Source organism: Hemiscyllium ocellatum (assembly GCF_020745735.1).
Source record: "Hemiscyllium ocellatum isolate sHemOce1 chromosome 27 unlocalized genomic scaffold, sHemOce1.pat.X.cur. SUPER_27_unloc_5, whole genome shotgun sequence".
Classification (NCBI taxonomy): domain Eukaryota; kingdom Metazoa; phylum Chordata; class Chondrichthyes; order Orectolobiformes; family Hemiscylliidae; genus Hemiscyllium; species Hemiscyllium ocellatum.
Window position 1 is genome coordinate 1,615,332 of NW_026867514.1, and position 51,241 is coordinate 1,666,572.

General features: G+C 49.9%; 11 non-coding genes across 11 annotated transcripts; all 11 read left to right on the forward strand.

Moving 5' to 3' along the window:
- The first annotated feature begins 18,077 nt into the window (after positions 1-18,077).
- On the forward strand, positions 18,078-18,149 carry trnam-cau (transfer RNA methionine (anticodon CAU)). The gene has a single exon. It is a non-coding gene; the product is annotated as a tRNA-Met (tRNA).
- A 3,208-nt stretch (positions 18,150-21,357) lies between these two features.
- Positions 21,358-21,429, forward strand: trnam-cau (transfer RNA methionine (anticodon CAU)). The gene has a single exon. It is a non-coding gene; the product is annotated as a tRNA-Met (tRNA).
- Positions 21,430-24,643: 3,214 nt separating this feature from the next.
- Positions 24,644-24,715, forward strand: trnam-cau (transfer RNA methionine (anticodon CAU)). Its single transcript has one exon. It is a non-coding gene; the product is annotated as a tRNA-Met (tRNA).
- A 3,200-nt stretch (positions 24,716-27,915) lies between these two features.
- On the forward strand, positions 27,916-27,987 carry trnam-cau (transfer RNA methionine (anticodon CAU)). The gene has a single exon. It is a non-coding gene; the product is annotated as a tRNA-Met (tRNA).
- A 3,202-nt stretch (positions 27,988-31,189) lies between these two features.
- On the forward strand, positions 31,190-31,261 carry trnam-cau (transfer RNA methionine (anticodon CAU)). Its single transcript has one exon. It is a non-coding gene; the product is annotated as a tRNA-Met (tRNA).
- Positions 31,262-34,469: 3,208 nt separating this feature from the next.
- Positions 34,470-34,541, forward strand: trnam-cau (transfer RNA methionine (anticodon CAU)). Its single transcript has one exon. It is a non-coding gene; the product is annotated as a tRNA-Met (tRNA).
- Positions 34,542-37,733: 3,192 nt separating this feature from the next.
- Positions 37,734-37,805, forward strand: trnam-cau (transfer RNA methionine (anticodon CAU)). The gene has a single exon. It is a non-coding gene; the product is annotated as a tRNA-Met (tRNA).
- Positions 37,806-41,008: 3,203 nt separating this feature from the next.
- Positions 41,009-41,080, forward strand: trnam-cau (transfer RNA methionine (anticodon CAU)). The gene has a single exon. It is a non-coding gene; the product is annotated as a tRNA-Met (tRNA).
- A 3,180-nt stretch (positions 41,081-44,260) lies between these two features.
- On the forward strand, positions 44,261-44,332 carry trnam-cau (transfer RNA methionine (anticodon CAU)). The gene has a single exon. It is a non-coding gene; the product is annotated as a tRNA-Met (tRNA).
- Positions 44,333-47,512: 3,180 nt separating this feature from the next.
- Positions 47,513-47,584, forward strand: trnam-cau (transfer RNA methionine (anticodon CAU)). Its single transcript has one exon. It is a non-coding gene; the product is annotated as a tRNA-Met (tRNA).
- Positions 47,585-50,767: 3,183 nt separating this feature from the next.
- trnam-cau (transfer RNA methionine (anticodon CAU)) lies at positions 50,768-50,839 on the forward strand. The gene has a single exon. It is a non-coding gene; the product is annotated as a tRNA-Met (tRNA).
- The last annotated feature ends 402 nt before the right edge of the window (positions 50,840-51,241 follow it).

The following is a 51,241-nucleotide window of genomic DNA, read 5'->3' on the forward strand; positions in this document are numbered from 1 at the left end:
GTGTGGTAGGGGTCAAGGACATGGGGGAGTTCAGGCCCTAAAGTTATGGAACTCGATATTGAAGACCGGAGGGCTGTAACGTCTCCAAGTGGAAAATGAGTTGTTGTTCTTTCATCTGGAGCTAGAACACTGCTGCAAGCCTGAGACAGAGATGTTGGTCAGGGAACAGGGTGATGTGTTAAAGTGGCAGACAACCGCCAGGTCAGGGCCTTTTTCCTGCGGGCAGAACCGGGATGTTCTGCGAAGCAGTCACCCAGTTTATGCTTCATGCTACATTGGGGAAACGACACTGTGAGCAGCGAATGCAGTGGACTAGGTTGTGGCAAAAGTGCTGCTTTACCTGGCAGGTATGTTTGAGCCCTTGGATATTCAGGAGGGAGCCGGTAAATGGGCAGGTGTTGCACATTCGGCAGTTTCAGGCGAAAGCGACTTGGCACTATGGGAGGTGGGTGTGGGGTGTTGCGAGTGAAGGAAGAGTGGACCCGAAGTGTAACCCCTGGCACAACGGGTGCGTGTTGGGACCATAACCCACTCTCTCCTATTCACTCAATGTCGTCTTTAGCAGCTTTCCCTCATAACTGCGCTCTGTTCTGCACCTCGCCTTCTCATCTGCTTCCGAAAAAAGGCTTGGACATAAATATTTCACAGTGATATACTGGCCCAATGTGCACAGTCGAGTTGATACACTCGTGGAGATCTGCGTGGTCTTCTCCTGTTCTCTGTATCCCATGGTGAGGAGGGTAATGCTTGTCACTGGCCGCTCGGGTGTCATAGAAAAATTTCAAAACAAAATGTTTGAATTGTCTGCCAGTGGAGAGAGCCCGGTTCCTGGGGACGTGACAAACAGCAGCAGGGAGACTGAATGAGAAGCAGCTGTTCGAGAAACTCTTTGCCGCTAGCAATTCTTAGAGCAATCTCAAATGTATTTCATAGTGAGCACGTCTCAGGTCACTCAAGCGGTGTGGGGCATCGGTCGCGGGCCGGCTCTCTGGCTCGTTGGTCTAGGCGTATGATTCTCGCTTTGGGTGCCTTACTGTGATGAGTTGCGAGAGGTCCCGGGTTCAAATCCCGGACGAGCCCGAGGTTTTTCTAAAACTTGACTTGTGCAAAACTGCCTGATTAATTTTCTCAAAAAGCACCTTGGTGAAACGAGGTTGGGCTGTCTGGAGTACGGACAAGGCAGAAAACAGGGAAGTGAAATGGTTGGATGTCGTGTCGAACAGGTTGACGTGAGCTGTGCGGTGTTTGGGGAATGTCAGCAATGAAGGTAGATTGGAAAATTGGGACAGCTCTCCTCGGAGAACCGAAGTTTTCCAAGTCATGAGGGACCTAGAAACAGGAAATAATGTTGTGAAAATGTTCCCACACCTGAAAGGTCCACAACGATTCGGCAGAATTTTAAGGTCACCAGGAAAACAAGTAAAAATGACAGGAGGAAGAACGTTTTCGTACAGGGAGTGGTTAGTGTCAGTAAGTCCCTGTCGGACATTGACAAAGAGAAAGATTCAATGAACACAAAAGGGAATTCGGTGGTCACGTTCAGATGTGCAGATTTACGCTGAGAATGCGAGAGAATGAAACGAATAGACACACGTTGACTGAAGTATAGAACCAGCAGAGCGAAGGTGGGCCGCATGGCCTCCGTCTGCGCTGCGACACATGTTTTGATTCAGTGTGAAATCACAGTTCGACCAACAGAATGTGGGAATTTAGGAAAAACGTTTCTATTTACACAGCCTCCGTACGTCTGCGAAACAGCATATCACACGACAGCAGCGGAGGTCTTTGACATCAGTCTCGAACGTGCGAGCCGCGTGCCAGATGAAAAGCTGAATCGCTCTGTGGACAGGGCCCAGAGCGTGGCAGCAGAGTGGCGCAGCGGGAGCGTGCTGGGCCCATAACCCAGAGGTCGATGCATCGAAACCATCCTCTGCTATTATTCAATGTCACCTCGAGCTGATTTCCTTTGGATCGGTGCTCTCTTCTGCCAGCTGCATACCCGAATGGCAAATCCACTCCATGCAAGGTGCGTGGTTTTAGAGGTCTCAGTGGCATTCTGTTGTTCGGCGGTTTTTATTCTGAACTGGATCGCAAAACCAGTTCTCTGCGATGCCAATCAGTTAGTCAAGTTGAAACAAATGTCTTGCGGTTTCGTCCATTCCCTGCAGTAATTCGCTACCCTGGTTCAGACGTGAATGACAAGCATGTCAAAAACCTCATCACGACTCAGACACAGTTCCCCCACGATTAGGACGGATCCCACCGATTGTGAATAACCTCAGAGAGAGAGAGAGACAGGCAAACGGCGTGGATTCGATGGGTTGAACGGCTTGTGTCTACTCGAGAATGGTGCTACGTGTTTATGCCATCCCACTGCCTGTCTCTGGGACAGAGAGGCTGAGGGAGCAAAACTGGTTCATTTTTAACCGTCCCTTCCGTGTTGGACTGCCTGCAGTCCCTCAGCTCAGGGCCGTGGGGAGGACTCTCAGTGAGTGAAGGTTTCACTCGGATTCTCTTCATCTGGGACACTTGGGGCTCAGATGTTAACTGCTGCGCGGTAGCAACAAAGAAAGCGATGCCCACTTTGCTATAGACTTTCCGTAAGATTGCTGCGTGAAGACGATTTCTGAACACCAAGAAGGCTGCACAACAATGTGAATTTACCTGGGCGAAGAGTCCTCGGTGTCCATTTCTTTCTGTCCTTCCAGCACAGCATCTTTCCATCTCTCAGATAACAGACCTTTGGAGAAAGTTCACAATCAAAGTTGTTCATGTTCCCCGCATTAATGCAACTGACACCTCTCACCCCAACGGTTTCAGAGAGTGAGAGAGAGACTCTACCCGCCCCCACCCTACACCACGCCCCACCCCACCCCAGAACAACGTGCAAGTAGAAATAAATTGGTTTAATTATCGAGCAGTGGAGATAGTCCAGTTCCTGGGGATGAGACAAACATCATCGCCCCGGGGACAGAATGACAAGCAGAAGTTCTGGAAACGCTTTGCTGCTTGCAATTCTTGGAGCAATGTGGAATGTACTTCACACTGAGCAACTTTCAGCTGGCTCAGAGTCTCCAATGTACATTGCTGTGTTTGCCGCCAGCTCAGAGAGAGAGAACAATAGGAAGGACGTAGGAGTGAATAACGATCCGCGTGAGAGGGCGAATAGCTGCTCATGGAGACTGTTAGTGGCTAACAATACGTAGTCTGTCATAGCCGACGAGGTGATAACAAGGAGTCGTTTGTGTGGTAGGGGTCAAGGACATGGGGGAGTTCAGGCCCTAAAGTTATGGAACTCGATATTGAAGACCGGAGGGCTGTAACGTCTCCAAGTGGAAAATGAGTTGTTGTTCTTTCATCTGGAGCTAGAACACTGCTGCAAGCCTGAGACAGAGATGTTGGTCAGGGAACAGGGTGATGTGTTAAAGTGGCAGACAACCGCCAGGTCAGGGCCTTTTTCCTGCGGGCAGAACCGGGATGTTCTGCGAAGCAGTCACCCAGTTTATGCTTCATGCTACATTGGGGAAACGACACTGTGAGCAGCGAATGCAGTGGACTAGGTTGTGGCAAAAGTGCTGCTTTACCTGGCAGGTATGTTTGAGCCCTTGGATATTCAGGAGGGAGCCGGTAAATGGGCAGGTGTTGCACATTCGGCAGTTTCAGGCGAAAGCGACTTGGCACTATGGGAGGTGGGTGTGGGGTGTTGCGAGTGAAGGAAGAGTGGACCCGAAGTGTAACCCCTGGCACAACGGGTGCGTGTTGGGACCATAACCCACTCTCTCCTATTCACTCAATGTCGTCTTTAGCAGCTTTCCCTCATAACTGCGCTCTGTTCTGCACCTCGCCTTCTCATCTGCTTCCGAAAAAAGGCTTGGACATAAATATTTCACAGTGATATACTGGCCCAATGTGCACAGTCGAGTTGATACACTCGTGGAGATCTGCGTGGTCTTCTCCTGTTCTCTGTATCCCATGGTGAGGAGGGTAATGCTTGTCACTGGCCGCTCGGGTGTCATAGAAAAATTTCAAAACAAAATGTTTGAATTGTCTGCCAGTGGAGAGAGCCCGGTTCCTGGGGACGTGACAAACAGCAGCAGGGAGACTGAATGAGAAGCAGCTGTTCGGGAAACTCTTTGCCGCTAGCAATTCTTAGAGCAATCTCAAATGTATTTCATAGTGAGCACGTCTCAGGTCACTCAAGCGGTGTGGGGCATCGGTCGCGGGCCGGCTCTCTGGCTCGTTGGTCTAGGCGTATGATTCTCGCTTTGGGTGCCTTACTGTGATGAGTTGCGAGAGGTCCCGGGTTCAAATCCCGGACGAGCCCGAGGTTTTTCTAAAACTTGACTTGTGCAAAACTGCCTGATTAATTTTCTCAAAAAGCACCTTGGTGAAACGAGGTTGGGCTGTCTGGAGTACGGACAAGGCAGAAAACAGGGAAGTGAAATGGTTGGATGTCGTGTCGAACAGGTTGACGTGAGCTGTGCGGTGTTTGGGGAATGTCAGCAATGAAGGTAGATTGGAAAATTGGGACAGCTCTCCTCGGAGAACCGAAGTTTTCCAAGTCATGAGGGACCTAGAAACAGGAAATAATGTTGTGAAAATGTTCCCACACCTGAAAGGTCCACAACGATTCGGCAGAATTTTAAGGTCACCAGGAAAACAAGTAAAAATGACAGGAGGAAGAACGTTTTCGTACAGGGAGTGGTTAGTGTCAGTAAGTCCCTGTCGGACATTGACAAAGAGGAAGATTCAATGAACACAAAAGGGAATTCGGTGGTCACGTTCAGATGTGCAGATTTACGCTGAGAATGCGAGAGAATGAAACGAATAGACACACGTTGACTGAAGTATAGAACCAGCAGAGCGAAGGTGGGCCGCATGGCCTCCGTCTGCGCTGCGACACATGTTTTGATTCAGTGTGAAATCACAGTTCGACCAACAGAATGTGGGAATTTAGGAAAAACGTTTCTATTTACACAGCCTCCGTACGTCTGCGAAACAGCATATCACACGACAGCAGCGGAGGTCTTTGACATCAGTCTCGAACGTGCGAGCCGCGTGCCAGATGAAAAGCTGAATCGCTCTGTGGACAGGACTCAGAGCGTGGCAGCAGAGTGGCGCAGCGGGAGCGTGCTGGGCCCATAACCCAGAGGTTGATGCATCGAAACCATCCTCTGCTATTATTCAATGTCACCTCGAGCTGATTTCCTTTGGATCGGTGCTCTCTTCTGCCAGCTGCATACCCGAATGGCAAATCCACTCCATGCAAGGTTCGTGGTTTTAGAGGTCTCAGTGGCATTCTGTTGTTCGGCGGTTTTTATTCTGAACTGGATCGCAAAACCAGTTCTCTGCGATGCCAATCAGTTAGTCAAGTTGAAACAAATGTCTTGCGGTTTCGTCCATTCCCTGCAGTAATTCGCTACCCTGGTTCAGACGTGAATGACAAGCATGTCAAAAACCTCATCACGACTCAGACACAGTTCCCCCACGATTAGGACGGATCCCACCGATTGTGAATAACCTCAGAGAGAGAGAGACAGGCAAACGGCGTGGATTCGATGGGTTGAACGGCTTGTGTCTACTCGAGAATGGTGCTACGTGTTTATGCCATCCCACTGCCTGTCTCTGGGACAGAGAGGCTGAGGGAGCAAAACTGGTTCATTTTTAACCGTCCCTTCCGTGTTGGACTGCCTGCAGTCCCTCAGCTCAGGGCCGTGGGGAGGACTCTCAGTGAGTGAAGGTTTCACTCGGATTCTCTTCATCTGGGACACTTGGGGCTCAGATGTTAACTGCTGCGCGGTAGCAACAAAGAAAGCGATGCCCACTTTGCTATAGACTTTCCGTAAGATTGCTGCGTGAAGACGATTTCTGAACACCAAGAAGGCTGCACAACAATGTGAATTTACCTGGGCGAAGAGTCCTCGGTGTCCATTTCTTTCTGTCCTTCCAGCACAGCATCTTTCCATCTCTCAGATAACAGACCTTTGGAGAAAGTTCACAATCAAAGTTGTTCATGTTCCCCGCATTAATGCAACTGACACCTCTCACCCCAACGGTTTCAGAGAGTGAGAGAGAGACTCTACCCGCCCCCACCCTACACCCCGCCCCACCCCACCCCAGAACAACGTGCAAGTAGAAATAAATTGGTTTAATTATCGAGCAGTGGAGATAGTCCAGTTCCTGGGGATGAGACAAACATCATCGCCCCGGGGACAGAATGACAAGCAGAAGTTCTGGAAACGCTTTGCTGCTTGCAATTCTTGGAGCAATGTGGAATGTACTTCACACTGAGCAACTTTCAGCTGGCTCAGAGTCTCCAATGTACATTGCTGTGTTTGCCGCCAGCTCAGAGAGAGAGAACAATAGGAAGGACGTAGGAGTGAATAACGATCCGCGTGAGAGGGCGAATAGCTGCTCATGGAGACTGTTAGTGGCTAACAATACGTAGTCTGTCATAGCCGACGAGGTGATAACAAGGAGTCGTTTGTGTGGTAGGGGTCAAGGACATGGGGGAGTTCAGGCCCTAAAGTTATGGAACTCGATATTGAAGACCGGAGGGCTGTAACGTCTCCAAGTGGAAAATGAGTTGTTGTTCTTTCATCTGGAGCTAGAACACTGCTGCAAGCCTGAGACAGAGATGTTGGTCAGGGAACAGGGTGATGTGTTAAAGTGGCAGACAACCGCCAGGTCAGGGCCTTTTTCCTGCGGGCAGAACCGGGATGTTCTGCGAAGCAGTCACCCAGTTTATGCTTCATGCTACATTGGGGAAACGACACTGTGAGCAGCGAATGCAGTGGACTAGGTTGTGGCAAAAGTGCTGCTTTACCTGGCAGGTATGTTTGAGCCCTTGGATATTCAGGAGGGAGCCGGTAAATGGGCAGGTGTTGCACATTCGGCAGTTTCAGGCGAAAGCGACTTGGCACTATTGGAGGTGGGTGTGGGGTGTTGCGAGTGAAGGAAGAGTGGACCCGAAGTGTAACCCCGGCACAACGGGTGCGTGTTGGGACCATAACCCACTCTCTCCTATTCACTCAATGTCGTCTTTAGCAGCTTTCCCTCATAACTGCGCTCTGTTCTGCACCTCGCCTTCTCATCTGCTTCCGAAAAAAGGCTTGGACATAAATATTTCACAGTGATATACTGGCCCAATGTGCACAGTCGAGTTGATACACTCGTGGAGATCTGCGTGGTCTTCTCCTGTTCTCTGTATCCCATGGTGAGGAGGGTAATGCTTGTCACTGGCCGCTCGGGTGTCATAGAAAAATTTCAAAACAAAATGTTTGAATTGTCTGCCAGTGGAGAGAGCCCGGTTCCTGGGGACGTGACAAACAGCAGCAGGGAGACTGAATGAGAAGCAGCTGTTCGAGAAACCTTTGCCGCTAGCAATTCTTAGAGCAATCTCAAATGTATTTCATAGTGAGCACGTCTCAGGTCACTCAAGCGGTGTGGGGCATCGGTCGCGGGCCGGCTCTCTGGCTCGTTGGTCTAGGCGTATGATTCTCGCTTTGGGTGCTTCACTGTGATGAGTTGCGAGAGGTCCCGGGTTCAAATCCCGGACGAGCCCGAGGTTTTTCTAAAACTTGACTTGTGCAAAACTGCCTGATTAATTTTCTCAAAAAGCACCTTGGTGAAACGAGGTTGGGCTGTCTGGAGTACGGACAAGGCAGAAAACAGGGAAGTGAAATGGTTGGATGTCGTGTCGAACAGGTTGACGTGAGCTGTGCGGTGTTTGGGGAATGTCAGCAATGAAGGTAGATTGGAAAATTGGGACAGCTCTCCTCGGAGAACCGAAGTTTTCCAAGTCATGAGGGACCTAGAAACAGGAAATAATGTTGTGAAAATGTTCCCACACCTGAAAGGTCCACAACGATTCGGCAGAATTTTAAGGTCACCAGGAAAACAAGTAAAAATGACAGGAGGAAGAACGTTTTCGTACAGGGAGTGGTTAGTGTCAGTAAGTCCCTGTCGGACATTGACAAAGAGGAAGATTCAATGAACACAAAAGGGAATTCGGTGGTCACGTTCAGATGTGCAGATTTACGCTGAGAATGCGAGAGAATGAAACGAATAGACACACGTTGACTGAAGTATAGAACCAGCAGAGCGAAGGTGGGCCGCATGGCCTCCGTCTGCGCTGCGACACATGTTTTGATTCAGTGTGAAATCACAGTTCGACCAACAGAATGTGGGAATTTAGGAAAAACGTTTCTATTTACACAGCCTCCGTACGTCTGCGAAACAGCATATCACACGACAGCAGCGGAGGTCTTTGACATCAGTCTCGAACGTGCGAGCCGCGTGCCAGATGAAAAGCTGAATCGCTCTGTGGACAGGACTGAGAGCGTGGCAGCAGAGTGGCGCAGCGGGAGCGTGCTGGGCCCATAACCCAGAGGTTGATGCATCGAAACCATCCTCTGCTATTATTCAATGTCACCTCGAGCTGATTTCCTTTGGATCGGTGCTCTCTTCTGCCAGCTGCATACCCGAATGGCAAATCCACTCCATGCAAGGTTCGTGGTTTTAGAGGTCTCAGTGGCATTCTGTTGTTCGGCGGTTTTTATTCTGAACTGGATCGCAAAACCAGTTCTCTGCGATGCCAATCAGTTAGTCAAGTTGAAACAAATGTCTTGCGGTTTCGTCCATTCCCTGCAGTAATTCGCTACCCTGGTTCAGACGTGAATGACAAGCATGTCAAAAACCTCATCACGACTCAGACACAGTTCCCCCACGATTAGGACGGATCCCACCGATTGTGAATAACCTCAGAGAGAGAGAGACAGGCAAACGGCGTGGATTCGATGGGTTGAACGGCTTGTGTCTACTCGAGAATGGTGCTACGTGTTTATGCCATCCCACTGCCTGTCTCTGGGACAGAGAGGCTGAGGGAGCAAAACTGGTTCATTTTTAACCGTCCCTTCCGTGTTGGACTGCCTGCAGTCCCTCAGCTCAGGGCCGTGGGGAGGACTCTCAGTGAGTGAAGGTTTCACTCGGATTCTCTTCATCTGGGACACTTGGGGCTCAGATGTTAACTGCTGCGCGGTAGCAACAAAGAAAGCGATGCCCACTTTGCTATAGACTTTCCGTAAGATTGCTGCGTGAAGACGATTTCTGAACACCAAGAAGGCTGCACAACAATGTGAATTTACCTGGGCGAAGAGTCCTCGGTGTCCATTTCTTTCTGTCCTTCCAGCACAGCATCTTTCCATCTCTCAGATAACAGACCTTTGGAGAAAGTTCACAATCAAAGTTGTTCATGTTCCCCGCATTAATGCAACTGACACCTCTCACCCCAACGGTTTCAGAGAGTGAGAGAGAGACTCTACCCGCCCCCACCCTACACCCCGCCCCACCCCACCCCAGAACAACGTGCAAGTAGAAATAAATTGGTTTAATTATCGAGCAGTGGAGATAGTCCAGTTCCTGGGGATGAGACAAACATCATCGCCCCGGGGACAGAATGACAAGCAGAAGTTCTGGAAACGCTTTGCTGCTTGCAATTCTTGGAGCAATGTGGAATGTACTTCACACTGAGCAACTTTCAGCTGGCTCAGAGTCTCCAATGTACATTGCTGTGTTTGCCGCCAGCTCAGAGAGAGAGAACAATAGGAAGGACGTAGGAGTGAATAACGATCCGCGTGAGAGGGCGAATAGCTGCTCATGGAGACTGTTAGTGGCTAACAATACGTAGTCTGTCATAGCCGACGAGGTGATAACAAGGAGTCGTTTGTGTGGTAGGGGTCAAGGACATGGGGGAGTTCAGGCCCTAAAGTTATGGAACTCGATATTGAAGACCGGAGGGCTGTAACGTCTCCAAGTGGAAAATGAGTTGTTGTTCTTTCATCTGGAGCTAGAACACTGCTGCAAGCCTGAGACAGAGATGTTGGTCAGGGAACAGGGTGATGTGTTAAAGTGGCAGACAACCGCCAGGTCAGGGCCTTTTTCCTGCGGGCAGAACCGGGATGTTCTGCGAAGCAGTCACCCAGTTTATGCTTCATGCTACATTGGGGAAACGACACTGTGAGCAGCGAATGCAGTGGACTAGGTTGTGGCAAAAGTGCTGCTTTACCTGGCAGGTATGTTTGAGCCCTTGGATATTCAGGAGGGAGCCGGTAAATGGGCAGGTGTTGCACATTCGGCAGTTTCAGGCGAAAGCGACTTGGCACTATGGGAGGTGGGTGTGGGGTGTTGCGAGTGAAGGAAGAGTGGACCCGAAGTGTAACCCCTGGCACAACGGGTGCGTGTTGGGACCATAACCCACTCTCTCCTATTCACTCAATGTCGTCTTTAGCAGCTTTCCCTCATAACTGCGCTCTGTTCTGCACCTCGCCTTCTCATCTGCTTCCGAAAAAAGGCTTGGACATAAATATTTCACAGTGATATACTGGCCCAATGTGCACAGTCGAGTTGATACACTCGTGGAGATCTGCGTGGTCTTCTCCTGTTCTCTGTATCCCATGGTGAGGAGGGTAATGCTTGTCACTGGCCGCTCGGGTGTCATAGAAAAATTTCAAAACAAAATGTTTGAATTGTCTGCCAGTGGAGAGAGCCCGGTTCCTGGGGACGTGACAAACAGCAGCAGGGAGACTGAATGAGAAGCAGCTGTTCGAGAAACTCTTTGCCGCTAGCAATTCTTAGAGCAATCTCAAATGTATTTCATAGTGAGCACGTCTCAGGTCACTCAAGCGGTGTGGGGTATCTATCGCGGGCCGGCTCTCTGGCTCGTTGGTCTAGGCGTATGATTCTCGCTTTGGGTGCCTTACTGTGATGAGTTGCGAGAGGTCCCGGGTTCAAATCCCGGACGAGCCCGAGGTTTTTCTAAAACTTGACTTGTGCAAAACTGCCTGATTAATTTTCTCAAAAAGCACCTTGGTGAAACGAGGTTGGGCTGTCTGGAGTACGGACAAGGCAGAAAACAGGGAAGTGAAATGGTTGGATGTCGTGTCGAACAGGTTGACGTGAGCTGTGCGGTGTTGGGGAATGTCAGCAATGAAGGTAGATTGGAAAATTGGGACAGCTCTCCTCGGAGAACCGAAGTTTTCCAAGTCATGAGGGACCTAGAAACAGGAAATAATGTTGTGAAAATGTTCCCACACCTGAAAGGTCCACAACGATTCGGCAGAATTTTAAGGTCACCAGGAAAACAAGTAAAAATGACAGGAGGAAGAACGTTTTCGTACAGGGAGTGGTTAGTGTCAGTAAGTCCCTGTCGGACATTGACAAAGAGGAAGATTCAATGAACACAAAAGGGAATTCGGTGGTCACGTTCAGATGTGCAGATTTACGCTGAGAATGCGAGAGAATGAAACGAATAGACACACGTTGACTGAAGTATAGAACCAGCAGAGCGAAGGTGGGCCGCATGGCCTCCGTCTGCGCTGCGACACATGTTTTGATTCAGTGTGAAATCACAGTTCGACCAACAGAATGTGGGAATTTAGGAAAAACGTTTCTATTTACACAGCCTCCGTACGTCTGCGAAACAGCATATCACACGACAGCAGCGGAGGTCTTTGACATCAGTCTCGAACGTGCGAGCCGCGTGCCAGATGAAAAGCTGAATCGCTCTGTGGACAGGACTCAGAGCGTGGCAGCAGAGTGGCGCAGCGGGAGCGTGCTGGGCCCATAACCCAGAGGTCGATGCATCGAAACCATCCTCTGCTATTATTCAATGTCACCTCGAGCTGATTTCCTTTGGATCGGTGCTCTCTTCTGCCAGCTGCATACCCGAATGGCAAATCCACTCCATGCAAGGTTCGTGGTTTTAGAGGTCTCAGTGGCATTCTGTTGTTCGGCGGTTTTTATTCTGAACTGGATCGCAAAACCAGTTCTCTGCGATGCCAATCAGTTAGTCAAGTTGAAACAAATGTCTTGCGGTTTCGTCCATTCCCTGCAGTAATTCGCTACCCTGGTTCAGACGTGAATGACAAGCATGTCAAAAACCTCATCACGACTCAGACACAGTTCCCCCACGATTAGGACGGATCCCACCGATTGTGAATAACCTCAGAGAGAGAGAGAGACAGGCAAACGGCGTGGATTCGATGGGTTGAACGGCTTGTGTCTACTCGAGAATGGTGCTACGTGTTTATGCCATCCCACTGCCTGTCTCTGGGACAGAGAGGCTGAGGGAGCAAAACTGGTTCATTTTTAACCGTCCCTTCCGTGTTGGACTGCCTGCAGTCCCTCAGCTCAGGGCCGTGGGGAGGACTCTCAGTGAGTGAAGGTTTCACTCGGATTCTCTTCATCTGGGACACTTGGGGCTCAGATGTTAACTGCTGCGCGGTAGCAACAAAGAAAGCGATGCCCACTTTGCTATAGACTTTCCGTAAGATTGCTGCGTGAAGACGATTTCTGAACACCAAGAAGGCTGCACAACAATGTGAATTTACCTGGGCGAAGAGTCCTCGGTGTCCATTTCTTTCTGTCCTTCCAGCACAGCATCTTTCCATCTCTCAGATAACAGACCTTTGGAGAAAGTTCACAATCAAAGTTGTTCATGTTCCCCGCATTAATGCAACTGACACCTCTCACCCCAACGGTTTCAGAGAGTGAGAGAGAGACTCTACCCGCCCCCACCCTACACCCCGCCCCACCCCACCCCAGAACAACGTGCAAGTAGAAATAAATTGGTTTAATTATCGAGCAGTGGAGATAGTCCAGTTCCTGGGGATGAGACAAACATCATCGCCCCGGGGACAGAATGACAAGCAGAAGTTCTGGAAACGCTTTGCTGCTTGCAATTCTTGGAGCAATGTGGAATGTACTTCACACTGAGCAACTTTCAGCTGGCTCAGAGTCTCCAATGTACATTGCTGTGTTTGCCGCCAGCTCAGAGAGAGAGAACAATAGGAAGGACGTAGGAGTGAATAACGATCCGCGTGAGAGGGCGAATAGCTGCTCATGGAGACTGTTAGTGGCTAACAATACGTAGTCTGTCATAGCCGACGAGGTGATAACAAGGAGTCGTTTGTGTGGTAGGGGTCAAGGACATGGGGGAGTTCAGGCCCTAAAGTTATGGAACTCGATATTGAAGACCGGAGGGCTGTAACGTCTCCAAGTGGAAAATGAGTTGTTGTTCTTTCATCTGGAGCTAGAACACTGCTGCAAGCCTGAGACAGAGATGTTGGTCAGGGAACAGGGTGATGTGTTAAAGTGGCAGACAACCGCCAGGTCAGGGCCTTTTTCCTGCGGGCAGAACCGGGATGTTCTGCGAAGCAGTCACCCAGTTTATGCTTCATGCTACATTGGGGAAACGACACTGTGAGCAGCGAATGCAGTGGACTAGGTTGTGGCAAAAGTGCTGCTTTACCTGGCAGGTATGTTTGAGCCCTTGGATATTCAGGAGGGAGCCGGTAAATGGGCAGGTGTTGCACATTCGGCAGTTTCAGGCGAAAGCGACTTGGCACTATTGGAGGTGGGTGTGGGGTGTTGCGAGTGAAGGAAGAGTGGACCCGAAGTGTAACCCCTGGCACAACGGGTGCGTGTTGGGACCATAACCCACTCTCTCCTATTCACTCAATGTCGTCTTTAGCAGCTTTCCCTCATAACTGCGCTCTGTTCTGCACCTCGCCTTCTCATCTGCTTCCGAAAAAAGGCTTGGACATAAATATTTCACAGTGATATACTGGCCCAATGTGCACAGTCGAGTTGATACACTCGTGGAGATCTGCGTGGTCTTCTCCTGTTCTCTGTATCCCATGGTGAGGAGGGTAATGCTTGTCACTGGCCGCTCGGGTGTCATAGAAAAATTTCAAAACAAAATGTTTGAATTGTCTGCCAGTGGAGAGAGCCCGGTTCCTGGGGACGTGACAAACAGCAGCAGGGAGACTGAATGAGAAGCAGCTGTTCGAGAAACTCTTTGCCGCTAGCAATTCTTAGAGCAATCTCAAATGTATTTCATAGTGAGCACGTCTCAGGTCACTCAAGCGGTGTGGGGTATCTATCGCGGGCCGGCTCTCTGGCTCGTTGGTCTAGGCGTATGATTCTCGCTTTGGGTGCCTTACTGTGATGAGTTGCGAGAGGTCCCGGGTTCAAATCCCGGACGAGCCCGAGGTTTTTCTAAAACTTGACTTGTGCAAAACTGCCTGATTAATTTTCTCAAAAAGCACCTTGGTGAAACGAGGTTGGGCTGTCTGGAGTACGGACAAGGCAGAAAACAGGGAAGTGAAATGGTTGGATGTCGTGTCGAACAGGTTGACGTGAGCTGTGCGGTGTTTGGGGAATGTCAGCAATGAAGGTAGATTGGAAAATTGGGACAGCTCTCCTCGGAGAACCGAAGTTTTCCAAGTCATGAGGGACCTAGAAACAGGAAATAATGTTGTGAAAATGTTCCCACACCTGAAAGGTCCACAACGATTCGGCAGAATTTTAAGGTCACCAGGAAAACAAGTAAAAATGACAGGAGGAAGAACGTTTTCGTACAGGGAGTGGTTAGTGTCAGTAAGTCCCTGTCGGACATTGACAAAGAGGAAGATTCAATGAACACAAAAGGGAATTCGGTGGTCACGTTCAGATGTGCAGATTTACGCTGAGAATGCGAGAGAATGAAACGAATAGACACACGTTGACTGAAGTATAGAACCAGCAGAGCGAAGGTGGGCCGCATGGCCTCCGTCTGCGCTGCGACACATGTTTTGATTCAGTGTGAAATCACAGTTCGACCAACAGAATGTGGGAATTTAGGAAAAACGTTTCTATTTACACAGCCTCCGTACGTCTGCGAAACAGCATATCACACGACAGCAGCGGAGGTCTTTGACATCAGTCTCGAACGTGCGAGCCGCGTGCCAGATGAAAAGCTGAATCGCTCTGTGGACAGGACTCAGAGCGTGGCAGCAGAGTGGCGCAGCGGGAGCGTGCTGGGCCCATAACCCAGAGGTTGATGCATCGAAACCATCCTCTGCTATTATTCAATGTCACCTCGAGCTGATTTCCTTTGGATCGGTGCTCTCTTCTGCCAGCTGCATACCCGAATGGCAAATCCACTCCATGCAAGGTTCGTGGTTTTAGAGGTCTCAGTGGCATTCTGTTGTTCGGCGGTTTTTATTCTGAACTGGATCGCAAAACCAGTTCTCTGCGATGCCAATCAGTTAGTCAAGTTGAAACAAATGTCTTGCGGTTTCGTCCATTCCCTGCAGTAATTCGCTACCCTGGTTCAGACGTGAATGACAAGCATGTCAAAAACCTCATCACGACTCAGACACAGTTCCCCCACGATTAGGACGGATCCCACCGATTGTGAATAACCTCAGAGAGAGAGAGAGACAGGCAAACGGCGTGGATTCGATGGGTTGAACGGCTTGTGTCTACTCGAGAATGGTGCTACGTGTTTATGCCATCCCACTGCCTGTCTCTGGGACAGAGAGGCTGAGGGAGCAAAACTGGTTCATTTTTAACCGTCCCTTCCGTGTTGGACTGCCTGCAGTCCCTCAGCTCAGGGCCGTGGGGAGGACTCTCAGTGAGTGAAGGTTTCACTCGGATTCTCTTCATCTGGGACACTTGGGGCTCAGATGTTAACTGCTGCGCGGTAGCAACAAAGAAAGCGATGCCCACTTTGCTATAGACTTTCCGTAAGATTGCTGCGTGAAGACGATTTCTGAACACCAAGAAGGCTGCACAACAATGTGAATTTACCTGGGCGAAGAGTCCTCGGTGTCCATTTCTTTCTGTCCTTCCAGCACAGCATCTTTCCATCTCTCAGATAACAGACCTTTGGAGAAAGTTCACAATCAAAGTTGTTCATGTTCCCCGCATTAATGCAACTGACATCTCTCACCCCAACGGTTTCAGAGAGTGAGAGAGAGACTCTACCCGCCCCCACCCTACACCACGCCCCACCCCACCCCAGAACAACGTGCAAGTAGAAATAAATTGGTTTAATTATCGAGCAGTGGAGATAGTCCAGTTCCTGGGGATGAGACAAACATCATCGCCCCGGGGACAGAATGACAAGCAGAAGTTCTGGAAACGCTTTGCTGCTTGCAATTCTTGGAGCAATGTGGAATGTACTTCACACTGAGCAACTTTCAGCTGGCTCAGAGTCTCCAATGTACATTGCTGTGTTTGCCGCCAGCTCAGAGAGAGAGAACAATAGGAAGGACGTAGGAGTGAATAACGATCCGCGTGAGAGGGCGAATAGCTGCTCATGGAGACTGTTAGTGGCTAACAATACGTAGTCTGTCATAGCCGACGAGGTGATAACAAGGAGTCGTTTGTGTGGTAGGGGTCAAGGACATGGGGGAGTTCAGGCCCTAAAGTTATGGAACTCGATATTGAAGACCGGAGGGCTGTAAGGTCTCCAAGTGGAAAATGAGTTGTTGTTCTTTCATCTGGAGCTAGAACACTGCTGCAAGCCTGAGACAGAGATGTTGGTCAGGGAACAGGGTGATGTGTTAAAGTGGCAGACAACCGCCAGGTCAGGGCCTTTTTCCTGCGGGCAGAACCGGGATGTTCTGCGAAGCAGTCACCCAGTTTATGCTTCATGCTACATTGGGGAAACGACACTGTGAGCAGCGAATGCAGTGGACTAGGTTGTGGCAAAAGTGCTGCTTTACCTGGCAGGTATGTTTGAGCCCTTGGATATTCAGGAGGGAGCCGGTAAATGGGCAGGTGTTGCACATTCGGCAGTTTCAGGCGAAAGCGACTTGGCACTATGGGAGGTGGGTGTGGGGTGTTGCGAGTGAAGGAAGAGTGGACCCGAAGTGTAACCCCTGGCACAACGGGTGCGTGTTGGGACCATAACCCACTCTCTCCTATTCACTCAATGTCGTCTTTAGCAGCTTTCCCTTATAACTGCGCTCTGTTCTGCACCTCGCCTTCTCATCTGCTTCCGAAAAAAGGCTTGGACATAAATATTTCACAGTGATATACTGGCCCAATGTGCACAGTCGAGTTGATACACTCGTGGAGATCTGCGTGGTCTTCTCCTGTTCTCTGTATCCCATGGTGAGGAGGGTAATGCTTGTCACTGGCCGCTCGGGTGTCATAGAAAAATTTCAAAACAAAATGTTTGAATTGTCTGCCAGTGGAGAGAGCCCGGTTCCTGGGGACGTGACAAACAGCAGCAGGGAGACTGAATGAGAAGCAGCTGTTCGAGAAACTCTTTGCCGCTAGCAATTCTTAGAGCAATCTCAAATGTATTTCATAGTGAGCACGTCTCAGGTCACTCAAGCGGTGTGGGGCATCTATCGCGGGCCGGCTCTCTGGCTCGTTGGTCTAGGCGTATGATTCTCGCTTTGGGTGCTGTACTGTGATGAGTTGCGAGAGGTCCCGGGTTCAAATCCCGGACGAGCCCGAGGTTTTTCTAAAACTTGACTTGTGCAAAACTGCCTGATTAATTTTCTCAAAAAGCACCTTGGTGAAACGAGGTTGGCCTGTCTGGAGTACGGACAAGGCAGAAAACAGGGAAGTGAAATGGTTGGATGTCGTGTCGAACAGGTTGACGTGAGCTGTGCGGTGTTTGGGGAATGTCAGCAATGAAGGTAGATTGGAAAATTGGGACAGCTCTCCTCGGAGAACCGAAGTTTTCCAAGTCATGAGGGACCTAGAAACAGGAAATAATGTTGTGAAAATGTTCCCACACCTGAAAGGTCCACAACGATTCGGCAGAATTTTAAGGTCACCAGGAAAACAAGTAAAAATGACAGGAGGAAGAACGTTTTCGTACAGGGAGTGGTTAGTGTCAGTAAGTCCCTGTCGGACATTGACAAAGAGGAAGATTCAATGAACACAAAAGGGAATTCGGTGGTCACGTTCAGATGTGCAGATTTACGCTGAGAATGCGAGAGAATGAAACGAATAGACACACGTTGACTGAAGTATAGAACCAGCAGAGCGAAGGTGGGCCGCATGGCCTCCGTCTGCGCTGCGACACATGTTTTGATTCAGTGTGAAATCACAGTTCGACCAACAGAATGTGGGAATTTAGTAAAAACGTTTCTATTTACACAGCCTCCGTACGTCTGCGAAACAGCATATCACACGACAGCAGCGGAGGTCTTTGACATCAGTCTCGAACGTGCGAGCCGCGTGCCAGATGAAAAGCTGAATCGCTCTGTGGACAGGGCTCAGAGCGTGGCAGCAGAGTGGCGCAGCGGGAGCGTGCTGGGCCCATAACCCAGAGGTCGATGGATCGAAACCATCCTCTGCTATTATTCAATGTCACCTCGAGCTGATTTCCTTTGGATCGGTGCTCTCTTCTGCCAGCTGCATACCCGAATGGCGTGAAGCATATCGATGCACTCGCCAAATCCACTCCATGCAAGGTGCGTGGTTTTAGAGGTCTCAGTGGCATTCTGTTGTTCGGCGGTTTTTATTCTGAACTGGATCGCAAAACCAGTTCTCTGCGATGCCAATCAGTTGGTCAAGTTGAAACAAATGTCTTGCGGTTTCGTCCATTCCCTGCAGTAATTCGCTACCCTGGTTCAGACGTGAATGACAAGCATGTCAAAAACCTCATCACGACTCAGACACAGTTCCCCACGATTAGGACGGATCCCACCGATTGTGAATAACCTCAGAGAGAGAGAGAGACAGGCAAACGGCGTGGATTCGATGGGTTGAACGGCTTGTGTCTACTCGAGAATGGTGCTACGTGTTTATGGCATCCCACTGCCTGTCTCTGGGACAGAGAGGCTGAGGGAGCAAAACTGGTTCATTTTTAACCGTCCCTTCCGTGTTGGACTGCCTGCAGTCCCTCAGCTCAGGGCCGTGGGGAGGACTCTCAGTGAGTGAAGGTTTCACTCGGATTCTCTTCATCTGGGACACTTGGGGCTCAGATGTTAACTGCTGCGCGGTAGCAACAAAGAAAGCGATGCCCACTTTGCTATAGACTTTCCGTAAGATTGCTGCGTGAAGACGATTTCTGAACACCAAGAAGGCTGCACAACAATGTGAATTTACCTGGGCGAAGAGTCCTCGGTGTCCATTTCTTTCTGTCCTTCCAGCACAGCATCTTTCCATCTCTCAGATAACAGACCTTTGGAGAAAGTTCACAATCAAAGTTGTTCATGTTCCCCGCATTAATGCAACTGACACCTCTCACCCCAACGGTTTCAGAGAGAGAGAGAGAGAGAGAGAGAGAGAGACTCTACCCGCCCCCACCCTACACCACGCCCCACCCCACCCCAGAACAACGTGCAAGTAGAAATAAATTGGTTTAATTATCGAGCAGTGGAGATAGTCCAGTTCCTGGGGATGAGACAAACATCATCGCCCCGGGGACAGAATGACAAGCAGAAGTTCTGGAAACGCTTTGCTGCTTGCAATTCTTGGAGCAATGTGGAATGTACTTCACACTGAGCAACTTTCAGCTGGCTCAGAGTCTCCAATGTACATTGCTGTGTTTGCCGCCAGCTCAGAGAGAGAGAACAATAGGAAGGACGTAGGAGTGAATAACGATCCGCGTGAGAGGGCGAATAGCTGCTCATGGAGACTGTTAGTGGCTAACAATACGTAGTCTGTCATAGCCGACGAGGTGATAACAAGGAGTCGTTTGTGTGGTAGGGGTCAAGGACATGGGGGAGTTCAGGCCCTAAAGTTATGGAACTCGATATTGAAGACCGGAGGGCTGTAAGGTCTCCAAGTGGAAAATGAGTTGTTGTTCTTTCATCTGGAGCTAGAACACTGCTGCAAGCCTGAGACAGAGATGTTGGTCAGGGAACAGGGTGATGTGTTAAAGTGGCAGACAACCGCCAGGTCAGGGCCTTTTTCCTGCGGGCAGAACCGGGATGTTCTGCGAAGCAGTCACCCAGTTTATGCTTCATGCTACATTGGGGAAACGACACTGTGAGCAGCGAATGCAGTGGACTAGGTTGTGGCAAAAGTGCTGCTTCACCTGGGAGGTATGTTTGAGCCCTTGGATATTCAGGAGGGAGCCGGTAAATGGGCAGGTGTTGCACATTCGGCAGTTTCAGGCGAAAGCGACTTGGCACTATGGGAGGTGGGTGTGGGGTGTTGCGAGTGAAGGAAGAGTGGACCCGAAGTGTAACCCCTGGCACAACGGGTGCGTGTTGGGACCATAACCCACTCTCTCCTATTCACTCAATGTCGTCTTTAGCAGCTTTCCCTTATAACTGCGCTCTGTTCTGCACCTCGCCTTCTCATCTGCTTCCGAAAAAAGGCTTGGACATAAATATTTCACAGTGATATACTGGCCCAATGTGCACAGTCGAGTTGATACACTCGTGGAGATCTGCGTGGTCTTCTCCTGTTCTCTGTATCCCATGGTGAGGAGGGTAATGCTTGTCACTGGCCGCTCGGGTGTCATAGAAAAATTTCAAAACAAAATGTTTGAATTGTCTGCCAGTGGAGAGAGCCCGGTTCCTGGGGACGTGACAAACAGCAGCAGGGAGACTGAATGAGAAGCAGCTGTTCGGGAAACTCTTTGCCGCTAGCAATTCTTAGAGCAATCTCAAATGTATTTCATAGTGAGCACGTCTCAGGTCACTCAAGCGGTGTGGGGCATCTATCGCGGGCCGGCTCTCTGGCTCGTTGGTCTAGGCGTATGATTCTCGCTTTGGGTGCCTTACTGTGATGAGTTGCGAGAGGTCCCGGGTTCAAATCCCGGACGAGCCCGAGGTTTTTCTAAAACTTGACTTGTGCAAAACTGCCTGATTAATTTTCTCAAAAAGCACCTTGGTGAAACGAGGTTGGCCTGTCTGGAGTACGGACAAGGCAGAAAACAGGGAAGTGAAATGGTTGGATGTCGTGTCGAACAGGTTGACGTGAGCTGTGCGGTGTTTGGGGAATGTCAGCAATGAAGGTAGATTGGAAAATTGGGACAGCTCTCCTCGGAGAACCGAAGTTTTCCAAGTCATGAGGGACCTAGAAACAGGAAATAATGTTGTGAAAATGTTCCCACACCTGAAAGGTCCACAACGATTCGGCAGAATTTTAAGGTCACCAGGAAAACAAGTAAAATGACAGGAGGAAGAACGTTTTCGTACAGGGAGTGGTTAGTGTCAGTAAGTCCCTGTCGGACATTGACAAAGAGGAAGATTCAATGAACACAAAAGGGAATTCGGTGGTCACGTTCAGATGTGCAGATTTACGCTGAGAATGCGAGAGAATGAAACGAATAGACACACGTTGACTGAAGTATAGAACCAGCAGAGCGAAGGTGGGCCGCATGGCCTCCGTCTGCGCTGCGACACATGTTTTGATTCAGTGTGAAATCACAGTTCGACCAACAGAATGTGGGAATTTAGTAAAAACGTTTCTATTTACACAGCCTCCGTACGTCTGCGAAACAGCATATCACACGACAGCAGCGGAGGTCTTTGACATCAGTCTCGAACGTGCGAGCCGCGTGCCAGATGAAAAGCTGAATCGCTCTGTGGACAGGGCTCAGAGCGTGGCAGCAGAGTGGCGCAGCGGGAGCGTGCTGGGCCCATAACCCAGAGGTCGATGGATCGAAACCATCCTCTGCTATTATTCAATGTCACCTCGAGCTGATTTCCTTTGGATCGGTGCTCTCTTCTGCCAGCTGCATACCCGAATGGCGTGAAGCATATCGATGCACTCGCCAAATCCACTCCATGCAAGGTGCGTGGTTTTAGAGGTCTCAGTGGCATTCTGTTGTTCGGCGGTTTTTATTCTGAACTGGATCGCAAAACCAGTTCTCTGCGATGCCAATCAGTTGGTCAAGTTGAAACAAATGTCTTGCGGTTTCGTCCATTCCCTGCAGTAATTCGCTACCCTGGTTCAGACGTGAATGACAAGCATGTCAAAAACCTCATCACGACTCAGACACAGTTCCCCCACGATTAGGACGGATCCCACCGATTGTGAATAACCTCAGAGAGAGAGAGAGACAGGCAATCGGCGTGGATTCGATGGGTTGAACGGCTTGTGTCTACTCGAGAATGGTGCTACGTGTTTATGGCATCCCACTGCCTGTCTCTGGGACAGAGAGGCTGAGGGAGCAAAACTGGTTCATTTTTAACCGTCCCTTCCGTGTTGGACTGCCTGCAGTCCCTCAGCTCAGGGCCGTGGGGAGGACTCTCAGTGAGTGAAGGTTTCACTCGGATTCTCTTCATCTGGGACACTTGGGGCTCAGATGTTAACTGCTGCGCGGTAGCAACAAAGAAAGCGATGCCCACTTTGCTATAGACTTTCCGTAAGATTGCTGCGTGAAGACGATTTCTGAACACCAAGAAGGCTGCACAACAATGTGAATTTACCTGGGCGAAGAGTCCTCGGTGTCCATTTCTTTCTGTCCTTCCAGCACAGCATCTTTCCATCTCTCAGATAACAGACCTTTGGAGAAAGTTCACAATCAAAGTTGTTCATGTTCCCCGCATTAATGCAACTGACACCTCTCACCCCAACGGTTTCAGAGAGTGAGAGAGAGAGAGAGAGAGAGAGACTCTACCCGCCCCCACCCTACACCCGCCCCACCCCACCCCAGAACAACGTGCAAGTAGAAATAAATTGGTTTAATTATCGAGCAGTGGAGATAGTCCAGTTCCTGGGGATGAGACAAACATCATCGCCCCGGGGACAGAATGACAAGCAGAAGTTCTGGAAACGCTTTGCTGCTTGCAATTCTTGGAGCAATGTGGAATGTACTTCACACTGAGCAACTTTCAGCTGGCTCAGAGTCTCCAATGTACATTGCTGTGTTTGCCGCCAGCTCAGAGAGAGAGAACAATAGGAAGGACGTAGGAGTGAATAACGATCCGCGTGAGAGGGCGAATAGCTGCTCATGGAGACTGTTAGTGGCTAACAATACGTAGTCTGTCATAGCCGACGAGGTGATAACAAGGAGTCGTTTGTGTGGTAGGGGTCAAGGACATGGGGGAGTTCAGGCCCTAAAGTTATGGAACTCGATATTGAAGACCGGAGGGCTGTAAGGTCTCCAAGTGGAAAATGAGTTGTTGTTCTTTCATCTGGAGCTAGAACACTGCTGCAAGCCTGAGACAGAGATGTTGGTCAGGGAACAGGGTGATGTGTTAAAGTGGCAGACAACCGCCAGGTCAGGGCCTTTTTCCTGCGGGCAGAACCGGGATGTTCTGCGAAGCAGTCACCCAGTTTATGCTTCATGCTACATTGGGGAAACGACACTGTGAGCAGCGAATGCAGTGGACTAGGTTGTGGCAAAAGTGCTGCTTTACCTGGCAGGTATGTTTGAGCCCTTGGATATTCAGGAGGGAGCCGGTAAATGGGCAGGTGTTGCACATTCGGCAGTTTCAGGCGAAAGCGACTTGGCACTATGGGAGGTGGGTGTGGGGTGTTGCGAGTGAAGGAAGAGTGGACCCGAAGTGTAACCCCTGGCACAACGGGTGCGTGTTGGGACCATAACCCACTCTCTCCTATTCACTCAATGTCGTCTTTAGCAGCTTTCCTTATAACTGCGCTCTGTTCTGCACCTCGCCTTCTCATCTGCTTCCGAAAAAAGGCTTGGACATAAATATTTCACAGTGATATACTGGCCCAATGTGCACAGTCGAGTTGATACACTCGTGGAGATCTGCGTGGTCTTCTCCTGTTCTCTGTATCCCATGGTGAGGAGGGTAATGCTTGTCACTGGCCGCTCGGGTGTCATAGAAAAATTTCAAAACAAAATGTTTGAATTGTCTGCCAGTGGAGAGAGCCCGGTTCCTGGGGACGTGACAAACAGCAGCAGGGAGACTGAATGAGAAGCAGCTGTTCGAGAAACTCTTTGCCGCTAGCAATTCTTAGAGCAATCTCAAATGTATTTCATAGTGAGCACGTCTCAGGTCACTCAAGCGGTGTGGGGCATCTATCGCGGGCCGGCTCTCTGGCTCGTTGGTCTAGGCGTATGATTCTCGCTTTGGGTGCCTTACTGTGATGAGTTGCGAGAGGTCCCGGGTTCAAATCCCGGACGAGCCCGAGGTTTTTCTAAAACTTGACTTGTGCAAAACTGCCTGATTAATTTTCTCAAAAAGCACCTTGGTGAAACGAGGTTGGCCTGTCTGGAGTACGGACAAGGCAGAAAACAGGGAAGTGAAATGGTTGGATGTCGTGTCGAACAGGTTGACGTGAGCTGTGCGGTGTTTGGGGAATGTCAGCAATGAAGGTAGATTGGAAAATTGGGACAGCTCTCCTCGGAGAACCGAAGTTTTCCAAGTCATGAGGGACCTAGAAACAGGAAATAATGTTGTGAAAATGTTCCCACACCTGAAAGGTCCACAACGATTCGGCAGAATTTTAAGGTCACCAGGAAAACAAGTAAAAATGACAGGAGGAAGAACGTTTTCGTACAGGGAGTGGTTAGTGTCAGTAAGTCCCTGTCGGACATTGACAAAGAGGAAGATTCAATGAACACAAAAGGGAATTCGGTGGTCACGTTCAGATGTGCAGATTTACGCTGAGAATGCGAGAGAATGAAACGAATAGACACACGTTGACTGAAGTATAGAACCAGCAGAGCGAAGGTGGGCCGCATGGCCTCCGTCTGCGCTGCGACACATGTGATTTCACACATTCAGTGTGAAATCACAGTTCGACCAACAGAATGTGGGAATTTAGTAAAAACGTTTCTATTTACACAGCCTCCGTACGTCTGCGAAACAGCATATCACACGACAGCAGCGGAGGTCTTTGACATCAGTCTCGAACGTGCGAGCCGCGTGCCAGATGAAAAGCTGAATCGCTCTGTGGACAGGGCTCAGAGCGTGGCAGCAGAGTGGCGCAGCGGGAGCGTGCTGGGCCCATAACCCAGAGGTCGATGGATCGAAACCATCCTCTGCTATTATTCAATGTCACCTCGAGCTGATTTCCTTTGGATCGGTGCTCTCTTCTGCCAGCTGCATACCCGAATGGCGTGAAGCATATCGATGCACTCGCCAAATCCACTCCATGCAAGGTGCGTGGTTTTAGAGGTCTCAGTGGCATTCTGTTGTTCGGCGGTTTTTATTCTGAACTGGATCGCAAAACCAGTTCTCTGCGATGCCAATCAGTTGGTCAAGTTGAAACAAATGTCTTGCGGTTTCGTCCATTCCCTGCAGTAATTCGCTACCCTGGTTCAGACGTGAATGACAAGCATGTCAAAACCTCATCACGACTCAGACACAGTTCCCCCACGATTAGGACGGATCCCACCGATTGTGAATAACCTCAGAGAGAGAGAGAGACAGGCAAACGGCGTGGATTCGATGGGTTGAACGGCTTGTGTCTACTCGAGAATGGTGCTACGTGTTTATGGCATCCCACTGCCTGTCTCTGGGACAGAGAGGCTGAGGGAGCAAAACTGGTTCATTTTTAACCGTCCCTTCCGTGTTGGACTGCCTGCAGTCCCTCAGCTCAGGGCCGTGGGGAGGACTCTCAGTGAGTGAAGGTTTCACTCGGATTCTCTTCATCTGGGACACTTGGGGCTCAGATGTTAACTGCTGCGCGGTAGCAACAAAGAAAGCGATGCCCACTTTGCTATAGACTTTCCGTAAGATTGCTGCGTGAAGACGATTTCTGAACACCAAGAAGGCTGCACAACAATGTGAATTTACCTGGGCGAAGAGTCCTCGGTGTCCATTTCTTTCTGTCCTTCCAGCACAGCATCTTTCCATCTCTCAGATAACAGACCTTTGGAGAAAGTTCACAATCAAAGTTGTTCATGTTCCCCGCATTAATGCAACTGACACCTCTCACCCCAACGGTTTCAGAGAGTGAGAGAGAGAGAGAGAGGACTCTACCCGCCCCCACCCTACACCACGCCCCACCCCACCCCAGAACAACGTGCAAGTAGAAATAAATTGGTTTAATTATCGAGCAGTGGAGATAGTCCAGTTCCTGGGGATGAGACAAACATCATCGCCCCGGGGACAGAATGACAAGCAGAAGTTCTGGAAACGCTTTGCTGCTTGCAATTCTTGGAGCAATGTGGAATGTACTTCACACTGAGCAACTTTCAGCTGGCTCAGAGTCTCCAATGTACATTGCTGTGTTTGCCGCCAGCTCAGAGAGAGAGAACAATAGGAAGGACGTAGGAGTGAATAACGATCCGCGTGAGAGGGCGAATAGCTGCTCATGGAGACTGTTAGTGGCTAACATACGTAGTCTGTCATAGCCGACGAGGTGATAACAAGGAGTCGTTTGTGTGGTAGGGGTCAAGGACATGGGGGAGTTCAGGCCCTAAAGTTATGGAACTCGATATTGAAGACCGGAGGGCTGTAAGGTCTCCAAGTGGAAAATGAGTTGTTGTTCTTTCATCTGGAGCTAGAACACTGCTGCAAGCCTGAGACAGAGATGTTGGTCAGGGAACAGGGTGATGTGTTAAAGTGGCAGACAACCGCCAGGTCAGGGCCTTTTTCCTGCGGGCAGAACCGGGATGTTCTGCGAAGCAGTCACCCAGTTTATGCTTCATGCTACATTGGGGAAACGACACTGTGAGCAGCGAATGCAGTGGACTAGGTTGTGGCAAAAGTGCTGCTTTACCTGGGAGGTATGTTTGAGCCCTTGGATATTCAGGAGGGAGCCGGTAAATGGGCAGGTGTTGCACATTCGGCAGTTTCAGGCGAAAGCGACTTGGCACTATGGGAGGTGGGTGTGGGTGTTGCGAGTGAAGGAAGAGTGGACCCGAAGTGTAACCCCTGGCACAACGGGTGCGTGTTGGGACCATAACCCACTCTCTCCTATTCACTCAATGTCGTCTTTAGCAGCTTTCCCTTATAACTGCGCTCTGTTCTGCACCTCGCCTTCTCATCTGCTTCCGAAAAAGGCTTGGACATAAATATTTCACAGTGATATACTGGCCCAATGTGCACAGTCGAGTTGATACACTCGTGGAGATCTGCGTGGTCTTCTCCTGTTCTCTGTATCCCATGGTGAGGAGGGTAATGCTTGTCACTGGCCGCTCGGGTGTCATAGAAAAATTTCAAAACAAAATGTTTGAATTGTCTGCCAGTGGAGAGAGCCCGGTTCCTGGGGACGTGACAAACAGCAGCAGGGAGACTGAATGAGAAGCAGCTGTTCGAGAAACTCTTTGCCGCTAGCAATTCTTAGAGCAATCTCAAATGTATTTCATAGTGAGCACGTCTCAGGTCACTCAAGCGGTGTGGGGCATCTATCGCGGGCCGGCTCTCTGGCTCGTTGGTCTAGGCGTATGATTCTCGCTTTGGGTGCTGTACTGTGATGAGTTGCGAGAGGTCCCGGGTTCAAATCCCGGACGAGCCCGAGGTTTTTCTAAAACTTGACTTGTGCAAAACTGCCTGATTAATTTTCTCAAAAAGCACCTTGGTGAAACGAGGTTGGCCTGTCTGGAGTACGGACAAGGCAGAAAACAGGGAAGTGAAATGGTTGGATGTCGTGTCGAACAGGTTGACGTGAGCTGTGCGGTGTTTGGGGAATGTCAGCAATGAAGGTAGATTGGAAAATTGGGACAGCTCTCCTCGGAGAACCGAAGTTTTCCAAGTCATGAGGGACCTAGAAACAGGAAATAATGTTGTGAAAATGTTCCCACACCTGAAAGGTCCACAACGATTCGGCAGAATTTTAAGGTCACCAGGAAAACAAGTAAAAATGACAGGAGGAAGAACGTTTTCGTACAGGGAGTGGTTAGTGTCAGTAAGTCCCTGTCGGACATTGACAAAGAGGAAGATTCAATGAACACAAAAGGGAATTCGGTGGTCACGTTCAGATGTGCAGATTTACGCTGAGAATGCGAGAGAATGAAACGAATAGACACACGTTGACTGAAGTATAGAACCAGCAGAGCGAAGGTGGGCCGCATGGCCTCCGTCTGCGCTGCGACACATGTTGTGATTCAGTGTGAAATCACAGTTCGACCAACAGAATGTGGGAATTTAGTAAAACGTTTCTATTTACACAGCCTCCGTACGTCTGCGAAACAGCATATCACACGACAGCAGCGGAGGTCTTTGACATCAGTCTCGAACGTGCGAGCCGCGTGCCAGATGAAAAGCTGAATCGCTCTGTGGACAGGGCTCAGAGCGTGGCAGCAGAGTGGCGCAGCGGGAGCGTGCTGGGCCCATAACCCAGAGGTCGATGGATCGAAACCATCCTCTGCTATTATTCAATGTCACCTCGAGCTGATTTCCTTTGGATCGGTGCTCTCTTCTGCCAGCTGCATACCCGAATGGCGTGAAGCATATCGATGCACTCGCCAAATCCACTCCATGCAAGGTGCGTGGTTTTAGAGGTCTCAGTGGCATTCTGTTGTTCGGCGGTTTTTATTCTGAACTGGATCGCAAAACCAGTTCTCTGCGATGCCAATCAGTTGGTCAAGTTGAAACAAATGTCTTGCGGTTTCGTCCATTCCCTGCAGTAATTCGCTACCCTGGTTCAGACGTGAATGACAAGCATGTCAAAAACCTCATCACGACTCAGACACAGTTCCCCCACGATTAGGACGGATCCCACCGATTGTGAATAACCTCAGAGAGAGAGAGACAGGCAAACGGCGTGGATTCGATGGGTTGAACGGCTTGTGTCTACTCGAGAATGGTGCTACGTGTTTATGGCATCCCACTGCCTGTCTCTGGGACAGAGAGGCTGAGGGAGCAAAACTGGTTCATTTTTAACCGTCCCTTCCGTGTTGGACTGCCTGCAGTCCCTCAGCTCAGGGCCGTGGGGAGGACTCTCAGTGAGTGAAGGTTTCACTCGGATTCTCTTCATCTGGGACACTTGGGGCTCAGATGTTAACTGCTGCGCGGTAGCAACAAAGAAAGCGATGCCCACTTTGCTATAGACTTTCCGTAAGATTGCTGCGTGAAGACGATTTCTGAACACCAAGAAGGCTGCACAACAATGTGAATTTACCTGGGCGAAGAGTCCTCGGTGTCCATTTCTTTCTGTCCTTCCAGCACAGCATCTTTCCATCTCTCAGATAACAGACCTTTGGAGAAAGTTCACAATCAAAGTTGTTCATGTTCCCCGCATTAATGCAACTGACACCTCTCACCCCAACGGTTTCAGAGAGTGAGAGAGAGAGAGAGAGAGAGACTCTACCCGCCCCCACCCTACACCCCGCCCCACCCCACCCCAGAACAACGTGCAAGTAGAAATAAATTGGTTTAATTATCGAGCAGTGGAGATAGTCCAGTTCCTGGGGATGAGACAAACATCATCGCCCCGGGGACAGAATGACAAGCAGAAGTTCTGGAAACGCTTTGCTGCTTGCAATTCTTGGAGCAATGTGGAATGTACTTCACACTGAGCAACTTTCAGCTGGCTCAGAGTCTCCAATGTACATTGCTGTGTTTGCCGCCAGCTCAGAGAGAGAGAACAATAGGAAGGACGTAGGAGTGAATAACGATCCGCGTGAGAGGGCGAATAGCTGCTCATGGAGACTGTTAGTGGCTAACAATACGTAGTCTGTCATAGCCGACGAGGTGATAACAAGGAGTCGTTTGTGTGGTAGGGGTCAAGGACATGGGGGAGTTCAGGCCCTAAAGTTATGGAACTCGATATTGAAGACCGGAGGGCTGTAAGGTCTCCAAGTGGAAAATGAGTTGTTGTTCTTTCATCTGGAGCTAGAACACTGCTGCAAGCCTGAGACAGAGATGTTGGTCAGGGAACAGGGTGATGTGTTAAAGTGGCAGACAACCGCCAGGTCAGGGCCTTTTTCCTGCGGGCAGAACCGGGATGTTCTGCGAAGCAGTCACCCAGTTTATGCTTCATGCTACATTGGGGAAACGACACTGTGAGCAGCGAATGCAGTGGACTAGGTTGTGGCAAAAGTGCTGCTTTACCTGGCAGGTATGTTTGAGCCCTTGGATATTCAGGAGGGAGCCGGTAAATGGGCAGGTGTTGCACATTCGGCAGTTTCAGGCGAAAGCGACTTGGCACTATGGGAGGTGGGTGTGGGGTGTTGCGAGTGAAGGAAGAGTGACCCGAAGTGTAACCCCTGCACAACGGGTGCGTGTTGGGACCATAACCCACTCTCTCCTATTCACTCAATGTCGTCTTTAGCAGCTTTCCCTTATAACTGCGCTCTGTTCTGCACCTCGCCTTCTCATCTGCTTCCGAAAAAAGGCTTGGACATAAATATTTCACAGTGATATACTGGCCCAATGTGCACAGTCGAGTTGATACACTCGTGGAGATCTGCGTGGTCTTCTCCTGTTCTCTGTATCCCATGGTGAGGAGGGTAATGCTTGTCACTGGCCGCTCGGGTGTCATAGAAAAATTTCAAACAAAATGTTTGAATTGTCTGCCAGTGGAGAGAGCCCGGTTCCTGGGGACGTGACAAACAGCAGCAGGGAGACTGAATGAGAAGCAGCTGTTCGAGAAACTCTTTGCCGCTAGCAATTCTTAGAGCAATCTCAAATGTATTCATAGTGAGCACGTCTCAGGTCACTCAAGCGGTGTGGGGCATCTATCGCGGGCCGGCTCTCTGGCTCGTTGGTCTAGGCGTATGATTCTCGCTTTGGGTGCCTTACTGTGATGAGTTGCGAGAGGTCCCGGGTTCAAATCCCGGACGAGCCCGAGGTTTTTTCTAAAACTTGACTTGTGCAAAACTGCCTGATTAATTTTCTCAAAAGCACCTTGGTGAAACGAGGTTGGCCTGTCTGGAGTACGGACAAGGCAGAAAACAGGGAAGTGAAATGGTTGGATGTCGTGTCGAACAGGTTGACGTGAGCTGTGCGGTGTTTGGGGAATGTCAGCAATGAAGGTAGATTGGAAAATTGGGACAGCTCTCCTCGGAGAACCGAAGTTTTCCAAGTCATGAGGGACCTAGAAACAGGAAATAATGTTGTGAAAATGTTCCCACACCTGAAAGGTCCACAACGATTCGGCAGAATTTTAAGGTCACCAGGAAAACAAGTAAAAATGACAGGAGGAAGAACGTTTTCGTACAGGGAGTGGTTAGTGTCAGTAAGTCCCTGTCGGACATTGACAAAGAGGAAGATTCAATGAACACAAAAGGGAATTCGGTGGTCACGTTCAGATGTGCAGATTTACGCTGAGAATGCGAGAGAATGAAACGAATAGACACACGTTGACTGAAGTATAGAACCAGCAGAGCGAAGGTGGGCCGCATGGCCTCCGTCTGCGCTGCGACACATGTTTTGATTCAGTGTGAAATCACAGTTCGACCAACAGAATGTGGGAATTTAGGAAAAACGTTTCTATTTACACAGCCTCCGTACGTCTGCGAAACAGCATATCACACGACAGCAGCGGAGGTCTTTGACATCAGTCTCGAACGTGCGAGCCGCGTGCCAGATGAAAAGCTGAATCGCTCTGTGGACAGGGCTCAGAGCGTGGCAGCAGAGTGGCGCAGCGGGAGCGTGCTGGGCCCATAACCCAGAGGTCGATGGATCGAAACCATCCTCTGCTATTATTCAATGTCACCTCGAGCTGATTTCCTTTGGATCGGTGCTCTCTTCTGCCAGCTGCATACCCGAATGGCGTGAAGCATATCGATGCACTCGCCAAATCCACTCCATGCAAGGTGCGTGGTTTTAGAGGTCTCAGTGGCATTCTGTTGTTCGGCGGTTTTTATTCTGAACTGGATCGCAAAACCAGTTCTCTGCGATGCCAATCAGTTGGTCAAGTTGAAACAAATGTCTTGCGGTTTCGTCCATTCCCTGCAGTAATTCGCTACCTGGTTCAGACGTGAATGACAAGCATGTCAAAAACCTCATCACGACTCAGACACAGTTCCCCACGATTAGGACGGATCCCACCGATTGTGAATAACCTCAGAGAGAGAGAGAGACAGGCAAACGGCGTGGATTCGATGGGTTGAACGGCTTGTGTCTACGCGAGAATGGTGCTACGTGTTTATGCCGTCCCACTGCCTGTCTCTGGGACAGAGAGGCTGAGGGAGCAAAACTGGTTCATTTTTAACCGTCCCTTCCGTGTTGGACTGCCTGCAGTCCCTCAGCTCAGGGCCGTGGGGGAGGACTCTCAGTGAGTGAAGGTTTCACTCGGATTCTCTTCATCTGGGACACTTGGGGCTCAGATGTTAACTGCTGCGCGGTAGCAACAAAGAAAGCGATGCCCACTTTGCTATAGACTTTCCGTAAGATTGCTGCGTGAAGACGATTTCTGAACACCAAGAAGGCTGCACAACAATGTGAATTTACCTGGGCGAAGAGTCCTCGGTGTCCATTTCTTTCTGTCCTTCCAGCACAGCATCTTTCCATCTCTCAGATAACAGACCTTTGGAGAAAGTTCACAATCAAAGTTGTTCATGTTCCCCGCATTAATGCAACTGACACCTCTCACCCCAACGGTTTCAGAGAGTGAGAGAGAGAGAGAGAGAGAGAGACTCTACCCGCCCCCACCCTACACCCCGCCCCACCCCACCCCAGAACAACGTGCAAGTAGAAATAAATTGGTTTAATTATCGAGCAGTGGAGATAGTCCAGTTCCTGGGGATGAGACAAACATCATCGCCCCGGGGACAGAATGACAAGCAGAAGTTCTGGAAACGCTTTGCTGCTTGCAATTCTTGGAGCAATGTGGAATGTACTTCACACTGAGCAACTTTCAGCTGGCTCAGAGTCTCCAATGTACATTGCTGTGTTTGCCGCCAGCTCAGAGAGAGAGAACAATAGGAAGGACGTAGGAGTGAATAACGATCCGCGTGAGAGGGCGAATAGCTGCTCATGGAGACTGTTAGTGGCTAACAATACGTAGTCTGTCATAGCCGACGAGGTGATAACAAGGAGTCGTTTGTGTGGTAGGGGTCAAGGACATGGGGGAGTTCAGGCCCTAAAGTTATGGAACTCGATATTGAAGACCGGAGGGCTGTAAGGTCTCCAAGTGGAAAATGAGTTGTTGTTCTTTCATCTGGAGCTAGAACACTGCTGCAAGCCTGAGACAGAGATGTTGGTCAGGGAACAGGGTGATGTGTTAAAGTGGCAGACAACCGCCAGGTCAGGGCCTTTTTCCTGCGGGCAGAACCGGGATGTTCTGCGAAGCAGTCACCCAGTTTATGCTTCATGCTACATTGGGGAAACGACACTGTGAGCAGCGAATGCAGTGGACTAGGTTGTGGCAAAAGTGCTGCTTCACCTGGGAGGTATGTTTGAGCCCTTGGATATTCAGGAGGGAGCCGGTAAATGGGCAGGTGTTGCACATTCGGCAGTTTCAGGCGAAAGCGACTTGGCACTATGGGAGGTGGGTGTGGGGTGTTGCGAGTGAAGGAAGAGTGGACCCGAAGTGTAACCCCTGGCACAACGGGTGCGTGTTGGGACCATAACCCACTCTCTCCTATTCACTCAATGTCGTCTTTAGCAGCTTTCCCTTATAACTGCGCTCTGTTCTGCACCTCGCCTTCTCATCTGCTTCCGAAAAAAGGCTTGGACATAAATATTTCACAGTGATATACTGGCCCAATGTGCACAGTCGAGTTGATACACTCGTGGAGATCTGCGTGGTCTTCTCCTGTTCTCTGTATCCCATGGTGAGGAGGGTAATGCTTGTCACTGGCCGCTCGGGTGTCATAGAAAAATTTCAAAACAAAATGTTTGAATTGTCTGCCAGTGGAGAGAGCCCGGTTCCTGGGGACGTGACAAACAGCAGCAGGGAGACTGAATGAGAAGCAGCTGTTCGAGAAACTCTTTGCCGCTAGCAATTCTTAGAGCAATCTCAAATGTATTTCATAGTGAGCACGTCTCAGGTCACTCAAGCGGTGTGGGGCATCTATCGCGGGCCGGCTCTCTGGCTCGTTGGTCTAGGCGTATGATTCTCGCTTTGGGTGCCTTACTGTGATGAGTTGCGAGAGGTCCCGGGTTCAAATCCCGGACGAGCCCGAGGTTTTTCTAAAACTTGACTTGTGCAAAACTGCCTGATTAATTTTCTCAAAAAGCACCTTGGTGAAACGAGGTTGGCCTGTCTGGAGTACGGACAAGGCAGAAAACAGGGAAGTGAAATGGTTGGATGTCGTGTCGAACAGGTTGACGTGAGCTGTGCGGTGTTTGGGAATGTCAGCAATGAAGGTAGATTGGAAAATTGGGACAGCTCTCCTCGGAGAACCGAAGTTTTCCAAGTCATGAGGGACCTAGAAACAGGAAATAATGTTGTGAAAATGTTCCCACACCTGAAAGGTCCACAACGATTCGGCAGAATTTTAAGGTCACCAGGAAAACAAGTAAAAATGACAGGAGGAAGAACGTTTTCGTACAGGGAGTGGTTAGTGTCAGTAAGTCCCTGTCGGACATTGACAAAGAGGAAGATTCAATGAACACAAAAGGGAATTCGGTGGTCACGTTCAGATGTGCAGATTTACGCTGAGAATGCGAGAGAATGAAACGAATAGACACACGTTGACTGAAGTATAGAACCAGCAGAGCGAAGGTGGGCCGCATGGCCTCCGTCTGCGCTGCGACACATGTTTTGATTCAGTGTGAAATCACAGTTCGACCAACAGAATGTGGGAATTTAGTAAAAACGTTTCTATTTACACAGCCTCCGTACGTCTGCGAAACAGCATATCACACGACAGCAGCGGAGGTCTTTGACATCAGTCTCGAACGTGCGAGCCGCGTGCCAGATGAAAAGCTGAATCGCTCTGTGGACAGGGCTCAGAGCGTGGCAGCAGAGTGGCGCAGCGGGAGCGTGCTGGGCCCATAACCCAGAGGTCGATGGATCGAAACCATCCTCTGCTATTATTCAATGTCACCTCGAGCTGATTTCCTTTGGATCGGTGCTCTCTTCTGCCAGCTGCATACCCGAATGGCGTGAAGCATATCGATGCACTCGCCAAATCCACTCCATGCAAGGTGCGTGGTTTTAGAGGTCTCAGTGGCATTCTGTTGTTCGGCGGTTTTTATTCTGAACTGGATCGCAAAACCAGTTCTCTGCGATGCCAATCAGTTGGTCAAGTTGAAACAAATGTCTTGCGGTTTCGTCCATTCCCTGCAGTAATTCGCTACCCTGGTTCAGACGTGAATGACAAGCATGTCAAAAACCTCATCACGACTCAGACACAGTTCCCCCACGATTAGGACGGATCCCACCGATTGTGAATAACCTCAGAGAGAGAGAGAGACAGGCAAACGGCGTGGATTCGATGGGTTGAACGGCTTGTGTCTACGCGAGAATGGTGCTACGTGTTTATGGCATCCCACTGCCTGTCTCTGGACAGAGAGGCTGAGGGAGCAAAACTGGTTCATTTTTAACCGTCCCTTCCGTGTTGGACTGCCTGCAGTCCCTCAGCTCAGGGCCGTGGGGAGGACTCTCAGTGAGTGAAGGTTTCACTCGGATTCTCTTCATCTGGGACACTTGGGGCTCAGATGTTAACTGCTGCGCGGTAGCAACAAAGAAAGCGATGCCCACTTTGCTATAGACTTTCCGTAAGATTGCTGCGTGAAGACGATTTCTGAACACCAAGAAGGCTGCACAACAATGTGAATTTACCTGGGCGAAGAGTCCTCGGTGTCCATTTCTTTCTGTCCTTCCAGCACAGCATCTTTCCATCTCTCAGATAACAGACCTTTGGAGAAAGTTCACAATCAAAGTTGTTCATGTTCCCCGCATTAATGCAACTGACACCTCTCACCCAACGGTTTCAGAGAGTGAGAGAGAGAGACTCTACCCGCCCCCACCCTACACCCCGCCCCACCCACCCCAGAACAACGTGCAAGTAGAAATAAATTGGTTTAATTATCGAGCAGTGGAGATAGTCCAGTTCCTGGGGATGAGACAAACATCATCGCCCCGGGGACAGAATGACAAGCAGAAGTTCTGGAAACGCTTTGCTGCTTGCAATTCTTGGAGCAATGTGGAATGTACTTCACACTGAGCAACTTTCAGCTGGCTCAGAGTCTCCAATGTACATTGCTGTGTTTGCCGCCAGCTCAGAGAGAGAGAACAATAGGAAGGACGTAGGAGTGAATAACGATCCGCGTGAGAGGGCGAATAGCTGCTCATGGAGACTGTTAGTGGCTAACAATACGTAGTCTGTCATAGCCGACGAGGTGATAACAAGGAGTCGTTTGTGTGGTAGGGGTCAAGGACATGGGGGAGTTCAGGCCCTAAAGTTATGGAACTCGATATTGAAGACCGGAGGGCTGTAAGGTCTCCAAGTGGAAAATGAGTTGTTGTTCTTTCATCTGGAGCTAGAACACTGCTGCAAGCCTGAGACAGAGATGTTGGTCAGGGAACAGGGTGATGTGTTAAAGTGGCAGACAACCGCCAGGTCAGGGCCTTTTTCCTGCGGGCAGAACCGGGATGTTCTGCGAAGCAGTCACCCAGTTTATGCTTCATGCTACATTGGGGAAACGACACTGTGAGCAGCGAATGCAGTGGACTAGGTTGTGGCAAAAGTGCTGCTTTACCTGGGAGGTATGTTTGAGCCCTTGGATATTCAGGAGGGAGCGGTAAATGGGCAGGTGTTGCACATTCGGCAGTTTCAGGCGAAAGCGACTTGGCACTATGGGAGGTGGGTGTGGGTGTTGCGAGTGAAGGAAGAGTGGACCCGAAGTGTAACCCCTGGCACAACGGGTGCGTGTTGGGACCATAACCCACTCTCTCCTATTCACTCAATGTCGTCTTTAGCAGCTTTCCTTATAACTGCGCTCTGTTCTGCACCTCGCCTTCTCATCTGCTTCCGAAAAAAGGCTTGGACATAAATATTTCACAGTGATATACTGGCCCAATGTGCACAGTCGAGTTGATACACTCGTGGAGATCTGCGTGGTCTTCTCCTGTTCTCTGTATCCCATGGTGAGGAGGGTAATGCTTGTCACTGGCCGCTCGGGTGTCATAGAAAAATTTCAAAACAAAATGTTTGAATTGTCTGCCAGTGGAGAGAGCCCGGTTCCTGGGGACGTGACAAACAGCAGCAGGGAGACTGAATGAGAAGCAGCTGTTCGAGAAACTCTTTGCCGCTAGCAATTCTTAGAGCAATCTCAAAGGTATTTCATAGTGAGCACGTCTCAGGTCACTCAAGCGGTGTGGGCATCTATCGCGGGCCGGCTCTCTGGCTCGTTGGTCTAGGCGTATGATTCTCGCTTTGGGTGCTGTACTGTGATGAGTTGCGAGAGGTCCCGGGTTCAAATCCCGGACGAGCCCGAGGTTTTTTCTAAAACTTGACTTGTGCAAAACTGCCTGATTAATTTTCTCAAAAAGCACCTTGGTGAAACGAGGTTGGCCTGTCTGGAGTACGGACAAGGCAGAAAACAGGGAAGTGAAATGGTTGGATGTCGTGTCGAACAGGTTGACGTGAGCTGTGCGGTGTTTGGGGAATGTCAGCAATGAAGGTAGATTGGAAAATTGGGACAGCTCTCCTCGGAGAACCGAAGTTTTCCAAGTCATGAGGGACCTAGAAACAGGAAATAATGTTGTGAAAATGTTCCCACACCTGAAAGGTCCACAACGATTCGGCAGAATTTTAAGGTCACCAGGAAAACAAGTAAAAATGACAGGAGGAAGAACGTTTTCGTACAGGGAGTGGTTAGTGTCAGTAAGTCCCTGTCGGACATTGACAAAGAGGAAGATTCAATGAACACAAAAGGGAATTCGGTGGTCACGTTCAGATGTGCAGATTTACGCTGAGAATGCGAGAGAATGAAACGAATAGACACACGTTGACTGAAGTATAGAACCAGCAGAGCGAAGGTGGGCCGCATGGCCTCCGTCTGCGCTGCGACACATGTTTTGATTCAGTGTGAAATCACAGTTCGACCAACAGAATGTGGGAATTTAGTAAAAACGTTTCTATTTACACAGCCTCCGTACGTCTGCGAAACAGCATATCACACGACAGCAGCGGAGGTCTTTGACATCAGTCTCGAACGTGCGAGCCGCGTGCCAGATGAAAAGCTGAATCGCTCTGTGGACAGGGCTCAGAGCGTGGCAGCAGAGTGGCGCAGCGGGAGCGTGCTGGGCCCATAACCCAGAGGTCGATGGATCGAAACCATCCTCTGCTATTATTCAATGTCACCTCGAGCTGATTTCCTTTGGATCGGTGCTCTCTTCTGCCAGCTGCATACCCGAATGGCGTGAAGCATATCGATGCACTCGCCAAATCCACTCCATGCAAGGTGCGTGGTTTTAGAGGTCTCAGTGGCATTCTGTTGTTCGGCGGTTTTTATTCTGAACTGGATCGCAAAACCAGTTCTCTGCGATGCCAATCAGTTAGTCAAGTTGAAACAAATGTCTTGCGGTTTCGTCCATTCCCTGCAGTAATTCGCTACCCTGGTTCAGACGTGAATGACAAGCATGTCAAAAACCTCATCACGACTCAGACACAGTTCCCCCACGATTAGGACGGATCCCACCGATTGTGAATAACCTCAGAGAGAGAGAGACAGGCAAACGGCGTGGATTCGATGGGTTGAACGGCTTGTGTCTACTCGAGAATGGTGCTACGTGTTTATGGCGTCCCACTGCCTGTCTCTGGGACAGAGAGGCTGAGGGAGCAAAACTGGTTCATTTTTAACCGTCCCTTCCGTGTTGGACTGCCTGCAGTCCCTCAGCTCAGGGCCGTGGGGAGGACTCTCAGTGAGTGAAGGTTTCACTCGGATTCTCTTCATCTGGGACACTTGGGGCTCAGATGTTAACTGCTGCGCGGTAGCAACAAAGAAAGCGATGCCCACTTTGCTATAGACTTTCCGTAAGATTGCTGCGTGAAGACGATTTCTGAACACCAAGAAGGCTGCACAACAATGTGAATTTACCTGGGCGAAGAGTCCTCGGTGTCCATTTCTTTCTGTCCTTCCAGCACAGCATCTTTCCATCTCTCAGATAACAGACCTTTGGAGAAAGTTCACAATCAAAGTTGTTCATGTTCCCCGCATTAATGCAACTGACACCTCTCACCCCAACGGTTTCAGAGAGTGAGAGAGAGAGAGAGAGAGAGACTCTACCCGCCCCCACCCTACACCCCGCCCCACCCCACCCCAGAACAACGTGCAAGTAGAAATAAATTGGTTTAATTATCGAGCAGTGGAGATAGTCCAGTTCCTGGGGATGAGACAAACATCATCGCCCCGGGGACAGAATGACAAGCAGAAGTTCTGGAAACGCTTTGCTGCTTGCAATTCTTGGAGCAATGTGGAATGTACTTCACACTGAGCAACTTTCAGCTGGCTCAGAGTCTCCAATGTACATTGCTGTGTTTGCCGCCAGCTCAGAGAGAGAGAACAATAGGAAGGACGTAGGAGTGAATAACGATCCGCGTGAGAGGGCGAATAGCTGCTCATGGAGACTGTTAGTGGCTAACAATACGTAGTCTGTCATAGCCGACGAGGTGATAACAAGGAGTCGTTTGTGTGGTAGGGGTCAAGGACATGGGGGAGTTCAGGCCCTAAAGTTATGGAACTCGATATTGAAGACCGGAGGGCTGTAAGGTCTCCAAGTGGAAAATGAGTTGTTGTTCTTTCATCTGGAGCTAGAACACTGCTGCAAGCCTGAGACAGAGATGTTGGTCAGGGAACAGGGTGATGTGTTAAAGTGGCAGACAACCGCCAGGTCAGGGCCTTTTTCCTGCGGGCAGAACCGGGATGTTCTGCGAAGCAGTCACCCAGTTTATGCTTCATGCTACATTGGGGAAACGACACTGTGAGCAGCGAATGCAGTGGACTAGGTTGTGGCAAAAGTGCTGCTTTACCTGGCAGGTATGTTTGAGCCCTTGGATATTCAGGAGGGAGCCGGTAAATGGGCAGGTGTTGCACATTCGGCAGTTTCAGGCGAAAGCGACTTGGCACTATGGGAGGTGGGTGTGGGGTGTTGCGAGTGAAGGAAGAGTGGACCCGAAGTGTAACCCCTGGCACAACGGGTGCGTGTTGGGACCATAACCCACTCTCTCCTATTCACTCAATGTCGTCTTTAGCAGCTTTCCCTTATAACTGCGCTCTGTTCTGCACCTCGCCTTCTCATCTGCTTCCGAAAAAAGGCTTGGACATAAATATTTCACAGTGATATACTGGCCCAATGTGCACAGTCGAGTTGATACACTCGTGGAGATCTGCGTGGTCTTCTCCTGTTCTCTGTATCCCATGGTGAGGAGGGTAATGCTTGTCACTGGCCGCTCGGGTGTCATAGAAAAATTTCAAAACAAAATGTTTGAATTGTCTGCCAGTGGAGAGAGCCCGGTTCCTGGGGACGTGACAAACAGCAGCAGGGAGACTGAATGAGAAGCAGCTGTTCGGAAACCTTTGCCGCTAGCAATTCTTAGAGCAATCTCAAATGTATTTCATAGTGAGCACGTCTCAGGTCACTCAAGCGGTGTGGGGCATCGGTCGTGGGCCGGCTCTCTGGCTCGTTGGTCTAGGCGTATGATTCTCGCTTTGGGTGCTTCACTGTGATGAGTTGCGAGAGGTCCCGGGTTCAAATCCCGGACGAGCCCGAGGTTTTTCTAAAACTTGACTTGTGCAAAACTGCCTGATTAATTTTCTCAAAAAGCACCTTGGTGAAACGAGGTTGGGCTGTCTGGAGTACGGACAAGGCAGAAAACAGGGAAGTGAAATGGTTGGATGTCGTGTCGAACAGGTTGACGTGAGCTGTGCGGTGTTCGGGGAATGTCAGCAATGAAGGTAGATTGGAAAATTGGGACAGCTCTCCTCGGAGAACCGAAGTTTTCCAAGTCATGAGGGACCTAGAAACAGGAAATAATGTTGTGAAAATGTTCCCACACCTGAAAGGTCCACAACGATTCGGCGAATTTTAAGGTCACCAGGAAAACAAGTAAAAATGACAGGAGGAAGAACGTTTTCGTACAGGGAGTGGTTAGTGTCAGTAAGTCCCTGTCGGACATTGACAAAGAGGAAGATTCAATGAACACAAAAGGGAATTCGGTGGTCACGTTCAGATGTGCAGATTTACGCTGAGAATGCGAGAGAATGAAACGAATAGACACACGTTGACTGAAGTATAGAACCAGCAGAGCGAAGGTGGGCCGCATGGCCTCCGTCTGCGCTGCGACACATGTTGTGATTCAGTGTGAAATCACAGTTCGACCGACAGAATGTGGGAATTTAGTAAAAACGTTTCTATTTACACAGCCTCCGTACGTCTGCGAAACAGCATATCACACGACAGCAGCGGAGGTCTTTGACATCAGTCTCGAACGTGCGAGCCGCGTGCCAGATGAAAAGCTGAATCGCTCTGTGGACAGGGCCCGGAGCGTGGCAGCAGAGTGGCGCAGCGGGAGCGTGCTGGGCCCATAACCCAGAGGTCGATGGATCGAAACCATCCTCTGCTATTATTCAATGTCACCTCGAGCTGATTTCCTTTGGATCGGTGCTCTCTTCTGCCAGCTGCATACCCGAATGGCAAATCCACTCCATGCAAGGTGCGTGGTTTTAGAGGTCTCAGTGGCATTCTGTTGTTCGGCGGTTTTTATTCTGAACTGGATCGCAAAACCAGTTCTCTGCGATGCCAATCAGTTAGTCAAGTTGAAACAAATGTCTTGCGGTTTCGTCCATTCCCTGCAGTAATTCGCTACCCTGGTTCAGACGTGAATGACAAGCATGTCAAAAACCTCATCACGACTCAGACACAGTTCCCCCACGATTAGGACGGATCCCACCGATTGTGAATAACCTCAGAGAGAGAGAGAGACAGGCAAACGGCGTGGATTCGATGGGTTGAACGGCTTGTGTCTACTCGAGAATGGTGCTACGTGTTTATGCCATCCCACTGCCTGTCTCTGGGACAGAGAGGCTGAGGGAGCAAAACTGGTTCATTTTTAACCGTCCCTTCCGTGTTGGACTGCCTGCAGTCCCTCAGCTCAGGGCCGTGGGGAGGACTCTCAGTGAGTGAAGGTTTCACTCGGATTCTCTTCATCTGGGACACTTGGGGCTCAGATGTTAACTGCTGCGCGGTAGCAACAAAGAAAGCGATGCCCACTTTGCTATAGACTTTCCGTAAGATTGCTGCGTGAAGACGATTTCTGAACACCAAGAAGGCTGCACAACAATGTGAATTTACCTGGGCGAAGAGTCCTCGGTGTCCATTTCTTTCTGTCCTTCCAGCACAGCATCTTTCCATCTCTCAGATAACAGACCTTTGGAGAAAGTTCACAATCAAAGTTGTTCATGTTCCCCGCATTAATGCAACTGACACCTCTCACCCCAACGGTTTCAGAGAGTGAGAGAGAGAGAGAGAGAGAGAGACTCTACCCGCCCCCACCCTACACCACGCCCCACCCCACCCCAGAACAACGTGCAAGTAGAAATAAATTGGTTTAATTATCGAGCAGTGGAGATAGTCCAGTTCCTGGGGATGAGACAAACATCAGCGCCCGGGGACAGAATGACAAGCAGAAGTTCTGGAAACGCTTTGCTGCTTGCAATTCTTGGAGCAATGTGGAATGTACTTCACACTGAGCAACTTTCAGCTGGCTCAGAGTCTCCAATGTACATTGCTGTGTTTGCCGCCAGCTCAGAGAGAGAGAACAATAGGAAGGACGTAGGAGTGAATAACGATCCGCGTGAGAGGGCGAATAGCTGCTCATGGAGACTGTTAGTGGCTAACAATACGTAGTCTGTCATAGCCGACGAGGTGATAACAAGGAGTCGTTGGTGTGGTAGGGGTCAAGGACATGGGGGAGTTCAGGCCCTAAAGTTATGGAACTCGATATTGAAGACCGGAGGGCTGTAAGGTCTCCAAGTGGAAAATGAGTTGTTGTTCTTTCATCTGGAGCTAGAACACTGCTGCAAGCCTGAGACAGAGATGTTGGTCAGGGAACAGGGTGATGTGTTAAAGTGGCAGACAACCGCCAGGTCAGGGCCTTTTTCCTGCGGGCAGAACCGGGATGTTCTGCGAAGCAGTCACCCAGTTTATGCTTCATGCTACATTGGGGAAACGACACTGTGAGCAGCGAATGCAGTGGACTAGGTTGTGGCAAAAGTGCTGCTTACCTGGCAGGTATGTTTGAGCCCTTGGATATTCAGGAGGGAGCCGGTAAATGGGCAGGTGTTGCACATTCGGCAGTTTCAGGCGAAAGCGACTTGGCACTATGGGAGGTGGGTGTGGGGTGTTGCGAGTGAAGGAAGAGTGGACCCGAAGTGTAAACCCTGGCACAACGGGTGCGTGTTGGGACCATAACCCACTCTCTCCTATTCACTCAATGTCGTCTTTAGCAGCTTTCCCTTATAACTGCGCTCTGTTCTGCACCTCGCCTTCTCATCTGCTTCCGAAAAAAGGCTTGGACATAAATATTTCACAGTGATATACTGGCCCAATGTGCACAGTCGAGTTGATACACTCGTGGAGATCTGCGTGGTCTTCTCCTGTTCTCTGTATCCCATGGTGAGGAGGGTAATGCTTGTCACTGGCCGCTCGGGTGTCATAGAAAAATTTCAAAACAAAATGTTTGAATTGTCTGCCAGTGGAGAGAGCCCGGTTCCTGGGGACGTGACAAACAGCAGCAGGGAGACTGAATGAGAAGCAGCTGTTCGGGAAACCTTTGCCGCTAGCAATTCTTAGAGCAATCTCAAATGTATTTCATAGTGAGCACGTCTCAGGTCACTCAAGCGGTGTGGGGCATCGGTCGTGGGCCGGCTCTCTGGCTCGTTGGTCTAGGCGTATGATTCTCGCTTTGGGTGCTTACTGTGATGAGTTGCGAGAGGTCCCGGGTTCAAATCCCGGACGAGCCCGAGGTTTTTCTAAAACTTGACTTGTGCAAAACTGCCTGATTAATTTTCTCAAAAAGCACCTTGGTGAAACGAGGTTGGGCTGTCTGGAGTACGGACAAGGCAGAAAACAGGGAAGTGAAATGGTTGGATGTCGTGTCGAACAGGTTGACGTGAGCTGTGCGGTGTTGGGGAATGTCAGCAATGAAGGTAGATTGGAAAATTGGGACAGCTCTCCTCGGAGAACCGAAGTTTTCCAAGTCATGAGGGACCTAGAAACAGGAAATAATGTTGTGAAAATGTTCCCACACCTGAAAGGTCCACAACGATTCGGCCGAATTTTAAGGTCACCAGGAAAACAAGTAAAAATGACAGGAGGAAGAACGTTTTCGTACAGGGAGTGGTTAGTGTCAGTAAGTCCCTGTCGGACATTGACAAAGAGGAAGATTCAATGAACACAATAGGGAATTCGGTGGTCACGTTCAGATGTGCAGATTTACGCTGAGAATGCGAGAGAATGAAACGAATAGACACACGTTGACTGAAGTATAGAACCAGCAGAGCGAAGGTGGGCCGCATGGCCTCCGTCTGCGCTGCGACACATGTTGTGATTCAGTGTGAAATCACAGTTCGACCAACAGAATGTGGGAATTTAGTAAAAACGTTTCTATTTACACAGCCTCCGTACGTCTGCGAAACAGCATATCACACGACAGCAGCGGAGGTCTTTGACATCAGTCTCGAACGTGCGAGCCGCGTGCCAGATGAAAAGCTGAATCGCTCTGTGGACAGGGCCGGAGCGTGGCAGCAGAGTGGCGCAGCGGGAGCGTGCTGGGCCCATAACCCAGAGGTCGATGGATCGAAACCATCCTCTGCTATTATTCAATGTCACCTCGAGCTGATTTCCTTTGGATCGGTGCTCTCTTCTGCCAGCTGCATACCCGAATGGCAAATCCACTCCATGCAAGGTGCGTGGTTTTAGAGGTCTCAGTGGCATTCTGTTGTTCGGCGGTTTTTATTCTGAACTGGATCGCAAAACCAGTTCTCTGCGATGCCAATCAGTTAGTCAAGTTGAAACAAATGTCTTGCGGTTTCGTCCATTCCCTGCAGTAATTCGCTACCCTGGTTCAGACGTGAATGACAAGCATGTCAAAAACCTCATCACGACTCAGACACAGTTCCCCCACGATTAGGACGGATCCCACCGATTGTGAATAACCTCAGAGAGAGAGAGAGACAGGCAAACGGCGTGGATTCGATGGGTTGAACGGCTTGTGTCTACTCGAGAATGGTGCTACGTGTTTATGCCATCCCACTGCCTGTCTCTGGGACAGAGAGGCTGAGGGAGCAAAACTGGTTCATTTTTAACCGTCCCTTCCGTGTTGGACTGCCTGCAGTCCCTCAGCTCAGGGCCGTGGGGAGGACTCTCAGTGAGTGAAGGTTTCACTCGGATTCTCTTCATCTGGGACACTTGGGGCTCAGATGTTAACTGCTGCGCGGTAGCAACAAAGAAAGCGATGCCCACTTTGCTATAGACTTTCCGTAAGATTGCTGCGTGAAGACGATTTCTGAACACCAAGAAGGCTGCACAACAATGTGAATTTACCTGGGCGAAGAGTCCTCGGTGTCCATTTCTTTCTGTCCTTCCAGCACAGCATCTTTCCATCTCTCAGATAACAGACCTTTGGAGAAAGTTCACAATCAAAGTTGTTCATGTTCCCCGCATTAATGCAACTGACACCTCTCACCCCAACGGTTTCAGAGAGAGAGAGAGAGAGAGAGAGAGACTCTACCCGCCCCCACCCTACACCCGCCCCACCCCCACCCCAGAACAACGTGCAAGTAGAAATAAATTGGTTTAATTATCGAGCAGTGGAGATAGTCCAGTTCCTGGGGATGAGACAAACATCAGCGCCCCGGGGACAGAATGACAAGCAGAAGTTCTGGAAACGCTTTGCTGCTTGCAATTCTTGGAGCAATGTGGAATGTACTTCACACTGAGCAACTTTCAGCTGGCTCAGAGTCTCCAATGTACATTGCTGTGTTTGCCGCCAGCTCAGAGAGAGAGAACAATAGGAAGGACGTAGGAGTGAATAACGATCCGCGTGAGAGGGCGAATAGCTGCTCATGGAGACTGTTAGTGGCTAACAATACGTAGTCTGTCATAGCCGACGAGGTGATAACAAGGAGTCGTTGGTGTGGTAGGGGTCAAGGACATGGGGGAGTTCAGGCCCTAAAGTTATGGAACTCGATATTGAAGACCGGAGGGCTGTAAGGTCTCCAAGTGGAAAATGAGTTGTTGTTCTTTCATCTGGAGCTAGAACACTGCTGCAAGCCTGAGACAGAGATGTTGGTCAGGGAACAGGGTGATGTGTTAAAGTGGCAGACAACCGCCAGGTCAGGGCCTTTTTCCTGCGGGCAGAACCGGGATGTTCTGCGAAGCAGTCACCCAGTTTATGCTTCATGCTACATTGGGGAAACGACACTGTGAGCAGCGAATGCAGTGGACTAGGTTGTGGCAAAAGTGCTGCTTTACCTGGCAGGTATGTTTGAGCCCTTGGATATTCAGGAGGGAGCCGGTAAATGGGCAGGTGTTGCACATTCGGCAGTTTCAGGCGAAAGCGACTTGGCACTATGGGAGGTGGGTGTGGGGTGTTGCGAGTGAAGGAAGAGTGGACCCGAAGTGTAACCCCTGGCACAACGGGTGCGTGTTGGGACCATAACCCACTCTCTCCTATTCACTCAATGTCGTCTTTAGCAGCTTTCCCTTATAACTGCGCTCTGTTCTGCACCTCGCCTTCTCATCTGCTTCCGAAAAAAGGCTTGGACATAAATATTTCACAGTGATATACTGGCCCAATGTGCACAGTCGAGTTGATACACTCGTGGAGATCTGCGTGGTCTTCTCCTGTTCTCTGTATCCCATGGTGAGGAGGGTAATGCTTGTCACTGGCCGCTCGGGTGTCATAGAAAATTTCAAAACAAAATGTTTGAATTGTCTGCCAGTGGAGAGAGCCCGGTTCCTGGGGACGTGACAAACAGCAGCAGGGAGACTGAATGAGAAGCAGCTGTTCGGGAAACCCTTTGCCGCTAGCAATTCTTAGAGCAATCTCAAATGTATTTCATAGTGAGCACGTCTCAGGTCACTCAAGCGGTGTGGGGCATCGGTCGTGGGCGGCTCTCTGGCTCGTTGGTCTAGGCGTATGATTCTCGCTTTGGGTGCTTCACTGTGATGAGTTGCGAGAGGTCCCGGGTTCAAATCCCGGACGAGCCCGAGGTTTTTCTAAAACTTGACTTGTGCAAAACTGCCTGATTAATTTTCTCAAAAAGCACCTTGGTGAAACGAGGTTGGGCTGTCTGGAGTACGGACAAGGCAGAAAACAGGGAAGTGAAATGGTTGGATGTCGTGTCGAACAGGTTGACGTGAGCTGTGCGGTGTTTGGGGAATGTCAGCAATGAAGGTAGATTGGAAAATTGGGACAGCTCTCCTCGGAGAACCGAAGTTTTCCAAGTCATGAGGGACCTAGAAACAGGAAATAATGTTGTGAAAATGTTCCCACACCTGAAAGGTCCACAACGATTCGGCAGAATTTTAAGGTCACCAGGAAAACAAGTAAAAATGACAGGAGGAAGAACGTTTTCGTACAGGGAGTGGTTAGTGTCAGTAAGTCCCTGTCGGACATTGACAAAGAGGAAGATTCAATGAACACAAAAGGGAATTCGGTGGTCACGTTCAGATGTGCAGATTTACGCTGAGAATGCGAGAGAATGAAACGAATAGACACACGTTGACTGAAGTATAGAACCAGCAGAGCGAAGGTGGGCCGCATGGCCTCCGTCTGCGCTGCGACACATGTTGTGATTCAGTGTGAAATCACAGTTCGACCGACAGAATGTGGGAATTTAGTAAAAACGTTTCTATTTACACAGCCTCCGTACGTCTGCGAAACAGCATATCACACGACAGCAGCGGAGGTCTTTGACATCAGTCTCGAACGTGCGAGCCGCGTGCCAGATGAAAAGCTGAATCGCTCTGTGGACAGGGCCCGGAGCGTGGCAGCAGAGTGGCGCAGCGGGAGCGTGCTGGGCCCATAACCCAGAGGTCGATGGATCGAAACCATCCTCTGCTATTATTCAATGTCACCTCGAGCTGATTTCCTTTGGATCGGTGCTCTCTTCTGCCAGCTGCATACCCCGAATGGCAAAATCCACTCCATGCAAGGTGCGTGGTTTTAGAGGTCTCAGTGGCATTCTGTTGTTCGGCGGTTTTTATTCTGAACTGGATCGCAAAACCAGTTCTCTGCGATGCCAATCAGTTAGTCAAGTTGAAACAAATGTCTTGCGGTTTCGTCCATTCCCTGCAGTAATTCGCTACCCTGGTTCAGACGTGAATGACAAGCATGTCAAAAACCTCATCACGACTCAGACACAGTTCCCCCACGATTAGGACGGATCCCACCGATTGTGAATAACCTCAGAGAGAGAGAGAGACAGGCAATCGGCGTGGATTCGATGGGTTGAACGGCTTGTGTCTACGCGAGAATGGTGCTACGTGTTTATGCATCCCACTGCCTGTCTCTGGGACAGAGAGGCTGAGGGAGCAAAACTGGTTCATTTTTAACCGTCCCTTCCGTGTTGGACTGCCTGCAGTCCCTCAGCTCAGGGCCGTGGGGAGGACTCTCAGTGAGTGAAGGTTTCACTCGGATTCTCTTCATCTGGGACACTTGGGGCTCAGATGTTAACTGCTGCGCGGTAGCAACAAAGAAAGCGATGCCCACTTTGCTATAGACTTTCCGTAAGATTGCTGCGTGAAGACGATTTCTGAACACCAAGAAGGCTGCACAACAATGTGAATTTACCTGGGCGAAGAGTCCTCGGTGTCCATTTCTTTCTGTCCTTCCAGCACAGCATCTTTCCATCTCTCAGATAACAGACCTTTGGAGAAAGTTCACAATCAAAGTTGTTCATGTTCCCCGCATTAATGCAACTGACACCTCTCACCCAACGGTTTCAGAGAGTGAGAGAGAGAGAGAGAGAGAGGACTCTACCCGCCCCCACCTACACCACGCCCCACCCCACCCAGAACAACGTGCAAGTAGAAATAAATTGGTTTAATTATCGAGCAGTGGAGATAGTCCAGTTCCTGGGGAGGATGAGACAAACATCAGCGCCCCGGGGACAGAATGACAAGCAGAAGTTCTGGAAACGCTTTGCTGCTTGCAATTCTTGGAGCAATGTGGAATGTACTTCACACTGAGCAACTTTCAGCTGGCTCAGAGTCTCCAATGTACATTGCTGTGTTTGCCGCCAGCTCAGAGAGAGAGAACAATAGGAAGGACGTAGGAGTGAATAACGATCCGCGTGAGAGGGCGAATAGCTGCTCATGGAGACTGTTAGTGGCTAACAATACGTAGTCTGTCATAGCCGACGAGGTGATAACAAGGAGTCGTTGGTGTGGTAGGGGTCAAGGACATGGGGGAGTTCAGGCCCTAAAGTTATGGAACTCGATATTGAAGACCGGAGGGCTGTAAGGTCTCCAAGTGGAAAATGAGTTGTTGTTCTTTCATCTGGAGCTAGAACACTGCTGCAAGCTGAGACAGAGATGTTGGTCAGGGAACAGGGTGATGTGTTAAAGTGGCAGACAACCGCAGGTCAGGGCCTTTTTCCTGCGGGCAGAACCGGGATGTTCTGCGAAGCAGTCACCCAGTTTATGCTTCATGCTACATTGGGGAAACGACACTGTGAGCAGCGAATGCAGTGGACTAGGTTGTGGCAAAAGTGCTGCTTCACCTGGCAGGTATGTTTGAGCCCTTGGATATTCAGGAGGGAGCCGGTAAATGGGCAGGTGTTGCACATTCGGCAGTTTCAGGCGAAAGCGACTTGGCACTATGGGAGGTGGGTGTGGGGTGTTGCGAGTGAAGGAAGAGTGGACCCGAAGTGTAACCCTGGCACAACGGGTGCGTGTTGGGACCATAACCCACTCTCTCCTATTCACTCAATGTCGTCTTTAGCAGCTTTCCCTTATAACTGCGCTCTGTTCTGCACCTCGCCTTCTCATCTGCTTCCGAAAAAAAGGCTTGGACATAAATATTTCACAGTGATATACTGGCCCAATGTGCACAGTCGAGTTGATACACTCGTGGAGATCTGCGTGGTCTTCTCCTGTTCTCTGTATCCCATGGTGAGGAGGGTAATGCTTGTCACTGGCCGCTCGGGTGTCATAGAAAATTTCAAAACAAAATGTTTGAATTGTCTGCCAGTGGAGAGAGCCCGGTTCCTGGGGACGTGACAAACAGCAGCAGGGAGACTGAATGAGAAGCAGCTGTTCGGGAAACCTTTTGCCGCTAGCAATTCTTAGAGCAATCTCAAATGTATTTCATAGTGAGCACGTCTCAGGTCACTCAAGCGGTGTGGGGCATCGGTCGTGGCCGGCTCTCTGGCTCGTTGGTCTAGGCGTATGATTCTCGCTTTGGGTGTGCTTACTGTGATGAGTTGCGAGAGGTCCCGGGTTCAAATCCCGGACGAGCCCGAGGTTTTTCTAAACTTGACTTGTGCAAAACTGCCTGATTAATTTTCTCAAAAAGCACCTTGGTGAAACGAGGTTGGGCTGTCTGGAGTACGGACAAGGCAGAAAACAGGGAAGTGAAATGGTTGGATGTCGTGTCGAACAGGTTGACGTGAGCTGTGCGGTGTTCGGGGAATGTCAGCAATGAAGGTAGATTGGAAAATTGGGACAGCTCTCCTCGGAGAACCGAAGTTTTCCAAGTCATGAGGGACCTAGAAACAGGAAATAATGTTGTGAAAATGTTCCCACACCTGAAAGGTCCACAACGATTCGGCCGAATTTTAAGGTCACCAGGAAAACAAGTAAAAATGACAGGAGGAAGAACGTTTTCGTACAGGGAGTGGTTAGTGTCAGTAAGTCCCTGTCGGACATTGACAAAGAGGAAGATTCAATGAACACAAAAGGGAATTCGGTGGTCACGTTTCAGATGTGCAGATTTACGCTGAGAATGCGAGAGAATGAAACGAATGACACACGTTGACTGAAGTATAGAACCAGCAGAGCGAAGGTGGGCCGCATGGCCTCCGTCTGCGCTGCGACACATGTTGTGATTCAGTGTGAAATCACAGTTCGACCGACAGAATGTGGGAATTTAGTAAAAAACGTTTCTATTTACACAGCCTCCGTACGTCTGCGAAACAGCATATCACACGACAGCAGCGGAGGTCTTTGACATCAGTCTCGAACGTGCGAGCCGCGTGCCAGATGAAAAGCTGAATCGCTCTGTGGACAGGGCTCGGAGCGTGGCAGCAGAGTGGCGCAGCGGGAGCGTGCTGGGCCCATAACCCAGAGGTCGATGGATCGAAACCATCCTCTGCTATTATTCAATGTCACCTCGAGCTGATTTCCTTTGGATCGGTGCTCTCTTCTGCCAGCTGCATACCCGAATGGCAAATCCACTCCATGCAAGGTGCGTGGTTTTAGAGGTCTCAGTGGCATTCTGTTGTTCGGCGGTTTTTATTCTGAACTGGATCGCAAAACCAGTTCTCTGCGATGCCAATCAGTTGGTCAAGTTGAAACAAAATGTCTTGCGGTTTCGTCCATTCCCTGCAGTAATTCGCTACCCTGGTTCAGACTGAATGACAAGCATGTCAAAAACCTCATCACGACTCAGACACAGTTCCCCACGATTAGGACGGATCCCACCGATTGTGAATAACCTCAGAGAGAGAGAGAGACAGGCAATCGGCGTGGATTCGATGGGTTGAACGGCTTGTGTCTA